At 38.1% G+C, this 72,089-nt stretch overlaps 2 protein-coding genes and 1 long non-coding RNA gene across 3 annotated transcripts in view; all 3 read right to left on the reverse strand.

Moving 5' to 3' along the window:
* Window positions 1-8,012: 8,012 nt before the first annotated feature.
* ADH4 (alcohol dehydrogenase 4 (class II), pi polypeptide) lies at window positions 8,013-29,848 on the reverse strand. The gene is made up of 9 exons (XM_059376347.1): window positions 29,723-29,848; window positions 28,757-28,858; window positions 27,551-27,692; window positions 26,068-26,155; window positions 23,510-23,741; window positions 20,352-20,612; window positions 16,134-16,269; window positions 15,576-15,714; window positions 8,013-13,177 (listed from the first exon to the last, which is right to left on the reverse strand). The coding sequence occupies exons 1-9, from the start codon at window positions 29,738-29,740 to the stop codon at window positions 13,153-13,155; spliced, it is 1,143 nt and encodes a 380-aa protein (XP_059232330.1). The 5' UTR covers window positions 29,741-29,848; the 3' UTR covers window positions 8,013-13,152.
* Window positions 29,849-46,404: 16,556 nt separating this feature from the next.
* Window positions 46,405-50,003, reverse strand: LOC132014064 (uncharacterized). The gene is made up of 3 exons (XR_009403202.1): window positions 49,829-50,003; window positions 48,945-49,109; window positions 46,405-47,539 (listed from the first exon to the last, which is right to left on the reverse strand). It is a non-coding gene; the product is annotated as an uncharacterized LOC132014064 (long non-coding RNA).
* A 15,230-nt stretch (window positions 50,004-65,233) lies between these two features.
* Window positions 65,234-72,089, reverse strand: part of ADH6 (alcohol dehydrogenase 6 (class V)) — a 15,588-nt gene continuing 8,732 nt past the window's right edge. The window contains 4 exon segments of the mRNA XM_059394684.1: window positions 65,234-65,258; window positions 65,896-66,034; window positions 69,771-69,903; window positions 71,115-71,375. Of these exon segments, the coding sequence (XP_059250667.1) occupies window positions 65,234-65,258; window positions 65,896-66,034; window positions 69,771-69,903; window positions 71,115-71,375 (558 nt within the window).

A 72,089-nucleotide genomic window follows, 5' to 3' on the forward strand; every position in this document is an offset into this window, starting at 1 on the left:
GATGACCCATCATTTTTGACTTTATACTAGCAAATAAGTGTACATAATCAAACATTTCAAAAAGTGGAAGTATATGTCATAGAGCTCGCAAGAAAGATAAATACTGAACAAATTGACAGAAGAGTTCACAAAGCCATAACTATCTTCTTCATTTTCAGGGGAACTATTCCCCCCTTTTGCCCCTCTGCCTCCCATTCTAGTTGACATTGCTTGTGTACGTGCTCCATCTGAGAGGCAGAGATAGCCAGTGCTATAGACCCCATGAATCAGAACAGAAAACCGAGTTGAAGGAAGCCTCAGTTGGGTTTACATGAGAGAACCAGAAGTGGCTGGTACTGATTCTGATAAATTGAAGGTTCCAGAGTTACCTAACACATAGACATGTAGCATACAGGGAAGATGGATATTTAGTTTGCAGCTACAGATCTAAATTATGTTGTGCAATTTTTCCTGTTACTTTTCAAGACCAACATATATCATAGAATCAGGAGGTCAGAGAGTTCTCAGGGGGCTCTGTGATCCCACATAAGTAAACTTTCTTTGTATTTTTTTTTAGGTAATAATATATTAGAAGTTATTCTTTATGGTAAATAACCTGAGCTTATCTTTTCTGGACAGGAACTTTGGAGACTCTGGAAAACCTGACAGGCTGGAGAAGTATAAGCTATAATTTCATATTGTCTCAGTTTTGGCTAAGAACTTGAAGGCTGAATATAGGTGACAAAATTAACCCTCACATTCTAAGGCAAGGTACTAACCTACCTTATGTAGGACATACTAAGACACAGGCAATTTCTTCTGCCAGCATTAGCTCATCTCTTGTTTCTGAGCTCTGTAAGGGATGGCAAAGGCTTCCTGAAGAAGGGAAGAGATAATTAGGAGGGAGGATGTCTTTGGAAAGAGTTGTCAGTGTGCTGTATATGCCCTTCCCACCTTCTGGTGACGGTGATGGAAGCACTTCTCATCTGAAGCCAAGAGAAGAAAGCCACTCAAGAAGCTTGAAATATATTCTCTGGAACTTGAATAACTAAAGGTCAGATATCTGAAATAATAATAATAAAAAAAAATGTCAGGCTAGAGGCTGGCTAGAGCAGTCTGGTGGCAGAATGAAGTAGAGGAGAATTTAGTGGAGTCAGACACAGAGGTGTGTTTTCCCATGGACCAAATGTGGAGCCTGCAAATGGATACACTTGTAGATAATCTTAAAAGAAACTTCACCAAAGAAATCCACCTGGAGAGGGTAGGTGACCCTGATGCAAGTCAGGGGCTGAAGGCAAAGTCTTAGTTGGCTGGTTATGTGAAGAATCCAACCTGTAAAGTAATTGTAGGTAGGAGGTCCCTAGTGGGGTAGAGGGTTCTTTGTGAAAACCACAGAAATTCCCCACTCAAGAAGAAATCCAGTATCTCTCGGAAAGGTGCCACACCTAGAAAGTACCAATAACAGATTGCAACAGTAGTTACTGTTACAACAGTAACAACAGTAGTTACTGAATACAGTCTTTTCCTCCAAATTTCCCCTCCCTTGGAATCTGAACAATGGAGGAGTTTGAGCAGTAGCTAGCAAGTGGTGGGAGCGATGGAGCTTGAACAGAAGAACAAAACCCCTTGTTCCTTCGCTACTGCAGATTTCATTTCCTGGGGTAGTTATGGCAGCCAAGCCCGTGGTGGTGGTCCTGTGCCCAGGGATGGTATTGTGGTTCAGTCTGTAGCATCTGGAGCCTGATCAGATCAGTTCTGCATAGGGTTGGACATAAATTTCAAGCTGTATGTCTCTGAAAGTGTTTTCTAGTCCTCTTAATAGTGCTGTGGCTTATCCAATATCTTTTTTTTTTTTTTTTAAGATTTTTATTTATTTGACAGAGAGAGGGAGACAGCAAGAGAGGGAATGGGGGAGTGGGCGAGGGAGAAGCAGGCTTTCTGCTGAGCAGGGAGCCTGATGCAGGGCTTGATTGCAGGACCCTGGGATCATGACCTGAGCCGAAGGCAGATGCTTAATGACTGAGCCACCCAGGCACCCTACTACCCAATATCTTTAAAACAAGTTCCTTATCATTTTAAATTAGCCAGAATTGATTTCTGTGACTTGCAAGGAAATCAGTCAAAAACAGTGCTAGGAATTTTGCAAGAAAACACACCATCAGTGGGTTAATCTGGGATTAATTATCTGACCTGGTTGAGGCTGAAAGCAGTGAAAATTCAGTTGATTCTAAAGGAGTAGAGCGTCTCTAGGTATGCAGGGATGAATGAAACAGTTAATTAAAAAATCAACTCTGATTTTCTGGAATGAAGTGAGTAAGTATTGGAGACAATGCCTTGGGGACTACTCAGTTTTTGCTGTAGAAGAGTATTAAAGTGTGTGAGTCATTCAGAGCTAGAGCTGGTAGATGGTTGCTTCTAAAAGTGCTGGACAGTTTTTAGAATAAGATCCCTTACTTCTTTGGTTAGGTTTATTCCTAGGTATTTTGTAGGTTTTGGTGCAATTGTAAATGGGATCAATTCTTTAATTTCTCTTTCTTCTTTCTCATCATTAGGTATAGAAATGCACCCGATTTCTGTGCATTGATTTTATATCCTGCCACTTTGCTGAATTCCCGAATGAGTTCTAGCAATTTTGGGGTAGTCTTCTGGGTTTTCCGTGTAAAGAATCATGTCATCTGCAAAGAGAGAGAGTTTGACTTCTTCTTTGTCCATTTGAATGTCTTTTGTTTCTATTTGTTGTCTGATTGCTGAAGCTACGACTTCTAGTACTATCATATGGTTTCATTCATATTTGGAATATAAGAAACAGCACAGAGAATCAATCACAGGGGCAGGGAGGGGAAACTGAATGGGAAGAAATCAGAGAGGGAGAAAGACCACGAGAGACTTTTTTTTTTTTTTTTTAAAGATTTTATTTATTTATTTGTAAGAGAGAGAGGAGCGAGAGTGAGCACAAGCAGACAGAGTGACAGGCAGAGGCAGAGGGAGAAGCAGGCTCCCTGCCAAACAAGGAGCCCAATGTGGGACTCGATCCCAGGACGCTGGGATCATGACCTGAGCCGAAGGCAGCTGCTCAACCAACTGAGCCACCCAGGTGTCCCGAGAGACTCTTAACTATAGGAACCAAACTGAAGGTTATTGGATGGGAGGAAGGTGAGGGGATGGGGTAATTGGGTGATGGGCATTAAGGAGGGCGTGTGCTGGGTGTTATATGCAACTGATGAATTACTCAATTCTACCTCTGAAACTAATGATGTATTGTATGTCGGCTAATTGCATTCAAATAAAAAAAAAAACAGAAAAAAGTGCTGGACAGTTAATGAAAGAGAATGGTAAATTCTGGTTGCTCTGTGATGTCAGGGCTCTTGTTTATCTGCTCTGCTCTTCTCTTGTTTTTCCTACCATGATTGTAAGATGGCTGCTACAGTTCCAGCCTCTCATGTCCTTACATGGCAGCATCCAAGGGTAGGAAGGAAAAGATTTTCTTTTTCCCCTTCCTTTTTCTAAAATCAGGGGAGAGGGGCGCCTGGGTGGCTCAGTGGGTTAAGCCTCTGCCTTCGGCTCAGGTCATGATCTCAGGATCCTGGGATCAAGCCCTGCATCAGACTCTCTGCTCAGCAGGGAATCGGCTTCCCCTCTCTCTCTGCCTCTCTGCCTACTTGTGGTCTCTGTCTGTCAAATAAATAAATAAAATCTTTTAATAAAAAATAAAAATAAAAAAATCTGGGGAGAAATCACTCCCGAAAGCCCTCTAACAGACTTTCCCTTGTGTCTTAACAGAATAGAGTCATGTGTCTATCCCACATCAGTCACTAGCAAAGGAGAATGGGATTAGACCATTCATAGTTTAACTCTTGGGGCTGAGGGAAACACATACTTTCCCTGAGTTCATTATTGCCTGTTTCCGGAATGAAATTGGGGTTCTTTTCCTAAGGGAGAAGTGAGGAATGGCTAATGAGCCGGCAACCAATATGGGCAACACCATCTTTGGGCAGCTCTTACCTATTTATAGTGTGACCTAAAATCTGCCAGCTTTGGTGGAACGTAGAGCGAGAGAAGTCCAGCTGGTCTAGACTGCTGGGAGAATAACCTTGATGCTTTCCTTTTATAGACTTAATGTTTTTTTTAGTGTCTGTGTTTTTGTATGGAGCCTATACAAACTCCAGTAGTAGATCTATGGTGGAAAACCTCAAGTTTTAGAGCAAAATCATGCTCTCTTCAGTCCTGCTTACGATTGAAAATGTCTGACTACGACATACTAGGTAATCATGCTTTCTGAATTTCTTACCATGAGCTGGGTATTATTGAATTAACAGAATTATAAGCCTGGACCTGCCCCAGGAGGATAGCATTATCAAGTGGAATTGTGTGTACAGGGCTGAATCCAAGCAGATCCTGAAGGCCCAGTAAATTGCTGAGCAATTGATTCACACTCCTACTGCACTTCTACTTCCATAAGATCAGTTGTAGAGGAGGAAGAGAATTTCAGCTTTGCTTACAGTGCTCTGCACAATATTCTGGCAGTTGGTAGGGGTAGATTTGGAAAATCTTACAGGAATACAGAACTTCAAGAATTACGTATATCTCTTTGTTTTAAAAAATTTTTTTAAAAAAGGATTTTATTTATTTGAGAGAGAGAAAACACAAGAGAGCATGAGCAGAGGGAAGGGCAAAGGGGGATGGAGGGCAGCCACCCCACTGAACAGGGGACCCACGTGAGGGACTCTATCCCAGGACCCTGGGATCATGACCTGAGCCAAAGGCAGATGCTTAACTGACTGAGCCCACAGGTACCCTGTGTATATCTCTTTGAGTCTTCTTTGATAGTAGTGAAATGGCCTGAGGTATGGATCTACATTGATTAATAGGCAGTAATTAGTGATTTGGTCAGATGGTCAGGGACTTTGAAGGAATGAGGTTATAAGATTGGTAATAAGGAAATCTGGAGAAGAGATATGGGATTGGAACTTTTGTACTGAGCACGTATGTGAGAAAATTTATGTTCCATGTGAATCTCACCTAAAGTTCTGGTTTTGAAAGAGATTGTCAGGTGAACTAGGTGAGCCAGCCTGGGGATATTGTTCAGGTCCCCCAAGTGCTTGCTTAGTGGTCTGATACATGTGGTGCCCGTAGTCGTGAGCATGGGCTCAACAGCGTGTTCTGGCTCTGCCAGAACTGCCACTGCTGAGTGTTCAGACTCATAGTGGTGTCTAACAATGCTGGATCCCTGATATGGTACAAAACCCAAGGGGGACTAGGCAGCCATTCTGTGACAGATTGGTTACATTGGATTCCTTCCACTGTGCAGGGGGCAGGCATTTGTTCTCACTGGGATCAACCCTTATTCCAAATCTAGAATTTTCCCCCTATCTATTATTTTTCTATTGTATCATCATTCATGGATTTATTAATATAAATGAAACATAGATTCAGACTCCCAGATTAAAAAAAAGTAAATATAGCAAAGGCATATGCTTTTAGTTACTCCCATCATTTTGGAATAATTAATAATTCCACATTGTGCATGCAGAAGAAAAGGAAAGTGCTAAGGATTCTCTTTTAATTTGGCAGAAAAATTGGAAGACTGCTTAGAAATATAGAGATATTAATTACATTATTATTGCCAGGTTAAAATCTTGACTATAAGATGAGCAGAATTGCAGATTCCTCTGGGAGGTTATTTTTACAGGACAAGGCAACACTTTCTAAAGTCTTTGTAGTCATGAGACATTTTGGTTCAAATAACATTAAATTAACTGAGAATCTATTTCTTTTTAACAAAGAGCAGGAGACATTCTAGTAACAGTTGTGGATAGTCACACATCTCCATATTGTTGAGGACAACCAGTGGATATATTTGGAAACCTTTTAATTGTTTTTTTTTTTTTTTTTTTTTTTTTTTTTTTAGAGAAAATAGAGCTTAAGAAAGTTTTATTTTTAGTATAGTTAACATAGAGGGTTATATTCATTTCAAGTGTACAACATAGTGATTCAGCAACTGCATTTATTACTCATTTCTCATCAAGGTAAGTGTACTCTTAATTCCCTTCACTTATTTCACCATCCCCCTCCCCCCACCAATCTTCCCTCTGGTTGGTTTCCTATCTGTTTGTTCTCTATAGTTAAGAGTTGGTTTTTTGGTTTGTCTCTTTTGGAAACTTTTTTTTTTTTTTTAGATTTTTATTTATTTATTTGACAGAGAGAGAGAGAGAGATCACATGTAGGCAGAGAGTCAGGCAGAGAGAAAAGGGGAAGTGGGCTTCCTCCTGAGCAGAGAGCCCAAGGTAGGGCTCGATCCCAGGACCCTGAGATCAGGACCTGAGCCGAAGGCAGAGGCTTAGCCTACTGAGCCACCCAGGCACCCTTGGAAACCTTTTTACTTTAATACTTTATCAAACCAGGTTTTTAGAAGTAGTTTATGATGTAGAATTTTGTTTTATTTTTTACATAATCTGCAAGAAGGGGAAACTCTTTCTCAAACTCCTTTGATTAATTATAAACATTTTTATTTTTTAGGTCAGGTTCTGAAATTTTATTAGTTACATTGTAAGTAGGCCTACAAAACAAATTTATTGGCAGAAAGGATAAAGAATTTTTTTTTTTTAACATATAATGTATATATTAGCCCCAGGGGTACAGGTCTGTGAATCTCCAGGTTTACACTTCACAGCACTCACCAAAGCACATACCCTCCCCAATGTCCATAACCCAACCACTCTCTCCCTATCTCCCTTCCTCCGGCAACCCTCAGTTTGTTTTATGAGATTAAGAGACTCTTATGGTTTGTCTCCCTCCCGATCCCATCTTGTTTCATTTAAAGAATATTATTTGATAGTAATAAAATAAAGAGAATATAATTTTTCTATATTAATAAATGTCTAATTACTCATAATTTCTTTCTAAAAGGATCTTGAAACTTTGGAGAAGACAAATGGTCTATCTTTGGGTTAAAGTGATAGAATAAGAACATTCTGGTTAGTAGCATTCCAGAGAGGAAATATTGCACCTCAATATTTGTCAGTGATGGAGCTGGCAGACTAAAGAATATATAAACACAGCTTGCATTTGCTGGTCTGTTATTCACACTGCATGTGGAATGTTGACTCTAAGTATACTTGGAGATATTTAATTAGGAATAGAGAGGACATGGTGGTATGGGAGACGGGATTATTCCAGCTGTCTTCAACTACCAGAGGGACTAAACTTTCTACTGCTCCAGAGAGCAGAACTAGGGAGGCAGACCTTAGTTTTAACTATAAGGAAAAAATTGTCCTGGAAGGATGCTTCATCTAGGGCTGACTGACTGCCTGTCAGGCATATTTTAAAATGTGACTTATTTATTTAATGTGGAATTGGGAAATATTGTCTTTCTTGACCCAACTTTTTATTTTGAAAAGTTTTACAATTTCAGAATTTGAAAAACAGGACAATGGATACCTCTATGCTTTTCACCTAGATGTACCAATTAATATTTTTTGGTCACATTTACTTTCTCTCTCTCTCTCTCTCTCTCACACACACACACACACACACACACACTTTTTGATGAGCAATTTGAAAGGAAGTTGCAAATCTCATGAAATTTACCCCTAAATTCTTTAGCAGTTATCTCCTAATAGGGACATTCTCCTACATGTTACCATCCATTCTTAAGATCATGTTCAGCTTGAAGTTTCTGTGACCCTTCAAGATTTTTCCCACTTGCTTATGAGAGTCTTCATAAGCAAGTGAGAAAAATAGTGTCTCTTTTCCCTGTAACACAGGCTTTATTTGATGAGGTTAATAAATTAATAAATACCTCACAGAGCACATTGCTGGAGGGCCTGCTATTGGCAAGGCATTAAAAGAATATGAAAAATGGCCTTACCCTCAAGAATTTATGGTCTAGGGGGTGCCTGGGTGGCTCAGTCAGTTGAGCGTCTGCCTTCAACTCCAGTCATAGTTCCAGAAGCCTGCTTCTCCCTCTCCTCCCCACTTATGTTTTCTCTCTCACTATCTCTGTCTCTCTCTTTCAAATAAATCAATAAATAAAATCTTAAAAAAAAGAATTTATTGTTCAGTCAGAATTCTGGAGAATCATATGGAATAATGCACATGAAAGTACTTTTTAAAATGTTAACTGTGATATAAATGAAACTTGTTATTCTCTCCCTGAATCCTTTTTCTTCAAGAAAATAGAATCTGGTAGATGGGAAAAAGTGTTTTTTTTTTTTTTTAATTTATTTTCGGCATAGCAGTATTCATTATTTTTTCACCACACCCAGTGTTCCATGCAATCCATGCCCTCTATAATACCCACCACCTGGTACCCCAACCTCCCACCCACCCGTCAATTCAAACCCCTCAGATTGTTTTTCAGAGTCCATAGTCTCTCATGGTTCACCTCCCCCTCCAACTTCCCCCAACTCCCTTCTCCTTTCTAACTCCCCATGTCTTCCATGATATTTGTTATACTCCACAAGTAAGTGAAACCATATGATAATTGGCTCTCTCTGCTTGACTTATTTCACTCAGCATAATCTCTTCCAGTCCCGTCCATGTTGCTACAAAAGTTGGGGATTCGTCCTTTCTGATGGAGGTATAATACTCCATAGTGTATATGGACCACATCTTCCTTATCCATTCATCCGTTGAAGGGCATCTTGGTTCTTCCCACAGTTTGGCGACCGTGGCCATTGCTGCTATAAACATTGGGGTGCAGATGGCCCTTCTTTTCACGACATCTGTATCTTTGGGGTAAATACCCAGGAGTGCAATGGCAGGGTCATAGGGAAGTTCTATTTTTAATTTCTTGAGGAATCTCCACACTGTTCTCCAAAGAGGCTGCACCAACTTGCATTCCCACCAACAGTGTAAGAGGGTTCCATTTTCTCCACATACCCTCCAACACATGTTGTTTCCTGTCTTGTTAATTTTGGCCATTCTAACTGGTGTAAGGTGATATCTCAGTGTGGTTTTAATTTGAATCTCCCTGAGGGCTAGTGATGATGAACATTTTTTCATGTATCTGATAGCCATTTGTATGTCTTGATTGGAGAAGTCTCTGTTCACATCTTCTGCCCATTTTTTGATATGCTTGTCTGTTTTGTGTGTGTTGAGTTTGAGGAGTTCATTATAGATCCTGGATATCAACCTTTTGTCTGTACTGTCATTTGCAAATATCTTCTCCCATTCCGTGGGTTGCCTCTTTGTTTTCTTGACTGTTTCCTTTGCTGTGCAGAAGCTTTTGATTTTGATGAGGTCCCAAAAGTTTATTTTCGCTTTTGTTCCTTTGCCTTTGGAGACATATCTTGAAAGAAGTTGCTGTGGCTGATATTGAAGCCCAGATATGGACCCTCAACTCTATGGGCAAATAATCTTCGACAAAGCAGGAAAAAATATACAGTGGAAAAAGGACAGTCTCTTCAATAAATGGTGCTGGGAAAACTGGGCAGTTATATGTAGAAGAATGAAACTCGACCATTTTCTTACACCATACACAAAGATAAACTCAAAATGGATAAAAGACGTCAACGTGAGACAGGAATCCATCAGAATCCTAGAGGAGAACATAGGCAGTAATCTCTTCGGGAAAAAGTGTTTTAATGAACACCAGAGGGTGCTGTAGTAGCATTTAGAAAAACAATTATTGGCTAAGATGTTTGAAGAGACTGGGACTGTATCTTAAAACCGCATTTTTTTTTCCTGTCGGAAGAGTATACCATGATTGTATTGCCTTTTATTTTTTTTTTAAAGATTATCTATTTATTTATTTGACAGATCAGAAGTAGGCAGAGAGGCAGGCAGAGAGAGAGTGGGGGAAGCAAGCTCCCTTCTGAGCAGAGAGCCCAATGTGGGGCTTGATCCCAAGACCCTGGAATCATGACCTGAGCCGAAGGCAGAGGCTTTAACCCACTGAGCCACCCAGGTGCCCCTTGTGATGCCTTTTAAATTCAAGTATTGCTCACCCTGTTAACTGACATTCTTAAAGTTTTGTAATAATTTCAGGCCAAAAAAGCACACACACACAAAAATAGGCTTGAATATCTATGTTAGAGAATCGAAAACTTTAAAATAATTTTCTTTTTCCCTTTGGAGGGATCAAGTCCCATCCAGTTTTGTTTGTAACTTGATACCTTAGAAATACTGTGATTTGTGTGTTGCCCTTAGTATTTTAAAAAGTGACATTTAAAATTGAAGAGAGAATGTGAGAGCCCTTAGGAGAAACGGATAATTGTCAGTAGCTTGCAATTTATTTTTATGTCTTTAAAGTGCAGTTTTTAGGGGTTCAGTTAAGCGTCTTGATTTAGGGGCTCTTGATTTCAGCTCAGGGCATGATCCTAAGGGTCCTGGTATAGAGCCCACATCAGTCTCCCCCCTCAGTGAGGCGTCTGCTTGTCTTCCTCTCCCTCTGCCCCCTTCCTGCCCTCAGTCTCTCTTTGTCTCTGTCTGTCAAACAAATAAATAAGTCTTTTAAAAAAATGAAGTGCAATTTTTAAATGGAACTTTTCTGCACATTGCCAAATGTGTTACTGGTGTGTGATTTTGGTTTCTGGAGTATCATACAGATTTGGCATTCGTTTCTCATTTAAGAAAGAGATATTTGGGGGACTTAGGCATTAGGTCCCCCAATTATATTGTCGATTTCTTATCTACAGGAAACTATATTGTGGAATTATATTGTACTGTAGAATTATATTGTAATTTCATACACTAGGAGTTTCAGCTGGGTGCATGGATGAGAAAAAAGGTCTCTGCTGCCAAAGGAATGAGCAAAGTTCAGCTTTAAACCTCATACACATCACTCTGGGTTTTCACTGATTATGTAAGTAATATTTTAACAGACTAGTGAAGAATAATGAAGTTGTTTTGTTTGTTTTTTTTTTTCCAAGTCACAGAACCAAAATTGGGAAATTAGAAGTTGGATAGAGTCAGGGGCCACTGACTGCAGGAGTGATTGCAGAGATAGAGGGAGAGAAGGGAGAGGGAGAGGAAAACAACGTGGCATAAAAATTCTCATAGTGACCATTCTGAGTTATTAGGATGGGGTTTGTGAACCTCTGTTTAGTAAAAAAAGCAGCATGTAGAAAATGTTTTGGAAAAATATCACTTAGAAGAAATATCATTCTAACATAAACCAGATACTTGTGAGGATAAACTTTGTCAAGCACCATGTGTTTATTGAGTGCGTCTAACAGAGGCACATATTCAAAGACTGTCCTGCCTTGAAGAAGTTTACGAACATGCACTTGAAAGGGCCTGTATTAGGATTTGGATAAAGACATTAAGAACCTAAGGAGGTCAGGGAAGGAAAACATCTCTGTGGCTGCCAAAAGCTTGAAAAGCTGGTAGGCCTCAAGGGAGGCTGGAGAAGGCTTGAGGAGAGGAGGTGAGGGGCTGAGGGGACAGACATACCTGACACAGGGAATAGCCTGGGAAAGGACAGCCAGCCTCCTGTTGGGCACATCCTGCTCCCCAGGATGCCAACAAAGCAAGCATTTACACACAGATGAACTGGCTTCCATTTCTAAGGAAAGAGACTCTGCAGTAAGCAGGAGTACTAGTTTCTGCTTTGAGATATTATCACCCTCCTCTGCCAGAGCTTCTGAGAAGTTTATTTTCCCTCAGAATTCAACATGTAGTAAACATTTAAAAATAAAACTAGTTGGTTTCAGGACTTATTCAAAGCTGATAGCTAGTGTTTGTTACTGTGATCCAAATATCATGATATTATTATCTCTTATCCTTAAACTGTCCATTGTAGCGTCTATGAGGATTGTTTAAAAATACTCATTTTAGGGCACCTGGGTGGCTCACTGGGTTAAAGCCTCTGCCTTTGGCTCAGGTCATGATCCCAGGGTCCTGGGATCAAGCCCCGCATCGGGCTCTCTGCTCAGCAGGGAGCCTGCTTTCTTCTCTCTCTCTCTGCCTGCCTCTCTGCCTACTTAGGATCTCTCTCTGTCAAATAAATAAATAAAATCTTAAAAAAAAATACTCATTTTACTTTTCATATAAATCTTTTTTATTTTTAATTTTTCCCCTCCTTTCCCACTAAAGCCTATATGAATCTTATTGTCTGTTATATCTTGTAACTTTTTACTTACTGTTATATCTTGTAACTTTTTACTTACTGTGTTACTTTATTATAGGTACTTTTCTCTTTGTTACTTTTAATTGGCTGGAAAAATACTTAATGCAAATTACAGATTGTTAAACTCCAAAGTTCTAAACATTATATGTTGTCATGATTATCAAAGGTGAAAGGGGCAATTAATAAAGATAGAAATTGGAGAGTATAGATGTGTTTTTTCTTTTCAAAAATCTTCATTTTTTATACACCTATACTCATTTATATACCTTCTGATATCCCACTACTTGTAATTATAGTTCATAGCAGTAAAGTAGGGCTGAGAGAATAGAAAATACCAGATGTTAAAAAGGAAATTACTTAACAACTTATTAAAGATGAGCTTGCAGTTTATTGAAACCCAGAAATTATGTAATAGCATTTTATATACATGACATATTTTAAGATATATGTATCTTATGTACACATCTATAATAGTAATTTTTTCTAGTAAGAATTATTTTATTATGGAAAATTTTAACATAAACAAAGTAGAGAGAACAGTGTAAGGAAACCCCATATATTTATCACCCATCCTAAAAAATTATAAACATATAGCCAATCTAGCTTTAGTTATCACTCTTCATTCTTCACTCCCACCTCTGCAGAACTAGTTTTATTTATTTATTTTTTAAAGACTTTATTTATTTATTTGACAGAGAGAGACACAGCAAGAGAGGGAGCACAAGTAGCGGGAGAAACAGGCTTCCCGCCAAGCAGGAAACTGAATGTGGGGCTCAGTCCCAGAACCCTGGGATCATGACCTGAGCCGAAGGCAGACTCTTAATGACTGAGCCACCCAGGCGCCCCTGCAGAACTAGTTTTAAACAATTCTCATAATTCTGTTCATAAGCACATCAGTTATCATACTTACTAAATAGGAAATATTAACATGCTTTATGGATACAGATACTATGATGTTTATAACTATTTGATGTTAAATAGTTATATAGCTACAAATAGTTGTTTAGATTCGTGGCAACCTTTGTTTCCTTATTATAGGCTACAAATCAACTGGAGCCATTCAGAATCAGTCAGGTAGATTTCCAGATTGTTCCTGCGCATCTTCAGAAGGTCAGGACTATTCGAATGCTGTGAAAAATAAGACAATTGTTGGCATAATTTTTTATGGTAAATTTAACCAAAACCCACAAATAATTTTTGTATTTTTAAAGAGATTTTATTTATTTGACAGAGATTTAGAGAGAGAGCACAAGCAAGGAGAATGACAGGCAGAGGGAGAGGGAAAAACAGGGAGCCCGATGCAGCCTTGATCCTAGGACCCTGGGATCATGACCTGAGCAGAAGGTAGCTGCCCAACTGACTGAGCCACCCAGGTGCCCCAATTTTTGTATTTTTCTTTCAACATTTGGTTCAGTCTTTCTTTATAGACAATCTATAAAGAAAAGAAATTAATACATTATCCCTAATTTCTTTTATCTTGCCATTCATGGAATTAATAATACTTTGTACATGGTGCTATTAAGCTGGGAAAAGTTGGAGACCCTCACGTGACCCTGGGTGAGGTCTGTGCTGCCCATTGTTGCTACAGAGTAGAACATGCTCTGGTTGTACTGGGGTTTTCATCTTGGAACAGTCACTGCTTGGTGTGCTGGGATGATGCTTTCTGAGAATCTAAATATTCTTACTCCTGGATAATTCCTTCAACAAGAAGCAAAAGAAGGGGATAAAGCCTCAAGGACAGAGACTTCCTTATGTTCCACCTTACTGCTGGAGCTGTCGAATCCCTGGCTTTAGCAGGTTGCCATGCATGATGTTTTCTTCACCCAGAGACTGGAACTACATCTGTCTACCTGTGGAGGGAGAACCCCTGTGTCCTTGTCTCACCATGAGTCAGGATCACTGCACCTTAAAAGACCAGCTGGGTGTTGCATTCCCTCTCCTTGCTTCTGTACCCATATGCTAACTTCTATCCTCTGCCTTCTCCACTGTCACTTTTCTTTCAGTGTGGGCAGTAATGTGGTCTTCCCAGTGAACCAGAGGGGAAGTAGGAGGCCTCATTCAGGTATCTAGCCCTCAGCCTAGCATTCTTCCACCGATTATCAGGCCTGCTTTAAGAGTATGGGAGACTTTCCCAGCTATTAATAAAGTAATTCACCATTTTCCATTTGGCTCCCACTCAGCATTCCTTGTGTGTTATATTCCGTAACATAACTCTAGGGGGAAAAGGGATGGTGGTGGAGGAGATGAGAGTTTTATAGTCTGAGGCCCCAAACTCCACCCTAACTCCCAACATAAGGGCTGTTCCTTATGGGGTTATTGAGAATGTGCGAGATATTGCAGGATTTATACACTAAGTTATCTTATATAGCTTAAACAATGGTTCTTTTTTCTTTATTTTATTGAACTTTTTTAAATAAAGATTTTACTCATTCGAGAGAGAAAGAGCATAGAGGGAGAGTGAGGGGGAAGAGCACATTCCCCGCTGAGCAGGGAACCCAATGTGGGACTTGATCCCAGGACTCTGGGACCATGACCTAAGCCAAAGGCAGGGTCTCAGCTGTCTGAGGCAACCTGGTGCCCCTATTGAGCTTCTATTGGATATGTTGTAGGTAATGTTTGCAAATTAGATAATTCATGTCAGTAGAAATAGTTTCTCAGGTTTCTTTCCCAGGAAAGAAACTGGATCCTCATGTCATGGACCTATTTTCTACTTTTGCAACATTTATTTTCTGCTTCACACTCATGTCATTTAACTTTAGGTTCCCCTGACTCCCATTTTGTGATATCTTCTTTTTTCGTTGCTTTTTTGGTCCTGCATCTCCTCTGTGAAACTGTTCCTGGTGTTTCCCCCTTTGTTTCTAGTTACCAAACTGTGCTTGATCATTTTAACCAAAATTAATCATCCTAAGATCTCCTGCTCCCCAGTTGCTACAAGTCCCCCAGTTGGGACATTTCTATAAATCAGTTCTTAGGGTCTGTGCCAGAGGAGCACAATATAGCTAAAACTGTGGATCAGAATGTATCTTATAGGAGACCAGGGACAAAGCAAGAGGGAGTAGAGTTGGGGCACCCTTTAAGTTTCTTTAAATGAGCCACCCACTGCTCACATGTCCATAGTTTTTACCTGGTTCTGATTATGAAGGGCCTGGAGTGGGCATTTTTTAATTGCAGAACATAATTAGGCGAAACCCAGGGCAATATTGTACCAGAGTAACCTGACCTTATACTGTGAAAACCTTTCTTTCTAGAGAGCAGCCCCAACTGAGTTAATAGTTGTTTGTGAGAAGGAAAATATGTATCAGTTTATATCACCATTCTATGTTGGAATAGTGTATGACAGTGTATATTATGGAAATAGAGTAGGAAGCTTATCTTTTTTCCAGAGGCCACTATTTAATCTTTTAAGCACATCTAGTATGTGTGATGATGTGGAAGATGTCAGAAAAGACAAACTGGTTAGTTCTTAACATAAAATAGTCATTGTAAAGTTTTTTCAAACCACTTATTCCTCTGTTTGTTAATTTACCTTTTGCCTTGGTTCATTAGTTCAAATGCCTCATTGATTTTGTCAAAAGGCAGGGTGTGAGTCACCAATATATCCAGATCAATTTTCTTCTTCTTGTAGTCAGTAACCAGCTTTGGGATAGAATCAATGCTTTTCCAACCTGTAATTTGGCCAAAATGCCAGTTAAAGACATGGTATTTGACAGGAGTTAGTTTAATCAGTTTGTTGAATGAATGAAATTACTAGGTTGCTTCTTTAATTTTCTACACTTGTATTTTTTTTAAAGTTTTTCTTAATAAGAAATGTTAAAATTAGTTCCTATTTCTAGATAAGGAATTTTCTCAGTTTTTCCTCTGTGTTGGTTCACTTTAATGCAAATTGAATTTCAGTCTGCAAATTGTAGTTATCCATATATACAAAATATTTGCTTTCAAATAATTCCTAGAATAACTTTTATGCAGTCTCTAGATTTATTATTAGGCATTCAGTATTTAAACAATTTTCCTTTCCATTCAATAATCTTCATTATAAGAATTTGCGTACCGCTATGGAGAAAATTAAGAGAGGAAAGAAACTGACCACCAAAGCATGTTCCATTTATGGTACGGCCCATTATTAGCTCCACTGGAGATATCATCAGTCCTCTCATTTCAGAGTCTACTCCAATGAAAGTACATGACCCCCAACCTGCTGTTGTACTGTCCAGGGCTGCTCTCTGGAAGTTAAACAAAAAGGATTAGCTGAGTAAGTAGAAAAAAATAGAACACAAACTCTAGAGTAGGTATGTACAATACTTGAGGGAAAATTTATACAACTCTGCATATAAGACAAGATTATTCAAGCTAAGGAGGTTACGGTATTGTTGATTGATACCTGAAGCTGCACTGTTCAGTTTCAGATAGAACATTCATTAAAAATTTGAACTTCATCAAAAAAGATATTAAAAAGAAACAGAGCTTAATAATTTCTTCTATTTAATACCATAGTTGGGCTGAACCTGGACTGTAGATCATTGCATATCAAGAAAAAAACATATGTGAAGTTAAGAAAGAACTCTAGAAGATGTATATTATAAATTCTAATCAAGTTTTCTGCGATCTGCTGTGGGTACGTACTAAAACGTGCAATTTCAGAGACATAAAAACACAATCCTTGCAGTCCTGAGGAGAGGATGAATAAGTATTTACTAGAACCTAGGAAGTGAGGTACACACTGTAAACTTAGTATATCTCAATAGAATAGATTTAAAAAATGCTATTTAAAGCAGAGAGCAAAACAGTTAAACAGAATCTGACATTGGCTGCTGCTCATAAAACATTTCATCTGCTTCCCTACATTTTTTAACTCTCATAGTTAGGTGGAGTTATATCACTAACTCTGGGCCATGGGCTGTGAGCAGAAGTGATGTGTTACCCCATAGACAAAACAGGAAAGCTGGTGTGCGACCTGCCAGCTGTCCATTCTCCTGCTGTAACAACCAAGATGACCTCAGGTTGAGACTGTGAAGGCGAAAATGTGAACTTGATTAAGCCTTCATTGCTGAGTCACTGCAAGGAAGGCAGTGGTCCAGGGGAGTGGCACTGATCTTCCCATGACAGAGAAAACCATATTATGGTAACTTATTGGAAGGTTGGGGTTAATATAAAAATGCCAATGATTGAAAATATAAAGAAATTTAAGAAATATATAAACTTGTTGATGGCCATTCCACAAGAAGCTATATGGTAAATAGATGAACATTTAAATCTTTTGAGACTAATCTTAAAGAGGAAAAGTGTGAACTTTGTTTTATGTCCTTTGCCATACTCCGTGCTCAACTTAATTCTGACTTGTTGGGGCAATTTTTACTTTTACAAAAGTCTCAATAGGAAGTATAGCTTTTTCCATCACCGATCACTGTATAAAAGAAGCAATTAAAAAAAAGATTTTAGGGGCGCCTGGGTGGCTCAGTGGGTTAAGCCGCTGCCTTCAGCTCAGGTCATGATCTCAGGGTCCTGGGATCGAGTCCCGCATCGGGCGCTCTGCTCGGCAGGGAGCCTGCTTCCTTCCCTTCCTCTCTCTCTGCCTGCCTCTCTGCCTACTTGTGATCTCTCGCTGTCAAATAAATATATAAAATCTTTTTTTTTTTAAAGATTTTATTTATTTATTTGAGTGAGAGTGAGAGAGCACAAGTGGGGGAAGTGGCAGAGGAGAGGGAGATGCAGACTCCCCGCTGAGCAGGGAGCCCAATGGGGGCCTTGATGGGGGGCTCAGTCCTAGGAGCCTCGGATCATGACTGGAGCCAAAACAGATGCTTAATTGACTGAGCCACCCAGGTACCCCTAAAAGAAGCAATTTGAAGTACAGTAAATTCTCCCCCATTTCTTTGTCCTGTGTTACTAGCAATGATAGATGCAGTGACCTAGAACTTTTAGAATGTGTTTTGAAATTTTTATTTGAGTAAATGTTTATTGTTTTGAGAATTCATGACATTTCTAAATAGCAGCTCTTCTACATGTGCACTTTTTATATGGCAGAAGTATTTTTCTTTATGCTGTATAGAGAGATCCGTGGAGAGGGGAAAATTCATAGACTTGTTACCTGAACCTAGCTATTTACATTGGCTCCTATTTTCTGTTTTAGTTTTAAAGTGTTTTTCCTGTTTGCCTTTTTTTTTTTTAAAGATTTATCCATGTGAGCGAGAGAGCATGCAGGGGAGAGGGTCAGAGGGAGAGAGAATCCTGAGTGGACTGCTTGCTGAGTACAGAGCTCAATGTGGGCTCAATCTCATGACCTCAAGATCATGACCCAAGCTCAAATGAAGAGTCTGATGCCTAACTAACGAAGCCACTCAGGTGCTCCCCCCGCTTGCCTTTTCTACATTCTGGAGCTTTGCTCAAGTGAGGAATTCATCTCCTTAATGATAACTTAGTTAAAAATGGATATTATATGCAAGTACAAGGTTTTATTTTGAAGCTTCTGATAACTTTTGATGAGAATTACTTTTACTTCTCAAAACTATAACATTGTTAGTTATTGTAACTTTCTGATTGTTCTGTTGGATTCTTTAGCCTGCTTTAGAGAATTAGTATTCGTTGAACTCAAGTTCACACCCATTACTGGAATCTCCTCTCACCTGAGAAATTTAACTATCCTTAGTTATGGCAACTTGATGGATGGGTAGGTAGCTGATCTTTTTGTGATTAAATAAATCCATCTCTTCTTATTTGGATTCTCTGGTATAATTCTGTTCCATAATTTAAATAATAATAGAACCTGCGAAGTTTTAGATCAAGTGGTTCTTGACTTGAGTAACTTGTAAAAAAATATTGGTACCTGGGCCCTAGGCTCATGAGGATATCCTGGGGTATGGTCTATGCATTGGTACTAAAAAATGTACCAAATATAACAACTCCCCCGTCATTTCTAAAGTGTAGCCAGTATTGACAATTTCTGTACTGGAAAAATAAGGTCAATAGGCTGAATTTCAGTGTTTGAAAAAATTTTGAGCTGTGGAAAATGGAGGAGTGGATGTAAAATGTTGTCAGTTGCAGATGCCAAGGATAATTTAAAAAGCAAGGTCTGAAGCATTGAACACAGTACATTAAGGAACCCTTAATGCATGCATTTTCAGTAACAGCTAATATTTATTGAGTGCTTATTACCTGCCAGGTAATAATGTAACTTTAAGCAGTTACATTAAGCAGTGAAACCATCCTGAGAGGAGAGAGGCAGGAAGGGAGCCTGATGCTTCCCGAAGCTCCTCCTCAACTCCATTCTCTTCTGGAGAATGTGTGAGTTGGATAAGAACCGAGGGGAAGAACTGCAGGGAAGCCTGCTACTGGGAGGTTAAAGTACAGAATTCTATTTTCTATAACCTCCCAAGAGGAGGGTTTTGGGAGCCTTCACTGAGTGAAGTCGTAAATAAAATGGTATCATGCCATAGTTAATCACAGAGCTCACTCATGAAATAAGAAGAATTCATGGGCAGATAATTAGTTGATAAACTGGTCATTTCATAAAACAAAGCAAAACCCTACTTAGCGTCTTTGAGCAAATAAATAGGCATCAAGTGAACCTTCATTGGAGAGTGAGGCTGGGCAGTCTGGCAAGCTAACTTTTCCATGTGTTATCTCTGTGGTTGGCTCTTTACCCCACTTTCTAGAGTAGAATAAACAGGGCTGGCTTTGTGGGTCTCCAGCTGTGCAGTCACTTAGGGTCCTATGCCTAGATAGGCCTGCAAATTATGTAGGTTGTCCAGAGAGAAGAAATCTGAATGATACGGAATTGTAGTGTTTAGGAAAAAAAAAATCCACTTTTCAATTTTGCAGTGTGTGTGTATTTAATATATTGAATATACTTGAAAATTTCAGATTTATGATGTGGACCTAATTTTGTAGATTGCTAACCTTTGACCTCTCTGCTTTTAGGTGGGAGTGGAATACCTCCAGCTGTTAGGGGTAATATTGTGTCAGCCTATCTTCTTCCCTTCTCTAAATCTGCCTTTTTTGTTTTTTTCTTTCTCATTTCTCATAGGCACAATTCTCTTAAGATTTTCATTTCTAAATTTTCTCTTTTTACTGAATTTCATGTGGAAGGATATACAGAAATATTAATATCTTACTAAGTAAATATTAATATTTATTAGTTAAATATTAGTAATAATACACACAATCTAATATTATTAATAAATATTGTCTATATAAATATATAATATAACATAAATATAAAATAACCATTCAGTATAAACATATTGCCAATGTTTATTAATGTCAACAAATACAAATTATTATATACTATTATAAAAAATATACATACCATGGTTTCAGGTCCACCTGCACAGTCAAGGGCAAAATCGACACCTCCACCGGTCATTTCAATGATGACCTCCTGGATGGGTTTATCTAGGTTTCTAGGATTGAGGCAGTCAGTGGCTCCAAGGGCTTTGGCCTTCGTAAACTTCTCACTGTTGATGTCAATAGCTATGATTCTGGAAGCTCCTGCTACTTTACAACCCATTATAGCAGAAAGACCAACTCCTCCTAGGCCAAAGACAGCACAAGTAGAACCAGGGGTGACCTGCAGGCAGGAAAATAATAAAATAATTAAAAAAAAAAAAGATTTTACTTACTTGACAGAGAGAGACACAGTGAAAGAGGGAACACAAGCAGGAGGAGTGGGAGAGGGAGAAGCAGGCTTCCCTCGCAGCAGGGAGCCCAATGAGGGCTAAGTTCTTTGAAGGCTTATTATTTTCCACATTGCTATTAAGGGTATTCTGTATGTTGTGTCTTTAATAAATCTCTGTTGCCTTGAATTACATAAAAACAGAATATACAAGATGATAAGGAAAGTTGCTGTGACTGAGATGTGTTATTCTGTAGAATGGTATAACTGTAAAAAAAAATACTACACAGAGATAATATTTTCTAATGATGATGGGAAACTGTTAGAATTAAATCATAAACAAAAGGGAAAGAGGAATCTGCCCACGGGGAATAGTGATACATTCTAAATTGAAAACAAAATTGTTAATGAATGGAGAGAATGAGTATCTCTTACTTTAATTTATGCATGATATTAGGCATGCATACACTGACTTTTACTACTCAGGGTGAAATAAAACATTTTTTTACAAGTACTCAGAATATTTTCTATGTACACAATGTACTATTTAATATTGTGGTATGTGTTCACGATAGTCCTAAATATATTTCTCTAGAGACCTTGTTCAAAAGTTTGCCTCTATCATTGAGAGTAGAAAGGCAATGTTGTACACAGTGGTTGTACACAGCTCACAACCATATAATTAGAATATACTGTATTAATTGTGTTAAACAACTGAATGGCTGTGTGTAAAAGTGCCTTTGATTGCAGTAGGGGAAAGGGTTACATAAAGTATCCCTCTCCCCATTTGAGGATAGGACTATACATAGTGGATGATTATCTATTCGTAGACAACACTGTTACAGGACACTTTCATGCTTCCAAAGATCTCTGTGATATGTGGTTAATTTGGCAGTAAAAGATGTGAGCAAATTAAAAAGAATTAGGAGTCCTGGTCATCCTGGATGCAGGTTATACAATAATTATACAAAGTTGTTTCATGACTTTTTTCCCCGGAAGTATATTAAACTTTATTAAAGCTCTTGCCTTTTGGCTAGAATCAGTGATATTTCTTCTCTTAATTTGTTACTATCAGATTCATTTCTCTTCTATTCCCTAAGCCTCCTATGAAGTGGTTTAAGTGTTCCTCAACAGTGAGAAGAGCAGGACGTGAAATTTACATCAACTTTGATTGGTTTTTAAAGAAAACTGTAGCTGAATCATTAGTGTTAATATCCCTGAAGAAAGACTAGAATAGTAGAAGGTGATAGTCTGCATGGACTCCAGGAAAGGGGGAAGGGTGGCCCAGAGAGCAATAATGCTTCCAGTGCTTTCTAGAGGAGAATATTCCTTGACTGCCATGGTTAACATGTGCTTTTAAGTCCACTCAATTAACGATACCCTTCCTCTAGGAGCCTTCAGATTGTAGTCTGACTTCTCATACAATTTTTAAATTTTTAATACTAATAGCCAAAAGTAGCATTCCTGTCTGCTTGAGTAATTCTCAGTGAGAAGTCTTATCTAGATATTCTGGCTGTTAGATCAGCTTTTTATATTGGTTAGGCTGAGTTTAATTCCTTGACACTTACACAACTCCAGGTAGCCTGATAAAAAGGAATATTTGGATTTTAAAGCTGAGGATCAAGCCTTATCAAGGTGTTTAAAGGGTCGCATAAGAGCCTGGCTTCATTCATTCATTGAAAAATTATCCAGTTCCTACTGTGGGCCAGGGGCGGGGCTAGGCTCTGGAGATATCACAATGAATGAGAGAGTTCTTGCCTTCAAGGACGAAATAGTCTGATAAGAAGTAGAAATAAATTGAAAATTTCTCCAGAGTGTATTAAGAAGGAAGATGGGGATAAACACAGATACTTTGGGGGAACTTGGCAGGGACACTCAATGCATGCCTAAGAGGCTGGAGGGTTTCTGGTAGGAAGTTTAAAAAAAAAAAATGGAATCAACCAGAAGAGGTGGGGGAGCTTTCCATAGAGTGTTGGTGGGAACTAGGTATGGAAATCCCAGGGGCCACAGTGACTGGAGCCCAGAGACTGAGGGTCAGCCTTGGGGAATAGTGAACCTGCGAAGGAAGAATTAGGGAGAATCACTAGCTCGCTGACAGAAAAGTGGAGTAATGAAAGGGGAATGAAATCTTCACATTTGTTGTTTAGAAAGACCACTCTGGTTGCATTTTGCAGTTTGAACTCAAGGGATGAAGGCTGATGTGAAAGAGGCTTCAATAAGGGGGTTGTTTGAGGCATCCAAGTGATACATCTGTCCAGTTCTCATTGAACGGTTTTGTGAAAGCTTCTAGATTCTAACATGGGCTTCCAGGGATGCATCTTGCCACCCTCAGGGCTGCCTCCTGAGAAACTCCGTTGGAGCCATAAAGGGACAGGATGAGAAGCAGAGATGAACTACAAATTGGAGGGAGAGAAATCTGCAAGATCAGGGGGAAAGCAGGGGTGACTGTATGGGTGGGGTTTCTGTAGTTTCTCTTGCTTCTTGACTGGGTCTGCTGTCCCAAGATGAGCATTTATATTCAGGGGACATATTTAAGCATGCAGTGTTTAAGGTAGGGATGGTCTGTAATCTAACGTATCAGTATAGGAAAAGAGATTAACATGAACCAGGTGCCAACTCTATGCCTGCTGCTGGGCCAGATGTCTTATATATGTAATATGATTTAATTATCTCCAAAACCATTTGTAGTAGATGTTATTGCAGAGAGTAGGAGTAGAGAAGTTAAATAACTTGCCTAACACCACAGAGGTGATAAATGACAGAGCTAGGGCTTGAAGAATAATTAGCTGCTTTATCACCCTGTCTCCTGGTAAAATCCTGTTTCATGCAACCTGGTGATGAAACACTTTTACCTTGGCTGTGTTGATTGCAGCTCCATAGCCAGTTGAAAACCCACATCCAAACAGACAAACTCTCTCTAAATTTGCATCATCATCGATTTTGGCAAGATTTATATCTGATACTACAGTGTACTGAGCGAAGGTACTGGTCCCCATGAAATGGTAAATCGGTTTTCCTTTGCAGGTGAACCTGCTGGTTTTGTCTTGCATTAGTTCTTGATCAATAAGGGGGTTTTTGTCAAGACTAGAAAATTAAAAAAAAAAAAAGATATAAAAAGAGAAAGTAAATGGACCATTGATTACACTCCTGAAAAAAATGTTAGGTGTCATATTTTTGTTTCGACAATTTTATGAGATAGAAAAATTGAGAAAATGACTTGAGACTTTTCCTGTAAATATATAGTCAGAAGCAGTCCAAAGACAATAATGATAATAAACTTTTTACTGAATACTTTTTATGTGCCAGAAACTCTCTTAGGGATTTGTATGCATTAATTCTTAAACAAATTTTGTTATGGAAAACTCAACTATATATAAAAGTAGAAAGACTGGTGTGTTGAATGTCTGTGCAACCGTATCCCAGTTTCAGAATTTACCATCTCAGGGCTGATGGTCTGGTGTCTATTTACCATGCCCCGCCACCGGCTCCAGCACTGACCCTTCCCCAGCACCTACCCTCCCCCATGGGATGTTTTGTTTTTTTTTGTTTGGTTTTTTAAAGATTTTATTTATTTTATTTGACAGACAGAGATTACAAGTAGGCAGAGAGGCAGGCAGAGAGAGAGGAGGAAGCAGGTTCCCTGCTGAGCAGAAAGCCCAATATGGGCTCCATTCCAGGACCCTGGGATCATGACCTGAGCCTAAGGCAGAGGCTTTAAGCCACTGAGCCACCCAGGCGCCCCCATGGGATGGTTTTGAAGTAAACCTCACACATTAACAACTTCATTTGTAAACATTTTAGTATGTATCTCAAAAGGATTCTTTTAGGTTGACATATTGCATTTCTTTGATATGATTAAATCTCTTTTAATCGATAGGTTCTCACCTCCCTCCTTTTTCTTCTTTTTTTCCTTTGCAATTTGTTTACTGAAGAAATAGTCATTTGACCTGTACAGTTTTCCTCATTCTGAAGTGTTCTGATTACATTCCTATTAATTCCTCTTAATTACATTCCTATTAATTAAAACCTGAATTAATTAAATTATTAAGTAAGTGAATTTATTAATTAAATAAAATAAATAAAATTAAATAAAAAATTAACTAAAACCCAATTGGGTTTTATACATTTTCCATCCCTGTATTTCCTCTAAACTAGTATTTTCAGTCTAATTGGCTGATTTAATTAAGGTTTTATATTTTGTAGGACTATTTCAGAGGTGGTGTTGTGTATCTTCATCTGGAGACAAATATTACCTTGTAGGTAATTCTAGGAAAAATTGATGGTCATTGCCAAAATCTGTTATTTCTTTAAATTTTGCAAAAGGGTATATTAATTCTTTAAATATCTAAACAACCCTGCAAAGTAAACATTATTATTATTCCCATTTTATAGATGAGGAAATTGAGGCACGGTATTAGATGTAAGAGTAGTACAGTTTAGCTTCTGAAATAACTAGCTTTATTTGGCATTAAGGACAAATAGAGTTTTCTGCATGTAGTCTCATTAAAGAATAAGGTGATGAAGGTTTTGAACTCTGGAGTCAGACCATGTTCGAAATCTAGCTCAGAACTTATATCTGTAGGCCTTGGAATAAATTATTTTAGTGCACCTCATTTTATTATTTTCTCATTTCCTATAGAAGTAGCTACTATTTTGAGTTTATTTATTTATTTGAGAGAGAGAGAACAGTGCGAATGGGGAGAGGGAGAAGGAGAGAAGCAGGTAGAGTCTGATGTGGGGCTTGATCTCACCACCCTGAGATCTAGAGCTGAGCTGAAATCAGGAGTCAGAGGCTTAAGGGACTGAGCCCCTGTGTATTGTACTGTTTTGTATATAATATCTTACTAAATATATTTGTCAGCAACTTGCTTTGTTCCGTTAACATTATGTATGTGAAATTATTCTATGTTGTTGTATGTGGCTCAAGTTTAACCCTTTCCATTGTTGTATAGTTTTCCATTGTGTTACTACAGAGCAATTTGTTAATCCATTCTCCTATTGGTGGACATTGGGCTATTTTTTTTTTTTTAAGATTTTATTTATTTGACAGAGAGAGAGAAATCACAAGTAGGCAGAGAGGCAGGCAGAGAGAGAGAGAGGGGAGCCCCATGGAGCAGAGAGCCCGATGTGGGGCTCGATTCCAGGACCCTGGGATCATGACCCGAGCCAAAGGCAGAGGCTTTAACCCACTGAGCCACCCAGGCACCTGGACATTGGGCTATTTTTAAGTGCTGTTATAAACAGTGTTGCAGCGAACATTTTAGCATATGTTTCTTTGGGTAATTTTGCAACAATTTCTTATATACACCCAGGCCTAGAATTGGTGGGTAGAAACTTCAGGTATTGCCAATATACTTCCCCATATATTTATATCAATTTATAGTTTTACTAACCAGAGTATAGAGCTTACCTGAGTTTTGTACAGAAATTTGTGAGTGGACTCAGACAGAACTTGCATTTTCTACATTGAGGCATGTAGAGTGGAATTACTTTGTCACCTGGAAAGAAAGACCATATGCTGGATGTTGCCTAAGATACAGCTTCTAAAAAGTTTCTACCAGAAGAGTTAGTAGAAAACACCATTCTTTATGATACACATTTTATGTTCAGCAGGAAGTGTAAATGGGGATGGTGTTTTGTTGCTTTATAAGATTGCTGATTCTTCCAAGCATTGTAACTGTCTTTTTAACTTTTTTTTTTTCCTTTTTTTTTTTTTTTTTTTGGTTACTGGGCATGTAAGCAAGAAATCTGCATTGATACCACTAGCTACGGTGTCCTGTCTGAGACTCTGCTGTCATTGCAACTCTCTGCATCATGACTCTTACTATTATTTTTATTTTTTACATTTCTGAGCATCCAGTAGGGAACAGAGTATCCTCATATAATAGGAGAGGTTGACAACAACATGCTGGATATGGAGATTAAACTTGATGTCATTGCCGTGTGTCACCGTTTAGTTCACTCTCACATTCTGTATCTTTCTGCCTTTTACTCTATTTCAATTTGATAATGGCTTCTATCCCCTGATGACCATTTAGTATGGACTAGGCACCTTCTAACTGCTTCGCATACTATCTCATTTAATTCTCAGACAATATTTGAGATGGGTACCTTTTCTCTCCACTTCACAAAACAGAAATCTGCTGTGTCATAGAAAAGTGACTTCACTGGTGGAGGTCACACATCCACTAAATGGCTCAGTAAACGGCAGAGCTGGAACTACATTCGCCAGACTAATTGACAGATACAAAACTTACAGGAGCGGTTTATTTCTCTGATCTTATTTGGCATGGAATCTAAAACACTTCTAGGTTTGGAGCATTCTCATTAAAGGAGGAAAGAATGATATGGGTCCTCCTACATGACAAGTGAGTACTATATAGCCCATATTCCAGTATTTTGTGAATATGTTATAAAATGTGAAGTAAATGATTTCAGCCATTGCCATACTTCATTTACATACTATTTTTATGTTACAAAGTTTCAAAAAGACACATAAGCTGACATGGGCATATATAATATTTCTCACTTAAGCTAACTGTAAATACTCATTCTTTAAATTCTTTATGATATTAAACTATTTTTGTTTTATTTAGAAGAGGCTGTCATGAATTTTCATTTGTGCCCCACTTTGTGGCTTTGCTTCATAGCACAGTTTCTTGATGCTATATGTAAATAAAGTGACCATATTTTCCAGACTTTATTAGTTCTGATATCACATATTCTGTCTCCTTGTTAGACTGTGGTAGATTGCATGTCTTACTTAGTTTGTTTTTGGAAGATATGGTTCCCCTATAAAAATAGAGATCAATTATAACATGCAAAACCAGGACTCTTTCAGTTCTCAAGCTATCTGGACATTTCCATTGAATCGGAGACAGGAAAGAACATACCTGGTTTGAAGTTGGTCACTCCTGGCCCCACACTTTCCACAATTCCGGCACCCTCATGGCCAAGGATCACTGGAAGAAGGCCATCTTTAAATTTAGGATTGATAGGATGGGCATCAGTATGGCACAGGGCAGTGGCGATTATCTACAAGGCAACCATAGACTTGAGTCCTGTTTCTGTCATATCACTGGAGTTGTTAGGAGGGTAGTTTTAGGTCCAATGTCACCCTGAAACTTTACAACATTCCTGGAGCTCAGTAAAAGAATTACATTTTGGAAAAAAAAAAAAAAAGAACAATTAAAAATATCAGCATATAGTCTTTTCTTCTAAATCTTTGTTTTCTAACTTTCCTGGCCCCTGGAAAATTAGGCGAAGAGATGGAATTGGCAGTTAGTGTCTCCAGGAGAGGAGAAATCAAAGGTAAAAGAGAAAAGCTGAACAGAATCTTTTAGAAGAGGGAGTGTAGGGAACACAGGTTCCTAGGGCTTGTGCAAATTTTGTTGAAATTTTATGAAGTGAAATAGAAATAATACAATTTTTATAATTCAAAGTTATAGCAGATAAAGGATTGTCTCAGTCACCAACATACCCCTTACTCTTCAAGATTCTCTTGGTGAGGCTATCCTATTCATTCTCATGTATAAACCTGTCTTGTAGTGGTCCGGAGGTAAAAATGGAAGCCAGGCCAGCTGTGGCGAAAATGGAGAAGTTCTGCCACCTTTTGATCTGTGATCTCTGCCTCCTTGGGATGGTCTCTTTTCCCTGCTTACCCATACTTCCCCCTTTGCGCCCCCAGGACTCTTACTGCCCTGGGCAGCACTTCAGGTCTTTCCTCTATTTTGTTTTGGAGCCAGTCCCCCCCCCCCCCCATTTTTCTTTTAATAACACTTTCCAATACCTGGCAACTGGAAACCAAAAGAAAATCTACCTGATTCTCATTTGAAGTGAATTCCTTGGTCTAATTCTTAGGGCTAATGATTAATATAAAGATAGTTCAAATAAATGTTAAACCTGTTATCAGTAACAACTGGTAATTAGTAATTTGCACCTCCTGAGATAATGTGTATTTTTATCTGGACCTAAAGACTGTAGTTCTGCTGAAGGTGAAACTCCAGGTACTCTCAGTCATGCCACGCAGGCTTGACCTGAAGAAGGCAAGTCTGCACTTAGTGCCTCGTCTGTACGGGCTATGAAAAATCCCCACTTACTTGCACACGAACTTCATGAGCCTTGGGGGGAGCTACCTCAACCTCTTCTATGCAAAGAGGCTTGCCTGTTTCCCAGGCAACGGCTGCTTTGCATTTAATAACCTGAGAAAGAGGGAGGAAGGGGAAATTAATCACATAAATAACAGATAAGCCTTAAACTAGCATTAATCAAGATTGTATTTAAAAATTTAAGTATGACATTGAAGGAAAGTGGAAAGAAACAAACCTATAATCCTCTATTGTAATGCTACTATTTTTGATTTTGGTATGCTTTTCCCAGTCTTTGACACATGAATCCATAATTTTTGGTAGTTATGCAATTTTAGAATTATATTTTTAAATATCATTAGTCTTATTGCAGATGCAATATATATTAATTATGGGAAGTTTCAAAATACAAATAAAAATAAAAGAAACAAAATCCATCTGGGATTTTATGACTTATTTTATGATTTTGATGTAAATTTTTTCAATATCCCTATATGGGATCTTTTGTAATACTTTTGTATTATAAAATACTTTTGTAATACTTTTATATTAATATAAAATATGAGAAACTAATACAAAATACTTTCCTAATACTTTTGTAATAATATGAAAACGTAATACTTTATAATCTACATTTTCTACTTATTAATACACTATTTTCCATATTCTTTCATTTCTAACAGATGCAAATTCTATTGTGTTATTGTAGCATAGGTACTCAAATTCCTCTTTTTTTGACCTTTATAAGTAATATTTAATTGAACACTCTTGTATTAAGAATTTTGGCAAATCCACAGTAATTTCCTTAAATTCCTAGCACGAGTTCACTCATATCCTTTTGATCAGCTTTAAATAGCTGCTTTCTGAGAGTAATCCTAAAGGAAATTTGTTTTAGTAAACTTATAAAGAGACAACAATAACAAAAAAACCCAACCACACAAACCAAGAATCAAATAAAGAAACAGTATATTTGCTTACTTTGCCCTTGGTGCCCATTTTCCTTTGGCAAACTAGGCTTGGAAGTTTCTTTCTGATTTAAGAAGCTCTTCCACGTCTGTTCAGTGTGTTCTGTGTCCTGTAATGACCTGTCTTTGAATAAATACCATTACTGCCTTTTATTATCCAATCACTTTCTCCTTTATGGCTTTGACACATAGCTCTGCCCATTTCTCATGTGATTTGTGCTATCATATTTCAGCTGCCAATTGCCACTGATCCCAGCCCTTATTTGAAGAGTTTCTGTTTCCCTCCCTCCCCGTCTTTCTTTCTTTCTCTTTCTTCCTTTCTCTCTCTTTTCTTTTTCTTTTCTTTTCTTTCCTTTCCTTTTCCTCCCTCCCTCCGTCCCCCCCTCTCTTTCTTTCTTTCCTTCTTTCTTTCTCTTTCTCTCTTTCTTTCAAGATTTTATTTATTTATTTGACAGAGAAGGACGGTGAGAGAGGGAACACAAGCAGGGGAAATGGCAGAGGGAGAAGCAGACTTTCTGCTGAGCAAGGAGCCCTATACTCTCTTGGAATCATGACCTGAGCTGAAGGTAGATGCTTAACAGCTGAGGCACCCAGGAGGCCCAGATGTTTATTTTTTTTTTCCCTTTAATTGAAAAATAAAAGATAATAGAGAAAAGATTTTCAACCTTTCACAGATGAGCTAACATATAAAGTAAAGGATGTTTCTACTGCCCTAGACCTTCTCCTTCACAAGCCTAATCATTTCCTTATAGTTTATGGTTCTCTACGTGGTAAGTTTTACCCATTAAAACCTTAATATGAAGGAATCATAGTGTATGTGTTCTTTTGTCTTTTTTTTTTCTCTCTCAACTCCAATTTGTGAGATACATCCACATTAATCTGTTTTATCACCTATTTTCCTTTTTGCTTTTTTTTTTCCTTATGATTAATCAGTGGTTACATAAAAATCCTTTTAAAAAATTACTTATTTATTTATTTACATAAAAATCCTTTTAAAGTATTCTGTTGTACATGTGCATAAGTTTCCTTGGGGGAAAATATATGATTAATGTGCAACCAGTACACAATATTATGGGATTATTAAGGCGATGCCAACTGTTAAAACATTGAAATTTTTGTTCATTTGCTAAAAAAAACCACTACCCCAAATTCTCAGATTTCCTTTTAACTCTGTGGTGGCCCTGGGAGCCCTGTTCAGTCACTGCTAAGGAGCTACTCTCTTGCTCCTCCAGATGTGTGAGCTCATCATGCAGCCCCCAGAGGTTCTGCGTCTCTGATGGTAGGTAGCAGGGTAGTCTCTGGACCCCGGTAGGGAAATCCCTAGTGCCCTTCAGACATCCTGGGGCTATGACCTATGGTGCTGTGGGCCATAGATCCCTTGAATCATACTTCGGAAACTGAACATTGGTTGTTAAGTACTTTGACTAGGAGTGGAATTGCTGAGTCTTCAACTTTGATAGATAAGATCAAAGAGTTTTACAAAGTGGCTGCACTTATCAGCGTTGTTGCTGATAAGAGTTTCCATTGCTCCATATCCTTGCCTATGCTTGGAATGGTGGACTTTAAAACTTTTGATAATCTGTGGTTGTGAATGGTATATGTGTTTGAAATTTGTTTTTAAATTTGTATTTCTCATTCATTTTTCTTTTTTTTAATTCAAGATTTTATTTAAATTCAAGTTAGTTCACATATAGTGTATTATTATTTTCAAGGGTAGAATTTACTGATTCACCAGTTGCCTAGAACACCCAGTGCTCATTACATCAAGTGCCCTCCTTAATACCCATTACCCAGTTACTCCCCCACCTCCCCTCCAGCAACCCAGTTTTTTCCCTATATTTAAGAGTCTCTTATGGTTGGCCTCCTCTCTGTCTTTATCTTACTTTATTTTTCCTTCTGTTCCCCATGTTCATCTTTTTTGTTTCTTAAATTCCATATATGAGGGAAATCATATGGTATTTGTCTTTCTGACTTATTTTGCTTAGCATAATACACTGTGTACTTCCATTCACATCATTGCAAATAGCAATTTCATTCTTTTTGATGGCTGAGTAATATTCCATTGTGTGTGTGTGTAGATGCACATTGTATGTATATGTGTGTGTGTATACATATACACATATAATGTGTACACACACACGCATATGCACACATATATCACATCTTTATCCATTCATCGGTTGGTGGACATCTGGGCTCTTTCCATATTTTGGCTACTATTGATAATGCTGCTATAAACGTTGGGCTGCATGTGCCCCTTCAAATCACTATTTTTGTGTTCTTTGGATAAATACCTACTAGTGCAATTGTTGGGTCATGGGGTAGTTCTATTTTTACCTTTTTGAGGAGCCTCCATACTGTTTCCAGAGTGGCTGCACCAGCTTGCATTTCCACCAAAAGTGTAAGAGGGACCCCCTTTCTCTGCTTCCTCACCAGCATTTGTTGTTTCTGTAAGTTGTTAATTTAAGCCATTCTGGCTGGTGTGAGGTGGTATCTCATTGTAGTTTTGATTTGTATTTCCTTGATGCTGAGTGACATTGAGCATTTTGTTCATGTGTCTGTTGGCCATTTGTATGTCTTCTTTGGAGAACTGTCTGTTCCAGCCCATTTCTTGACTGGATTATTTGGTTTTTGGGTGTTGAGTTTGGTAAGTTCTCTATAGATTTTGGATATTAGTCCTTTATCTGGTACATCATTTGCAAATATCTTCCCCCATTCCATAGATTGCCTTTTAGTTGTGTTGATTGTTTCCTTTGCTGTTCAGAAGTTTTGTCTTGATGATGTCTCAGTAGTTTGTTTTTGCTTTCATTTCTTTTGCCTCTGGAGACATGTTTAGTAAGAAGTTGCTGTGGCCAAGGTCAGAGTGGTTGCTGCCTGTGTTTTCCTGTAGGATTTTGATGGGTTCCTACCTCACATTTAGGTCTTTCATCAATTTTGAATTGATGGGTCTGATTTGTGACCCAGTATGTTGCTCTAATCTGGAGAATGTTCCAAGTACACTCAAGAAGAATGTGAATTCTGCTGCTTTGGATGAAATGCTCTGAATATGTCTGTTATGTCCATCTGGTCAAGTGAGTCATTTAAAGCCCTTGTTTTGGGGGTACCTAGGTGGCTCAGTTGGTTAAGCGTATGTCTTCAGCACAGATCATGATCCTAGGTTCCTGGGACGGAGCCCCCACGTTGAGCTCCTTGCTCAGCAGAGAGCCTGCTTCTCCCTCTCCCTCTTGCTAGTGCTTTCTTTCTCTCTCTCGATCTCTCTCTCTCTAACATAAATAAATAAAATATTAAAAATAATAAAGCCCCTGTTTCCTTGTTGATCCCCTTAGATGATTTGTCCATTTCTGTAAGTGGGATGTTAATTTCCCTACTATCATGCATTATTATCAGTGAGTTTCTTTGATTTTATTGTTGAGTGGTTTATAGATTTGACTGTGCCCAAGTTAAGGATATATATATATATATATATATATATATAATTATTAGGTCTTCTAGTTGTATAGATGCCTTCATTATGATATAGTGTGCTTCTTTATCTCTGTTACAGTCTTTGGCTTAAAATCTAGTTTGTCTGATAGAAGTATGGTTACTCTAGCTTTCTTAGTTTTTTTTTTTTTTTTAACATTTTATTTATTTGAGAGAGAGAGAGAGAGTGAGAGCTTGAGCAGGGGGAGGGGCAGAGGGAGAAGCAGACTCCCTGCTAAGCAGGGAGCCCAGTGTGGGGCTTGATCCCAGGACATCGAGATCATGTCCTGAGCCAATCGCAGATGCTTAACTGACTGAGCCTCCCAGGCCCCCTTCCTCCAACTTTCTTTTGATGTCCATTAGCATGATAAATGGTTCCCTACCCCCTCACTTTCAATCTGGAGGTGTCTTTGGGTCTAAAATGAGTCTCTTGTAAGCAGCATGTCAGTGGGTCTTGTTTTTTTTTTTTTTTTTAATCCAACCTGATACCATGTGTCTTTTGGTTGGGGTATTTATCCATTTACATTCAGAATAATTATTAAAAGATATGAATTTGGTGCTACTGTATTGCCTATAAAGTCACTGTTCTTATAGATTGCCTCTTGTCCTTTCCAGTTTTTGTTACCTTTAGTGTCTCTTTCGTGCTCAAAGATTCCCCTTTAGTATTTCTGGAAGAGCTGATTTAGTGTTCATGAATTCCTTTAGCTTTTGTTTGTCTTGGGAACTGTCTCTCCTTTTATTCTCAATAACAGCCTTGTTGGATAAAGTATTCTTGGCTGCACATTTTTCCCATTTAATACCTTGAATATATCATACCAGACCTTTCTGGCCTGCCAGCTCCCTGTGGACAGCTCTGTTGCTAACCTTATGGGTCTGCCCTTGTAGTTTAAGGATCTTTTGTCTATAGCTGCTTTCATCTGCTTTCAGAATTCTCTCTTTATCTTTGTATTTTGGAAGTTTCACTATGACATGTTGTGTGTTGACCTGGATTTTGTTGATTTTGTGGGAGTTCTCTGTGCCTCTTGGACTTAAATGACTATTTCCTTCCCTAGATTAGGGAAATTCTCAGCTATAATTTGTTCAAATAAACCTTCTGACCCTTTATCCAACTCTTTTCTGGGACTTCTATGATATGGATATTATTTCTCTTTATGGAATCACTAGTTCCCTATGTCTACCTTTGTGATCTAATAGTTTCCTTTCCCTCTTCAACTTCATTATTTTCCATAATATTTTAAATATTTTATTTATTTGACACCCACACACACACACACAGAGAGAGAGAGAGAACACAAGCAGGGTGAGTGGGATAGGGAGAAGCAGGCTTCCCACTGAGCAGGGAGCCCGATGCAGGACTTGATTCCAGGACCCTGGGATATGACCTGGGCCAAAGGCAGATGCTTGATGACTGAGCCACCCAGGTGCCCTTCCATAATTTTATCTTTAATATCACCTCTTCTGTCCTCTGCTTCTTCAGTCCTTGTGCTTATATCCATTTGGTTTTATGTCTTAGTTATAGAATTTTTTTAAATTTCAGCCTGACTAGTTTTTAGGTCTTTTATTTTTGCAGCCAGAGTTTCTCTGGTGTCTTCTACACTTTTTTCAAGTCCATTTAGTAGTCTTAAGACTGTTGAACATGGAGTCTACTTGGGACTCTCCCTTTACTCCTCCCCTCTCCCCCTTCTCAAATAAATAAATAAATCTTAAAAAACAAAAAAAAAATAAACCCTACTGCTGCATCTCTGCCTACTAAATTCTAATTTATTCTTTTTTTTAAGGAATTAAAGAAAATTTTTAAGCTTTACATCCAATGCAGGTCTCAAACTTGTAACTCTGAGATAAAGAGTTTCATGTTTTACCAACTGAACCAGCCAGCTGCCCTTAAACTCTAATATATTAAGTCCATCTTCATGTACATATCTATCTTACCTTTTCCAGTTCTCCTTTTTGGGTGCAATCTTTTCCCTCTTTGAAGCTTCACAGCACTCATGTTTACATAGGTTGTACTGTTCACACATAGATAGCTATATGAAGCAAAAGTTATTCTGTCTTGTGTTCTGTTATTTTTATCCTTTCTGACACCTCATTTCCACCTCTAGCTTCCTTAATTGTAAAAATTTTATTTTACTTGCATTTCAAATCCTTCAGGGTATAGTTCAGAGACTGAAAAGTTCTCCATGCTTAATGAATGCTGATCAAATTTAATATTTACCTCAGTTGCACAGTAGCCATTAATGGACTTATTAGCCTTCTTTCTGCTTTTGTTTATTTGTTGCACTTTGATGAGTTTCTTTGAAGATAGAGATTTTATTTTTTATAAATATCAAAAGAACCTGCTAAAAAGTGTTTTGAGAGGAAGCTGGAAAACAGATTTCAGAATGGTAAATCCCTGGGCTTTTGGATGTGAGGGCTGCTTCTAATTAAAAAAAAAAAAAAAAGAAGGTCATGAACTTTTCTTGAGAGACTGGATTTACCTTTCTTGATCATTGATTTTTAGGGTTGTAGTTTTCAAGATTCTCCGTGTTGTATACATCTAAAAGTGTAATATCCCTCCTATTACATTTCTATATATAAATAATTTTAAGATGATAATTCATTAATACCAACATGAATATCCAAATAGCTTATTTGGGACCTGTGATGGTCCAAACTGAATTCACTGTGTTTCTGCATAAAATAGATTTTTCTCTATTTCTAAACTACATATTTTCTTTATTTCCTGCATCTAATTCTACATTTCCTTCATTCTAAAGCACTTTTTTATAAGATAAAATTTCTTTTTCTTTTTTTTTTTTTTTTTTTTTACAGATTTTATTTATTTATTTGACAGAGAGAGATCACAAGTAGGCAGAAAGGCATGCAGAGGGGAAGGGGGATGCAGGTCCCCCACTGAGCAGAGAGCCGGATGTGGGGCATAATCCCAGGACCCTGGGATCATGACCTGAGCTGAAGGCAGAGGTTCAACCCACTGAGCCACCCAGGTGCCCCCTAAGGTAAAATTTGTTGTACCAGTTGCTTCTTACCATCAATGGCATATCATTGTTTAATTGGTAGTATTTTTCTTTCCTTCTGGTATATAAAATTATGATGCATCTTAACATTGATTGCACTTTAGCTCTCATGAAATATAATAGTTGCAAAAACATGTGGATTATAACTCCTTAACTTTTCACCCATTTTGTTTCTACTCACATGACCTTTACTGTAATTCATTCTTCAGTTTCTTTTTCTTATCGAGTTAAAATTCATTTAACATAAGATTCACCATTTTAACTTCGTAGGTGTACAATTTAATCACTGAATATATTCACAATATTATGGAACCGTCACTAATACTAATTCCAGAATATTTCTGCCACCCCCAAAAGAAACCCCATTCTTTCTAATCCCCCCCTCTGCCTATTTTCTGCAACCACTAATCTACCTTCTGTCTGTATGGATTTGCCTATCTGAGACATTTCATTTAAATGAAATCATACATATATACAAATATGCATACATATACAACCTCATGTGCTTGGCTTCTTTGATTTTCTGTAACACTTCCAAGGTTCTCCTGTGCTGTAGCATGTATCAGTGCTTCATTCCTTTTTATTGCCAAACAATATTCTTTTGTATGGGTATACCACAGTTTGTTTACCATATTTCAAGTGATGGATATTTAGGTTGTTTCCACTTTTTGGCATTATGAATAATGCTACTATAAGTATTCCCATATAGGCTTTTGTGCAGAACATACATTTTTAACTCTTATGTATATACCTAGAGGTGGAATTGCTAAGTTATGGTAACTCTGTGTTTAATTTTTGAGGAACTGCAAAACTATTTGACACAGTGGCTGCACCATTTTACATTTTACATGCAGTATATAAGGCCTCAAACTTCTTCACTTTTCATCAACACTTGCTATTTGCTATTTTTCTTTTTTTCCTTTCACTATAGCCCTTCTAGATAGTGTGAAATAGTGTTCCTTACTGTTTCTTAAATGGTGTAGCCCTCATAACTTCTTCATTGACCTTCTGGTTTCTTCTCATTTTAGTTCATCCAAACCCCACTGGCCTAGTAGGTTTCCAAAGGGAAGTTATATAATTTCCTTTAAAACTATTTTTCAATGGTTCCACAACAAATCTGTCAAATTAGGTAGGACTTTGTTATTCCGGATGCAAAGACTTTAAATATATCTCTCTATAAATTTTGCTGCTCTTATTTCACTCCTTCACTGGTAATACTTTGTTTCAACAAATCTGGAAGATTCACTGTCACATGAACATCTCCTATACTGTCTTTTGTTAATTTTGTTTCCTGTACCTTCACTTCTATAGGTGGAATTTCTACTTTTCATTAAAGGTTCATCTCAGAAATCCTCTTCCAAGTGAAACCTCTCATCCATACATGATTTTCCCTCTTCGGAGCATCCAGAGAAATTGGTATATTTCATATATTATCCCTCTCGCTCTACCTTTTAATATGAAAGATCATGTTCTTTTCTTGACCTTCCTCATTAGGTACAAAGACTTACTCATCTTGTGTCTGTAGTTTTTTATAAATGTAAAATATTGATGAGTGCTGTGAAGTGTGTAAACCTGGTGATTCACAGACCTGTACCCCTGGGGATAAAAATATATGTTTATAAAAGATAAAAAATTAAAAAAATATATTTAATAATTAACTAATTTCACTACGAAATGCTTCAGTGGTTTCACAGAATTAGGTGAATCTTTTTGAAGTATACTGTGCTGTGTGTTAGGGAGGTTATGTGTTAGGGAAAAGAGAAAAAACTTACTTTTAGTCTGTTGGAGAAACAGGAATGAAAATATGAAATCTACAGAAATATGAATCTGTGAATCTAATAACTTTAAACTTGCCTTGAAGGCAAAGAATCATGCTGGTGGATTGGTAATGTGGTGGACAGAATAAGAGCAGATTCCTGGGAATTGAGCTGGAACTTTAATTTAAAGGACAGTATTATTTGGGAAAGCTGGAGCACAATATAGGAAAGGCTGTTTCTTCAGTAAATCTAGTAACTGAAATTAAGTTACATGTTTGGTAAACTGTCTTATTGATTGGTTTAATTATTTTCAGCTGTGTGTTTTCAACATCTTTGAAGTGGCCTCGATATTCAATGACCCATGTTGTTAAATGACCTTTGTTTTCCTGAGGACTTTACAGAGCAAACAGGTCTGAGTGATGATTTAAAAAGATACTTCAGTTTATGCCAGTGAGGAGTTACGAAATTCAGGTACTTAAATAGTAATAAGTAGGCCAGGGAGCATTTGATGGTGGTGAAAGCAGTTTTGTCATGAATAGGCTGCCTTGTCTAAGGGCTGTGAATATGGCTGAGATGTGCCTGTTTGACTGGAATTTCCCTTTAATTATCTTCCCAGGAGGAGATTGGAGGAATGTGCAGGTGCTGTCCCAGCCCCAGACCACAGTTGCTCTGTACTTTTGCAGTTATTCTTATACTGCTACAGTATTAAGGTTATTAATGAAAGGAAAGATACTTCTAGCCCCAGATAGTTTGGGTTAAGACTTTTGAAGAGTCACCCTCTGAGGGCAATGTGTTTTTTAAAAGTATAGTATAGTAACTACTGCATTTTGTTTCTTGATTTGTGGGGGGAGGGGAGGCAGTAGAGTGGAATAATTAGGTGTTAGGATCTATTACTGCAAATATTGGCTCAATTTTGTGTATTATGTATTTGTGTATGGCTGGAGATGATTACTCTTACACTTAAAATAAGTTCATATAATTTACCTCTTTATGATTCATCTTTTTAAAGCATATCTCAGAATACAGACTAATATATTCATTAGCATATCATAAAAATGTGGCCCATTATTTTATTGCTAATTTTAGAGTTCCAGAAAACAGGAACTTTTAAAAATTACAAGATAAGGTAGTACTGAGAAAGGAAGCACAATAAATTAAACTCCTAGGTGTCTGCACACTGTAATGCCAATTTGTTAATTTATAATGGGAAATATATAGGGCCTGTCAGATTTCTGTGACTGATTGCTGCAAAGGCCACATCTTTACTGACTCATGGGTCCATTTTGAAACTTAAATTAGAGTTCAAAGTTCAGACAATTCACTTGCTATTGGGAAACCAAAAGAAAGTTGGGAATAATTTATTTAGACTACAGGGGAGGGAACTAAATTATTCAAGACATTTTTAGCGGGAAATGATAGGAATATCTGACCCCGAATTAGCTTAAATAAGATCATTATGGCTTTAATTAGATTTCTAGATTTCCAGGGTTGATTTTCCAGGTTGACTTTTGAGGTGGCTGATTTACTGGGTCAACGATGTCAGTAAGAACTTAGATTGTATCTTTTTCTCTGCTCTGCTGTCCCTGTTGAATTCATTGGGGGCCGTTTTTTCTTGTGATTAGAATCTCTAATTGGTACTACATGCTTCCTCATTCATTTGAAATTGGGAGAGAAGAGGAGAGGGGTATTTTGAATTTGATTACTAGCTTTGAAATTCCAGAAAAAGAAGTGCCATCCCACTGAATTCCAGAAAATAGGAATGTCATCTCACTCGGTGACGTAGTCGTGATAAAGCGACAAAACAGCCAACCCAGATAGAACTCAGTTAAATTCATGGGAGATTATAAGCTGATTGGGCCAACTCAAGTCACGTGCCCATACACCAAGAACAGTTGTGGGGAGAATGTTAAAAGCTACTGTTAGATTTAGTTTAATCATCCGTGGGGAAGAATAATATTGGGGAATCAACCAATATTACAATAAACCTTAATGAATGCTCCTTTTTCTTTACTCTGGAGCTATATTTGCTTAAAGAAACAAAATTAATGACTTAAAGTCAAAACAACCTCTTCCACACATAGACATGGATGAATAAATATTGGCACCTTCTGCTTTTGTTCGTGTTCTATGTGTGTTCCTTGGGATTTCAAATTCTGGGACTGGAACTACAAAGATTTTTACTTTGTGATCTTTTCTTTTTTTCCATCATTGGAAACTGGAAAGAACATTTGCATATTTATGTTAACTTATCCAGCTTTTTTTTTTTTTTTCATTTTAATTTTTCTACTCTTGGAGTATTTTTAAATATTAGGCATTCATTTCATTCCTTTTATTATTTCATTTCAAAATCCTGAAATGTATACCACTAGTATCTCTAAGTAGAAATCTTTTTAGTCTCCTTGTTTTTTTCTATTATGGACTTAGTTTCATTTTTTTTGCCTTAGGTGTAGCTTATAAATTGATTTTTTAGGGTTCCTGAGTCCTATGCAAAGCTTGGGGTTCAGAAGATATTCCTAAGAAATCCCAATAGGGGAATGGCACCCAATGGATACAAGGTCTAGATTAATTAGTAAGGCCTGTTATAAAACAGAAATTTGATACCTTTGAAATCACCTAATCTACTTTTCATAGATTATTACAGAGTTCTCAGTGGTTCTATAAAACACTGTGATTACATGTAATAACTACTTTAGCTCTACTCTCTCAGTCTTTTTTTTTTTTTTTTAAAGATTTTATTTATTTATTTGACAGAGAGAAATCACAAGTAGACAGAGAGGCAGGCAGAGAGAGAGGAAGGGAAGCAGGCTCCCTGCTGAGCGGAGAGCCCGATGTGGGACTCAATCCCAGGACCCTGAGATCATGGCCTGAGCCGAAGGCAGCGGCTTAACCCACTGAGCCATCCAGGCGCCCCGTCTACTCTCTCAGTCTTGAGGATGGAGTTCTTTCTGAGATTTTGCTTGAGATAGCAATTGCATTGACTCCTTTTTAAAATTTTTTTTTTTTTATTTTGAAAAACATTTTTAAGTTATAGAGAAATTGCCAAAGTATTAAGGCCGTGAAAGTCAAGGGAAGTATGGGGAGCTATTCCAGTTCTGGAAAGGTTAAAAAGATATGTTAACTAAATGCAACTTGTGATACTTAATTGGATCCTTAGGTTTTAAGGACATTATTAGGATAATTAATGAAACTCGGGTGAGGAATAGATGGTAGTAAAGTATTAATATGAATGTCCTGATTTTGATGTTTGTACTGTTAGAATATCTTTGCACAAAATATAGATTAAAGAGGTCGGGGATAACAGGACATTACATTGTCAACTTATTCTCAAATAGTTCAGGTGGATAAAGTCTTTGTTCTGTACATGCTACTTTTCTATAAATTTGGGTTGTTTCAAAATATGTATTTTTTAAGCATGAAGAAAAAACCCCTATATCCATATTCTAGTTTTGATCATTTTCCAATAAGTTACTTTTTTTTTTTTTTAAGATTTTATTTATTTTAGAGAGAGCAAGATTGCAGGGGGTAGGGTGGAGGAGCAAAGGGAGAGGGACTAGCAGACACTGAGCTGAGTGGAGTCTGATGTGGGGCTTGAGCCCATGATCCTGAGATCTTGACATAGGCTGAAATCAAGTGCTGGATGCTCAACCAACTGAGCCACCCAGGCGCCCCTCCAATAATTTACATTATAGCATGTTTCCCCCTATGAGTTCCAGATCCAGTCCAGGATCATGGATTACATTTAGTTGTCATATCTCATTTGTCTCCTTCAATTGCGAATGGTTTCTTAGGTTTTATCTTTCATGATATTGAAATTTTTGAAGAACTATATGCCACCATTTCTTGTCTAAATTCTCTTTAAATTTTGAATATAAGTCCAGCGGACTTATGATCTTTCATGTTTTTTAACAAATAAGAATATTTTGATGATCTGGTGAATGCACACAGGTCATTTTCCTGGGATGCCTTCACTTTCCTTTGTTGCAGTTGGCTCTTGTTAAAGAGAAAAAATCATTCATGACAATTGTTAGAGACATAAAGAAGACTTTATTCAAGAAAGAGAGACTTGGGCAGAGCAGGTTTTGCAATAGGGGAGAGAGATTGGGCTCAACTCCAAATATGACAAAGACAAGTGGAGATTTATGGCCAAGGAGCAGGGTTCAGTGGCAGTTAGTGGAAGGAAAATTACTAAGAGCAAAGGTCAAGACTAGGAAGGTTCTTGCTAGCTTGGCTCTACGGGATCCTTGCTGAAGACAAGCAAGGGTGATAAGATACCAAGGGTGGAAGAAGAGAAATTAGACCAGATATTGAACGTAATTTTTGTTTTTGTTTGTTTGTTTTGTTTTGCTAAAATAATTCAGTATTCTTTCTAAAACTGGACTAAGCAGGCCAAGGACAGTGCCTAAGGCCAGGACCTAGTTGGGAAGAGGGCTCAGAGGAACCTGAATCAGATTTGGTGAAGGAGAGCGTCTTTATCACTCCTTGGTAGGGAATGAAAACCTTTTGTTTCAGATGGAGTTTCCTTAGATGCATTGATAGGTAAGTGGGTAAGTTAGGTATATCCAGTTAGGTATATATTATATATATCCAGTTAGGTAAGTTAGGTAAGTTACATCAGTATTGATGTAATAGGAAGAAGCAGTATTATTTTAGAATCTGCCTATATGGTTTGTGATAATTGGCCAGGGAAAAGTGAAAAATTCAATCTGGTATAGGAAAAATGCCTTTGTGGTCATGGGTGGTTATGTCGGGCAAGGCGTCTGGCCAGGGATTAGATGGAAGAGGTATAGACGAATAATTATGTTAGTGTAAGTAAATTATAGCTGGATTTTTAAAATCTTTTTTGTGTGGGTGCAACAGAATAACGTTGTTGTCTGTTCATGTTTCACTGCATTATCATCTATCTTTCCTAAGCCCTCAGCAAAGTCAACTGTCCACCAGGGCCTTGTGTTAGTGGTGCCTTGGAAAATACAGAAAGAGGGAAAGTACAGCATATGGTGAGGTGACACAGATGACAGTAGCTTTAGGAGGACAGCTGACCCATGGGATGCTTCAAAAAAAAAAAAATTCAGTAGGACTAGGAATTCAGACCACATGAATGTAAGCCCAGAAATTCTCAGAAAACATGGAAGGGAGTCTATACGCCAGCCATTTTTTTGGGAGGGGGAATAGTGAATGCAAGAGGGGATGCACATGCGTGACAAGTATCTGGATTACACTGTGAAAAATCAAAGTCTTTTTTCCTACCAGGGAAGTAATTTGTTTTTATTTTTAATTAAATATTGTCATGACTTTAAACAATCTATGTATCTATATCTAAGTTGAAATAGTTGTCTCATTGTAGGGGGTGCTCCTGCAGGTGAGCCATCAGAGTTAGGCCTGTGTTATGCAAATTGTTAGGTAATTCACAAGAGGTGTTTCTATGGAAACAAAAGAAAAACACAGATTAATGTTTGGAGCAAAGTGCAAATATAGTGTTTGAATCCAGTGAGATGATTTCTGGATATCAGACGAAAAGCATCCTCAGATGGAGTAGGGGCAGGCAGTGGCAACCTGGTGGATTTTGGGGGCTTGTAGTTCACAGGTCATTGGTTGATCCTTCTGAGTGACCACAGAGCATTAGGCAGGAATATTGTGTAAACATGGACCATTGTGGCAGTTTCTCTGCCCGTGAACATAAGTCTAGCTAGCTTCAGTTTTCAGGGCTTTGGGGAAAAGGGCAGTTCTATTTCTCAGTGATTTCAAGTCAAAAGAATCAGAGAATATTAGAAACTTTACTTTGAAGTCATAGCCAGATATTTAAGGAAATCAGAAGAATTCAGGATCTGGCCTAGGTTTATAGGCAAATAGGAAACACTCAAAGACACTTTATCAGAATTAGAATTTAACATCCATAATGTGTGTTATTGAAATCTTTTTCTCCAAAATCACCCTCGTTTCCACAGAAGGATAGCCAAATTAAGACTAATTTATTGTTTGTAAAAACAAATCCAGTTTTTTAAAAAAAAAGATTTTATTTATTTATTTATTTTAGAAGGAGGGGGAGAGTAAGAGTGCACAAGCAGAGGGAGGGAGAAGGAGGGGTCAGAATCTTAAGCAGACTCTGTACTGAGTGTGGAACCTGATGTGGGGCTTGGTCTTACAGCCCACCCTGAGCTGAAACCAAGAGTGAGCTGCTTAACTGGCTCAACCACCCGGGAGCAACCAAGCAAATCCAGTTTTAATGAACTTGACCTAATTGTTTACATAAGTATTGCAAGAATAGTGATTGACCACATGGGTTTTTGAAATCTGTTTTGCTGGACAAAAAATTGGCTTTGATGGAACTTTTTATAAGGAATTTCAGATTGAATATTTAATAGCCTCTCAGGGCCAGAAGCCAAGTCAAATAGTTACCAAACTCACTTGCAGTATGTGTAGATTTGAGTGAATTCCTCTCTTCCTGATATTTCCTTCCCAAATATCCTGAGGTTCCTATACTGTCAGGAAGTTACATTTTTTTATTCACCTGGTAAGGCTGCTGGAAACTTTGTAAGCAAGATATCAGGTCCAAATTTCCAAGGGGCTCCATTGGCTCCATAAAGCTAACCTTAGTTCCTTGAAACTGTCTGGTTAAATATGTGTCTATGCATCTCTTTCAAATATAACATCCCACTCAAAGTCGTAGTAAAATAACCAATGTTAAAAGGAGAACAAATTCTTTTTCTTTTTTTAAGTTTTTATGTAAGTAATCTCTACACCCAAATTGAGGCTTGAACTCATGACCTCGAGATCAAGAGTTGTATGCTATTCTGACTAGGTACCCCAGGAGAACAGATTCTTATTGAACTTACACAAATAATGATAATTGCCATGAAAGAAAGAATACTCACTCAGAGTTTTTTGAATTCTAGAGGTTTCAGGTAAGGGAAAAAGATAAATGTCTTAATTTGTTTATAAAGCATTTTTAAATCAAATTTTTATAAGTTGTAGATACCATAAGAGAAAAAAATTTACTTATATCTTGAAGAGCAAAAATTAGAAAACCAGCAGTGTTTCAAATAAGAGTCATAAAAACTATAACCATCCTTCTCAGTTCATTTAGTCCAGTGTTATACTTGTTTTGTTTGAATGCAGTTTTCCTATTCTAGAAAGTTTTAGTTTAGTTTTGTGATATTAAAAATATCAAAAGCCTGTATTTGTCAAAAGTCCTTATTTATTTATTTATTTTTAATTAATTTAAAAAATTTTTAATAAACATATAATGTATTTTTAGCCCCAGGGGTACAGGTCTGTGAATCCCCAGGTTTACACATTTCACAGCACTCAACATAGCACATACCATCCCCAATGTCTCTAACCCCACCACCCTCTCCTGACCCCCCCTCCCCCAGCAGCCCTCAGCCTGTTTTGTGAGATTGAGTCTTTTATGGTTTGTCTCCCTCCTGATCCCATCTTCTTTCATTTTTTCTTTTCCTACCCCAAAAACCTTCACGTTGCATCTCCACTTCCTCATATCAGGGAGATCATATGATAGTTGTCTTTCTCCAATTGACTTATTTTGCTAAGCATAATACCCTCTAGCTCCATCCATGTTGGCACAAATGACAAGATTTCATTTCTTTTGATGGCTGCATAGTATTCCATTGTGTATATATACCACATCTTCTTTATCCATTCATCTGTTGATGGACATCTAGGTTCTTTCCACAGTTTGGCTATTGTGGACATTGCTGCTATAAACATTCGGGTGCACATGCCCCTTTGGAGCACCACGTTTGTATCTTTACGGTAAATACCTAGTAATGCAATTGCTGGGTCATCGGGTAGTTCTATTTTCAACTTTTTGAGAGACCTCCATGCTGTTTTCCAGAGTCGTTGCACCAGCTTGCATTCCCACCAACAGTGTAGGAGGGTTCCCCTTTCTCTGCCTCCTTGCCAGCATCTGTCATTTCCTGATAAGTCCTTATTTTTTTAGGGATTTTTATTTATTTATTTGTAGAGAGAGAGAGAGAGAGAGAGAGCAAGCAGGAGGAGTGGCTAGCAGAGGGAAAAGCAGGCTCTGCTCTGAGCAAGGAGCTCAATGTGGGACTCTATCCCAGAACCCTGGGATCTTGGCCTGAGCTAAAGGCCGATGCTTCACCAACTGAGCCACCCAAGTGTCCCTCAAAAGTTCTTTTAATGAACCTCCTTGAAACTGAAATGCATCTTTGAGAGCATCAGGGTCTAACAATAATCATAAATGGCAAAAGACTCAAAATGGCCATGGTTAAAAATCTAATGAGAGTTCATTTTAATGCAGTCCACAAAAAAATTTGGTTATTTTTGGACACATAACATTTTTTTCTTTTTTTTTTTAATTTTTTATTTTTTATAAACATATATTTTTATCCCCAGGGGTACAGGTCTGTGAATCACCAGGTTTACACACTTCACAGCACTCACCAAAGCACATACCCTCCCCAATGTCCATAATCCCACCCCCTTCTCCCAAACCCCCTCCCCGCAGCAACCCTCAGTTTGTTTTGTGAGATTAAGAGTCACTTATGGTTTGTCTCCCTCCCAATCCCATCTTGTTTCATTGATTCTTCTCCTACCCACTTAAGCCCCCATGTTGCATCACCACTTCCTCATATCAGGGAGATCATATGATAGTTGTCTTTCTCTGCTTATTTCGCTAAGCATGATACACTCTAGTTCCATCCATGTTGTTGCAAATGGCAAGATTTCATTTCTTTTGATGGCTGCATAGTATTCCATTGTGTATATATACCACATCTTCTTTATCCATTCATCTGTTGATGGACATCTAGGTTCTTTCCACAGTTTGGCTATTGTGGACATTGCTGCTATAAACATTCGGGTGCATGTGCCCCTTTGGATCACTACATTTGTATCTTTAGGGTAAATACCCAATAGTGCAATTGCTGGGTCATAGGGCAGTTCTATTTTCAACATTTTGAGGAACCTCCATGCTGGTGGCATCACAATTCCGGACTTCAAGCTCTATTACAAAGCTGTCATCATCAAGACAGCATGGTACTGGCACAAAAACAGACACATAGATCAATGGAACAGAATAGAGAGCCCAGAAATAGACCCTCAACTCTACAGTCAACGAATCTTCGACAAAGTAGGAAAGAATGTCCAATGGAAAAAAGACAGCCTCTTCAATAAATGGTGCTGGGAAAATTGGACAGCCACATGCAGAAAAATGAAATTGGACCATTTCCTTACACCACACACAAAAATAGACTCCAAATGGATGAAGGACCTCAATGTGAGAAAGGAATCCATCAAAATCCTTGAGGAGAACACAGGCAGCAACCTCTTCGACCTCAGCCGCAGCAACATCTTCCCAGGAACAACGCCAAAGGCAAGGGAAGCAAGGGCAAAAATGAACTATTGGGATTTCATCAAGATCAAAAGCTTTTGCACAGCAAAGGAGTGCTCCATATCACTCGGCATCAGGGAAATACAAATCAAAACCACAATGAGATATCACCTCACACCAGTTAGAATGGCTAAAATAAACAAGTCAGGAAATGACAGATGCTGGCGAGGATGCGGAGAAAGGGGAACCCTCCTACACTGTTGGTGGGAATGCAAGCTGGTGCAGCCACTCTGTAAAACATAACATTTTAATAATTAGAATTTTAAGTGATAGCATTGCACCAGAACATATTAGAACTTTAAGAATTTTAAATGCTTTCTATTATAGTTATAGAATTCACTCGTACAATATAACCTGAGAAGATTTATCATCCCTTAACTGACAATGCTTTCCATGTAGTTTTAACATAGCAAGTAGACAAGCTAATTAGTCAAAAAGACTTCATTTTATGATTTGAATATTTGAGAAGTTATAACAATCAAAAGATTGTTTTTTAAAGATTTTATTTATTTATTTGACAGAGAGAGAGCGAGAGATCATAAGTAGGCAGAGAGGCAGACAGAGAGAGGGGAAATCAGGCTTTCTGCTGAGCAGAGAGCCCGATGCAGGGCTACATCCCAGGACCCTGACATCATGCCCTGAGCTGAAGGCAGAGGCTTTAACCCACTGAGCCACCCAGGTGCCCAACAATCAAAAGATTTTAAAGCATATGCCTAAATAGGATCACAGATCATTTCAAAACTTAGAATTTAATTATATGTTTAACCAAGGTAGCCATAAGACATTCTGGACAAATACAGAAGGTTACACAATTGTTAGAAAAACTTAGCTCCTTTAACATTGAGAAGATTTAAACTTCTTAAGCAATTGAAGACCCGATAAAGACGAAATATAGAAACTTTCTTTGGGCAGATAAAGAAACACCTTTGTTCATGATTTTTTATCAAGAGCAGACCAACAATCCAAGAAAACTTTGTCTTTCTAACAGAGAGAAAAACTGAATTCTAATCTTATACTAGTATACTTTTAAAACTTATTCATTTCTCTAAGTCTTGGCCACACTTAAAATTCTTTTCTTAATATTCCCCTTTACAACTTTCTTTTTTCATTTAGATTTTGTCCTAAAAATTTCCTCTCTAAATAACCTGTCTCATTTCATGACAAAATTACTTGTCATTTCTTATACCATTTCTTTTTACATTTCTCTTACTTTCCTATGTATAAAGTTGCTATCTTTATCATTTCTAGCAGTCTCAATTACATTTATCAGAAATTTAACTTTTAGAAACTTCAGCTTCCAGTGAAAACTAAGTAGTAACACATTGTGAACTGTTACATTAGAAATCTTTAGATGACAAATTTATGAATATTTTTCATAACTTCTAGAAACATGTGTTTTTTCATAGTGTAACTATCAATAAAGCATAAAACATATTTACTCATAGACCCAAGTATCTACAATTTCTCTGCAATAGGACAAAAGCTGTCAAACCTGTGTTTTGTAATTGTTTTAGTATTTTATCTTACTTGGAAAAGACTTACATATTCAATGAATTTAACCCAATGTATCATTTAACCTAGCAAAACTTCAAAGTTCTAGGTTAACAAAGATTTTGAAAGCTATTAAAAGTTTACCTAGAGGGGCGCCTGGGTGGCTCAGTGGGTTAAGCCGCTGCCTTCGGCTCAGGTCATGATCTCGGGGTCCTGGGATCGAGTCCCGCATCGGGCTCTCTGCTCAGCAGGGAGCCTGCTTCCTTCTCTCTCTCTCTGCCTGCCTCTCAGTGTACTTGTAATTTCTCTCTGTCAAATAAATAAATAAAATCTTTAAAAAAAAAAAAAAAGTTTACCTAGAAATCTTTTTATTTATTTAGCCTGTTTGCTCTTAAACAATTACCCATGAAAACTTTGAGACAGGAAAAAAGTAATCATTTTAAGTAATTTTTGCCGACAGATTGCAACAGAGATAACATGAACTTATTTGACCTATAGGAAATCTGGTAGAATAAACATTTTATATTTAATGATGATAACTCTAAGTACATCTATTTTAATTAAACCAGCAATCAAATTTTAATTTACCAAAGATTATCCCGGATCACAGGAACTTGAAAAACTTTTGGGTTAGTTCTTATCTTTTTGAGTTTCAGAGTGCCCAATTTTTACAAACACTAGCTTTTAAACCAATTAAATAAAGCTCCTTTACAAATTAATTTCAGCAAAACCGTCTAGGGGTAGAGAAAATATCTCATACTTATAACATATGTGGACACATACACACAAGACACAAACAAAATCTAGCCTTTATTTCACTAATGTTTGTGGAGAGGACATTAATGGCCCAAATTCTAAATATCTCTCTTTTACAGAACAAATCTAATTGCAAGATAGCATTATAATGGATAATCCATTAATTAGTCATTTTCCCACTTTCCAATTAGTAGCAATTAGAACACAGCTGGTTTTGTCCAAAGATGCCAAAAGCTGTAGCAGCAAGCAAAACACATGAAGCCCCAGAGTACCTCTGTGAGCCTTGGTTCCTCCCAAATCGTTCAGAGCTTCATCGATGGATTCAAATAGCTTCCTAGTTTCTAGTTACTTAATCTTATAGCCAGCTCTGTCTGATTGTGGGGAAGAAAACTAAAACAGATGTGTCAGAAAAAGTCACAGGGGTTTGTTCCTGTTAAAATTCTTGTTTAGTATATAAATTATTAACTAAATTAAAACTGTGGTTGGTTTTATTTAGTTGGAAGAAAGGAACACTTATTGACTGCCTGGTGATTATTAGGCACTTAGTTACTAGTTTCATCCTCTCTTGCAGTCCTGGGAAGTAGATAGTATGTTTCCTATTAGCTTCTAAACACTTGTTAGTTAAGAAAGTGAGGATTTGATTTGAAGTCTGTTTGAATCCAAAGTTCATGTTTGTTTTTTTTTCTAGTTAAGCTGTGGAAAGTTTTACCTTACTCAGCACAATTTGGGCTCTGTGGTTTCCCTTCTCTTGCCATGACTTCTAAATACAATTGTGACTTCTAGGATGGTGTTCATTTTACTTTCATTGTTGTTAAATTAGTAAACATGTATAGCACTAATAGGTCCTAGTTAGAAAAAAAGAATTATTTTTCCATCTTTAGATGAGTGTCTGTAAGATAATTCATAATAACATATAATATATTTAGCATTGGGAGATCAGGAAAATAACTCTTGTTTTTCAGATTTTAGCACAAGCGTCCCTTGTTCTAGTTAGTCCTCCCCAAATCCCTCAGATTGGGTCAGGGCCCCTTGTGCTTTACTCTCACAACACCCTTTCCTTTTCCGTCATGGCACTTTTAACTTACACTTTTAAATTTGGTACTGTTGAGTAGTGTCTCTTTTTCACCTAGTGATTAGGATGAATATATAGCGTGCAGGATTTAAATGGACTTACAGTAATTCTTCACCATCAACTTACCACACAAGCTCTAGGCGATCATATGTTATGTCAGGAGAATATTTGCAGAATAAACTGAACTGCTCTGAAACAGAATCAGCATGATGTATTTTTCCTCCAGGGAAAACAAAGGTCAGAAGAAGCCTGAAGGGATCACGGAAGGAGATACTGAGTTGTTAAATCTTACAAATGTTTTATTGAATATTAATGAAATAAAAAGTGAGAATGGTATCTCAAGCACTTTCATGTCCTGCTAATGTTAGAAGCAAAGTGTGGCTGCCAAACCAAATAATAAAAACCTAAAAATCAGAGAACATACCAAAAAAGACAATAAATGCTGTATTTTCTAGAAGGCTCAGGATAAACACAAACCTATTATGTACACACATTGCTGTGTTAGTATTCACAGCTCACCTTAGATTCCAATTTCAAAATAGATTCATCCTATTATTTTCATTCTGGTTCACAGCAGCCAGTTATCCTCAAAATATTTATCACAGTTTGTAATTATGTATTTATTTGTGTGTTTACACATTTAGTGTCTAAGACTATAAGCTCTATAAAGGTAAAGGCCCATGTCTGATTTGTTCAGATCACGCACATGGCCTGCCAACATGCCTAACAGACAGTTCATATACAGACAGTTTTTTTCTAGAATGTTCAATGGCTGCGTTTAGTGCTGTCTGTACTCTGAGCCATCTTTAAATAGGGAAGGGTCAATTTGGCATTAGTACCATGAGTGTTAATATCATTAAAAAACATTTCTTATTAAAAATTCTTTCCTGTTAAAAATTCCTTTTTTTTTTTTTTAAAGATTTTATTTATTTATTTGAGAGAGAGAGGGAGAAAGCAAGCATGAGCTGGGGTGGGGGAGGGCAGAGAGAGAGGGAGAGGGGGGATGCCCCACTGAGCAGGGAGCCTGTTGCAAGACTTGATCCCAGAACCCCAGAATCATGACCTGAGACGAAGGCTTAACCACCTGAGCCACCCAGGCTACCCTCCTGTTAAAATCTTTTAACCTTAGATCTTTATATAGTCACTGTGTATTTTGTAGATCCATGGCCAATTATGGGGTAAAATATAATTTGTCAGACTGCCAGAAACTCCCAGAGGTCGTTCTGTGCATTAAGACAGGTAGCTGGAAAGAATGTCTGTTGGATTGATGAAGATAATTGCTACTGAAAATATTATATTCAAGGAGGGATGCCGTGGTCCAGAGGATTTGAACCTCATCTGGAAAACACTTATGAGATACCTTAAGACTTGTAGATATTAGGCAAGAGCATGTTGTTGTTGAGTCTTAAAGGCTTACATTTTTAATTATTTTGTTCTTAAAAATTACATAAATAATACATGTTTGTTGTAAAAGGCAAAAGATTTGTAAGATATGAAGAGAAACCAGAGTATTTACATATTTGTTGTAAATATGAGATGGGGTTGTTTCAATCCCTTGTTTACCAGGTGAGTCACTATATATAGTTTACCTTTTGATTATGGCCTTTATAGCCTTCAGGTCTTTTCTTCCTGATATGTGGGTTATCTCTGTTTGTATCTGGCACTGTAGCATCAGAACATCATGAGAAAAACCTGGGGTGCTGGAAAGGACACGTTTATGGAGTTGGGGGAAATTGGAAGGGGAGGTGAACCATGAGAGACTATGGACTCTGAAAAACAATCTGAGGGTTTTGAAGGGGCCGGGGGTGGGAGGTTGGGGTACCAGGTGGTGGGTATTATAGAGGGCATGGATTGTATGGTGTTGTGTTGAAATACTGTTATGCTGAAAATAAATAAAAAATAAATTTAATTTATTCTTCTTCTACCCCTGGGGATAAAAATATATGTTTATCAAAAATAAAAAATTAAAAAAAAATAAATTTAAAAATAAGTAAATAAATAAATAAATGTCCCTAGTTTTTGAGGTCTTCAGGGTGTTCATGGCAAACAATGGCTGAACACTTGAAAATGTAAGAGTAGCTGCTTGGAAGATTTCCTGGTGAAGGTTCTGCCAGTAGACTTTCCCTGCTCAGTTTCAGCATCTTCTCCTTTTGGTAGACTGCCTGGACAGAGGTGCCACTGCTTCCTGGCACTAGAGCCCGTCCTCTGGCCTCAACTTGTCTAGTTACTGTCTCTCCCAGGATGTCCCCTGGGCCATGATGCACATGGAGCACTAGCTGATGATACCTGGCGGCCAAGCTGTGCCAGTTACTGTGTCTTGCATTCAATTTGCAGCAAGTCTCTGGTTTAGGATAGTGTCTTTCAAGTTACCGGTAGTGAAGGATGACTTCTGTTTATATTCTCTGTTCATTGTGGGCTGGTGCTTTTTTGGTAGAAAATATAAAAATCAATTGCTAGAAAAATGAGATTAGAAATATAAACCCCAAGACAAAAATAAGACTTGATTTTCATTATTATATTGAAAAGACATAAAAGTACTCTGCTAATGTGCTATGGAGGTTTCTAAATGTTTACTCTCAACTTTGGTATTTACTTTGTTATGGGCTGACAGCAAACAGTTCCTTGACCTGTACTGGTCCATTGTCCATGCTTTGAGTGGCTGGTTAAGGCTTTTGCTCTGAGACCGTTGCCACATATTTTTGGAATGTGTTTGTATTTGGAGACATTACGTGTCTTCCTACTTTATGTATTTCTGTGCGTGTGTGCATGTGTGTGTGTGTGTGTGTGCGCGCACGCATATGTGGGGTGGTGGTGACAGTTGTTTTCTTTCCCCACTATCTTCTCTTTGATCTGACCACTTCAGTTTCAGTGGAACCTCCAAGAGTGTTTTCCAACAGCATGGCTCTACTCCTGCACATTCTTTGGGAGTGCCAGGGGCTTATCACATGCTGCACCTCTAGTTGCTCATGCCTGGACATAGCCTTTTCTTTTCCTTTAAAATTTTATTAAGTTTTTAATTTTAATTCTAGTATTATCATACAGTGTTATATTAATTTCAGACGTATAATATAGTGATTCAGCAATTCTGTACATTATCAGTGCTCATGATGGTAAGTGTACTTTTAAATTTTCTTCATCTATTTCACTCACCCCTCCCCCCCAAACCATCAGTTTGTTCTCTATAGTTAAGAGTCTGTTTCTTGGTTTGCCTCTCTCTCTTTTTTCCATATATGAATGAGATCATATGGTATTTGTCCTTCTGTGATTTATTTTACTTAGTATTATACTGTGTAGTTCCATCCATGTTGTTACAAATAGCAAGATTCATTTTTTTTAAATGGCTGTGTAGGATTTCATTGTGTGTATATATATATATATATATATATATATATATATATATATATAAAATACAGACACACACACCACATATTCTTTATCCATTCATCTATCAATGGGGACTTGGGCTATTTCCATAATTCAGCTATTATAAATAATGCTGCAATAAACATAGGGGTGTGTATGTCCTTTTGAATTGGTGTTTTTTTACGGTTCCTAGAGGGGTGGGGGTTGTGGGCCTGGGGTAACTGGGTGATGACCATTAAGGAGGGCATGTGATATAATGAGCACTGGGTGTTATATACAACTAATGAATCACTGAACTCTATATCTGAAACCGATAATACACCAAATGTTTGGTTAATTGAATTTAAATAGAAAATAATTAAAAAAAAAAGAATTAGTGTTTTTTGTATTCTTTGGGTAAATACCCAATAATGTGATTACTGGTAGTTCTATTTTTAACTTTTTGAAGAACCTCCATACTGTTTCCCAGAGTGGCCGCTCTAGTTTGCTTTCTCACCCTCAGTGCATGAAAGGGTTCCTTTTTCTCCACATCCTCACCAATACCTGTTGTTTCTTGCATTTTGATTTTAGCCATTCTGACAGGTATGAGGTGATATCTCACTGTAGTTTTTGATTTGTTTTTCTCTGATGACAATGATGTTGGGTACTTTTTCATGTGTCTGTTGGTCATCTGAATGTCTTTTTTGGAGAAAGTCTGTTCATGTCCTATGCCACTTTTATTTGGATTATTTGTTTTTTGGCTATTGATTTGTATAAGTTCTTTATATATTTTGGCTACTTGGACATAACCTTGTCTGATAGAACATAGCCTCCTACTTATAAACCCAAAGGGATATGACAAGAGTATCTCTGGATACACACAAAAATGCAAAGATTACAAGAGCATAACACATGGTGGACAGCACTGTTGGTGTCTGTCTTGTTTGCTGTTTGTTCGCCCAGTGTACAGCTGTTAAACTATTTTCTCTCAACTCCAAATACCCTTGTACACTTGGTTCCATGATGCTGGCACTCCTGTAAACCACTGTTCTGCTTTGCTGGCTGAATCCATTTTATTCTCTGCCAACAGGGAGCACTGGGGTTATGGAGGAGGGGGACCAGGAGGGTGGAGAAGGAAGAAGGACTTGCTCTTTCTTGTTTATGCACAGAGAGCTTCCCGTTTTATTCTTTGATGCTTACATTTCCTGTGAATATCACCCCAACATCATTTCTTCACCCCAGTAGCAGCGAGGCCCTCTTATAGCAGCAGCTTATTCCAGTTAGAAGTTTCCCAGCCCTTGCAAAAGTCTCTCATGATGCATCCGCAGAGACCCCCGCTAGCCAGAGCCCCCTCCTCAGAGGTCTGAGTCTCAGGTTGGCTGGGCCCCTCTCTTAACCTTCTGTTTTGATAATTCCAACATTGTCCTTTTATTCTCTCAACCCTAAAGATTGTAGCAGTTTATTGGAATTGCTACCTTTATTACATGGTAGTCTTCTCTTCTTGGCTTTTTAATCACCTAGTAAACCAACTCTCTTGCCACCTAACAATTTCTTAACTGGTATGGTTTCTGTCTCTTGGCTGAATCCTGACTGAAGCATAGCAAAATTCAATGGCAAGGACCTTTGACTGTTTAAATTTGTATGCTTTGAGTATGCTCAATAATGCTTATTTGAACTTGAGGTTGAGCTAAGTTTTGTATCCTAGAAGGCAATAAAATAGAGTAAAACTGGTTTGGCAGTCCTGAACCTGGGAAAGTCAGTACATTTGTTGTTGATGGCTATTTTCATAGATTGTACTCTTTCCCTGATTCCTACCCCACTTTAACCTTCTCACTTATTTTTGCCATTTTGCATAATCTATCTCAGTTAAACTCAACAGTCCTTATTGTATCCAACTAGGACACTTTTTACAGATACTAAAGTAAATCCAAGGCCACCCTTAAATGCACTAGTAGGGGGGTAGGACCGTGTTATAAACCAGGCTTCAGATCGCCCATAGTGCTCCTTGCCACCCAGTATTCATGCAGTCAACTCCCACTCTGAGTAGGGCCAACCTGTGTTATTGATGGAATATTGTAGAGATGATGGGATGTGACTTCTAAGTCTAGGTCATAAAAGACACTGTGACATCTTTCTCACTCTTTCTGGATCACCGGCTCTGGGAGAAGTCAGCTTCCATACCGCGAGGACGCCCACACAGCCATATGGATAGATCCGGGTGGTAGAAAGAGAGAGTAGCCAGTGCTCATTTGCCAACCATATGAATGAGGCCCTGGAAAGCAGTTTATCCAGCCCTAAGCAAGCTTCAGATGGCAGTAGTCCCAGTTCCCATCTTCACTGCAACCCTAGGATAGACTGTGAGGTGACTCCATCTAGCTCAGCTTTCCTCAAAAAGCTCACCCCCAGAAATGGTGAGATAATAAATGTGGTTGTTTGGGACATAAGTTTTGAAGTAATTTGTTATGGACCAAATAGATGCCAAATCAGAGCATTACATTAGTTGGTATATAACTTTGGTCTTGGTGACGAGTGTTATGATTGAGGTAGAATACAAGTTGTGGTAAAGACACCGATGAAATAATAGCTCTGCTGAAGACAGCCTGCTACAGTTTTCATGTATTCTGTAAGCATGCTATAAATGAGGACTTATTAATTGCAAAATAATCAGAGAAAGGGAAGTATTTATTTCTTTGACATGGAAACAACCAAGCACATTTTCTGTATGAAGTTCTATAGATTAAGGGCACTTTAGTTTCTGTAGCTGATACTACAACTTTAACCAAGGGGCTAGATTCCGGAATTCATGTTTTTGTTCTTCAAGTTTGGAAAAGCAACCAACAATAAGTAGGGTCAGATAAAAGGCTTCCAAACAAGATGTTTTGAAGAACTTCAAATTACTGATTCCCTTCTTCCCCCAGTAAGTTCTTCCATAAACTGGAATGCCTCATCTTCCACAAAACTTTAATAGGGGAACACGCTAGCATTTTGGTTATCCCAGTATTAGTGTCAGCTCAGACTCTTTATCTGACAGTTCTTGAAAGATCTGGGTATTCCCTCTCTCCCTGTGTCTAATTATTTTAGTTTGTCTGCATGGGAGAGGATTAGGGGAATTGGCAGTGTATATATTTACTGTGTGGTGGATTCTTTCTGAACCACTGGGTGCATTTCTTTCTGCTATAGTGAAAGGGGTGCTCCCTCTGGATTCTACTGAGGACCATGGTCATCTGGTAGATTTTCAGATTTTTATGCCAGACCTACTGTAACATGCCAACCTCTCTGAGTGTCTTGACTTCTGGTACATTGCCAAAGTACTTCTGGCATTTCCACTTTGCTTGTTGTAGGCCATAATTCTCCCTGACCTCCCCCCCCCCCACCCCCGCCTCCCTGCCCCAAGCTTCAAGGAACTGTTCCAGCAGCACAGAACTGATTCTAGGTGTCCTCCTCAGTAGTTCAGTCCTGAGTTATAGATTGTATCCATATCAATAACCTCTCCCTTATATAGGCTCTTCCCTTGGTCCAGTCTGCTTATAATTGATTTTCAACATGTTTTTCCAGTTCTTTCTGGTACATGTGAGCCACAGCTTGTGGTTATTTTGGTCAACTATTTTCCTAGTCAGGCTGAGACTTGAACTTATTTATTGGTGGAGAAGTCATGAGGGAAGGAAGGTAGGTATCATCTTATGAGGCATTTGCCTTAGTAAAGCTCCTGTGGTGTCCAGGCAGGGAGAACCTGGTCTCACGTGGCAGTGGGCAGTGGGCCACTTCTTTAGGCCTTTAGGGTTATCAGAATCTGTGGCTCAAGTTTCTGAAGATATTCCCCAAAGAGTTTTAAGACCTTAATCCTTCCCTATCAGGGCCCTGATTTTAATGTTGGAGATTAAAGGAAGAACTTTAGATGAAAACTTCTCTGCAATTTGACTGATAATCAAATCCTAGGCCTGATTTTTTAGCCGAATCCGTCCTCTGGTTATAGCCAGCAGTTACAACTAGAGTAATCAGAGGAGATAAAGGGACAGTTTAAGTGCTGTTAGAGAAGTTTTGTGGTTTTCAGTTGGGCTTTTAGTTGGTGGTTGGTTGACTCAACTTGTCATTTTGTTTTTCCTTCAGCATATTGATAGCACTTAACAAAAACCAACTAAACCATTTTCTCTCTCAGGTGCCAATGATGTTGCACAAGCCGTGCATATCCTGCAATCAGTATCTCCTCCCAATTAACCACAGAAGATTCTTAGTAATTGTATTACAAGAGCATGCGAAGGGGGATTATTACCCACTTAACACCAGTGTTATGTAATGATTCCACTCGTATAAGTGGAATCATTCATTTAGTGTACTTTTATGACTGGCTTATTTCACTCGGTGTATTTGTCTTCAGGGCTCAACCATGTTGTAACATGTCAGGATTTCCTTCCTTTTAAAGGCTGAATAATATTCCCCCACATATATATACAATATTTTGTGTATTCATTCATCTGTCAATGGACACTTGAGTGGCTTCTTTCATTTGCCTGTTGCCAATAATGCCACCATTAACATGGGTGTAAGAGTGCATGTTTAAAGCCAATTACCAGAATGGGCATCGGGAGTTTAATCCCCTAGGGGTACTCTGTGGATTGTATATTTTATAGCAACTTCTGTCAGTCATTAGTTAAGGGCTGCTTGGGGGAGGTATAAATTCTCTGGGATTTCTGGTTTACCTAACCTGAAAGTGGGCAGAGAAACCTTCTGCTATTTTGGCAAAAGCCCTCAGGCATGGGAATCCTGATTCTGGCAGCTGGAAGCCAACAGGGCAAAGGAAAGTGGTAAGGGCCCAAGGATCTGGAGGAAGCCCTGAAGGCAGCAGCCCCCGGAGCCGTCCATGTCAATCGTAACTACATCTGTTGGTTTTAGTTCCAAAGTTTTTCTCTAGTCCGTTTTAATCCACAATTTTTCTAATTGTTCTTCCTACTTCCGGTCTCTCTCCTATCCACAGGATCCTCCACAGTGCTGCCAAAGTAATGCTTTTCTGAAACACGGGTTTTAAACATGCTAGTTGTTGGGACGCTGGGTGGTTCCGTCAGTTAAGCACTTCCCTGCCTTTGGCTCTGGTCATGATGCTGAGGTTCTGGGATTAAGCCCTGCGTCGCACTCCCTGTTCAGCGGGATGGCACTTCTCCCTCTGCATTTGCCCCTGCTCGGGCTCTCTTGCTTGCTCACTATTAAATAAATAAATAAAATCTTAAAAAACCAAAAACACAACATGCCATTTGTTTCCTTGGACTCCTTTTGTGTCAATGCTTGCTTTCTGGGATGAAATTCTTCCTTCTTATCACTGCCTGTCCAGTCACACCTCTCTCCCACCGTCTCGTATATACCATCTCTCAAAGGAGGGAATCTCAAGCCTCCTCCCATGATAGACCGTACTCTTTCACCACCTTCAACTTTTGTTCGTGCTTTTATCTAGGCTCTCAGTACTTGTTTTCTACTTGGAAAAATCAAGTATGCCTGTCAAGGTTCAGCTCAAAGGTGATGTGCTCTGTGGCATTTTCTCCAGTATCTCCCAGGCGAGACTGATTTTTTCCCTCCTATTTCTTGATTGCATATTCCTCTGCCATAATGGTTATTAAATTGTATGTTTTTTAAAAGATTTTTTTATCTTTAATATCATTTTATTGCATTGACCAAGTTATTTTCTATAAAACGTTCTTACCAAAAGATTAGTTAGCAACAACAGCAGCAACAACAGATGTAGAAAAGAAGCATGGTATATATACATATATATATATGTATGTGTATATATATATATAATGCACCAATGTGTATATATATGTGTGTGTGTGTGTGTATGTGTATACACATATACAAAATCTATAAAGAACTTATATATATATATATATATATATTCTGCCCATTTCTTGATATATACACATATATATGTGTGTGTGTATGTATATATATATATACACACATTGGTGCATTATATATATATACACATACATATATGTATATATACCATGCTTCATATATATATATAATGCACCAAAACCTGTAATCTTTCTTCTTTCCCTTCTTACTTAACCTTCTTATCTCTTTTTCTAAGGACTGATAGGAAGAGGAAGTAAAAAAGTGTGTGTGTGTATATATATGTGTGTGTATATATATATATATATATATATATATATATACATATATAATTAACATATAATGTATTATTTGTTTCAGGGGTAGGTCTGTGATTCATCAGTCTTACACAATTCACAACACTCAACATAGCACATACCCTCCCCAATGTCCATAATCCAGCCAACCCATCCCTCCCAAACCCCTCCACTCCAGCAACTTTCAGTTGGTTTCCTGAGATTAAGAGTGTCTTATGGTTTGTCTCCCTCTCTGGTTTTGACTTATTTTATTTCCCCCTCCCTGTGATCCTCTGCCTTGTTTCTCAAATTCCTCGTATCAGTAAGATCATATGATAATTGTCTTTCTCTGATTAACTTATTTTGTTTAGCATAATACCCTCTAGTTCTATCCATGTAATTGCAAATGGCAAGCTTTCTTTTTTTTGATGGTTTCATAATATTCCATTGTATATATATACCACATCTTCTTTTTTTTTTTTTTCCAAAGATTTTATTTATTTATCAGAGAGAGAGAAAGAGAGCACAGGCAGACAGAATGGCAGGCAGAGGCAGAGGGAGAAGCAGGCTCCCTGCCGAGCAAGGAGCCCGATGTGGGACTCGATCCCAGGACGCTGGAATCATGACCTGAGCTGAAGGCAGCCGCTTAACCAACTGAGCCACCCAGGTGTCCCTATACCACATCTTCTTTATCCATTCACCTGTTGATGGACATCTAGGTTCTTTCCATAGTTTGGCTATTGTGGACATTGCTACTATAAACATTGGGGTGCATGTGCCCCTTCAGATGACTGCGTTTGTATCTTTAGGGTAAATACCCAGTAGTGCGATTGCTGGGTCATAAGGTAGCTCTATTTTCAAGTTTTTGAGGAACCTCCATACTGCTTTCCAGAGTGGCTATAACAGCTTGCATTCCCACCAACAGTATGGGAGGATTTCCCCTTTTCCACATCCTTGCCAACATTTGATGTTTCCTGACTTGCTAATTTTAGCCATTCTGACTGGTTTGAGGTGTATTGTATGTATTTCCTTGATGCTGAGTGATGTGGAACACTTTTTCATGTGTCTGTTGGCCATTCATATGTCTTCTTTGGAGAAATGTCTGTTCATGTCTTCTTCCCATTTCTTGATTGGATTATTTGTTCTTTGTGTGTTGAGTTTGATAAGTTCTTTATAGATTTTGGACACTAGCCCTTTATCTGATATGTCATTTGCAAATATCTTCTTCCATTCTGTTGGTTGTCTTTCAGTTTTGTCAACTATTTCCTTTGCTGTGCAAAAGCTTTTTATCTTGATAAAGTCCCAATAGTTCATTTTTGCCCTTGCTTCCTTTGCCTTTAGTGATGTTTCTAGGAAGAAGTTGCTGTGTTGAGGTCGAAGAGGTTGCTGCCTGGGTTCTCCTCAAGGATTTTGATGGATTCCTACCTCACATTTGGGTTTTTCATCCATTTTGAGTCTATTTTTGTGTGTGGTGTAAGAAAATGGTCCAGTTTCATTTTGCATGTGGTTGTCCAATTTTTCAGCACCACTTGTTGAAGAGACCATCTCTTTTTTATTCGACATTCTTTCCTGCTTTGTTGAAGATGAGTTGACCATAAAGTTGAGGGTCTATTTCTGGGGTCTCTGTTCTGTTCCATTGATCTATGTGTCTGTTTTTGTGCCAGTACCATACTGTCTCAATGATGACAGCTTTGTAATAGAGCCTGAAGTCTGAAATTGTGATGCCACCAGCTTTGGTTTTCTTTTTCAACATTCTTCTGTTGATTCGGGGTCTTTTCTGGTTCCATATAAATTTAAGGATTATTTGTTCTATTTCTTTGAAAAAAGTTGATAGTATTTTAATAGGGACTGCATTAAATGTGTAGATTGGTCTAGGTAGTATAGACATTCTCACAATATTTGTTCTTCTAATTTATGAGCATGGAATGTTTTTCCATTATAAAAATATTTTAGTTATTTATTTGGGAGAGAGAGAAAGCATGAGCAGTGGGAGGAGCAGAGGGAGAGGGATAAGCAGACTCCGTATTGAGTGTGGAGCTCAACATGGGGCTCTGTCCCACGACCCCGAGATCATGACCCAGCCAAAATCAAGAGTTGGAGTCTTAACCAACTGAGCCACCCAAGTGCCTCTAAATTGTGTTTTAATTGTTAGCATATCTCTCTTATAGACATCAAGCTGTACCAGGCATTTTTATGTCTCCAACACCAAGTACATTTACTGAAGAAATGTTTGTTGTATGAATAAATGATTAGTTAAGTGACTATCAGTGTGCCTCAAAAAGGCAAAGAAAAGCTAGTGAATTTCTTCAGTATCTTGTTAGTTGTGGTTGGTTATCTAGTGTAAGAATGTCAGAAATAAGGGGGAGTGATATAATTCTTCTAAAATTATAATATATGTTAGTATCAAATACTCTGCTGGAGAGAATTCTAGTGTTACCTTACAACATTTATTAAGAAATTGAAGTTCATGTATAGGATATGAAAACATTTCAGCAGTTTGTGCCAACACCAGTATAAAGCCTTCCTTGTGACTATGCAGGAGCATATGGTTATCACTTGCAACTTGTCATGGAACATTAATTATCAGTAGTGTTGTTGTAATTGGGCATCTGGATGCATATCATGTGTTAATAGAAGGCTTCGGTTGTATGGACACACATTGTTTGAGTGATAGCTTAGAATGTGATTATTTTTGTTTTGAGGTCAAAGTCTAAAAATTCTTCTTCTTTTTAAAAAAATATTTATTTATTTATTTATTTGAAAGAGGAGGTGAGGAGCAGAGGGAGAGGGAAAGAATCTTAAGAAGACTCCCCACTGAGCATGGAGCCTGACGCAGGGTTTGATCCCATGGCCCTGAAACCATGACCTGAGCTGAAATCAAGAGCTGGATGACCAACCAACTGTGCCATCCAGGCACCTCAAAGCTCTGAAAATTCTCAAGGTTTCTCATTATACAGGCAAGAGGTGTGGACTGTAGTTCTCCCTGAAGGCTAGAATCCCACTGTAGGTCTGGGACTAGAAATCCATAAACTGCCCTAAGAGAGTGACTGTCCAGGGAAGTGCTGCACCCAAGAATGGAAAGAAGTATTTTGCTTTGTGATTGGAACAGGACATTTAAATGTGGCCAACGTGGTAGGGTTTAGACCCGAAACCCAGAACTTAGAGTCCATTCACAGAAAGTTTATGGCGCCAATGTTAGGAGTCTGGTGTAGCCTCCAAGTGAGCAACGGCAGTGAAGGAGTAGGTAGTGATGTGGATAGTCACCAGTACTTGTGTAATACTTTTAGACATGCATCAACAGAAAGAAAAAAAATCTGCATTTTTGCAGATTAGAGAGGATTTCACAATAAGGTATATTATAGAGAGACATTTAAAGTAGCTTCAAGAATTGGGCTTTATTAGAGCAAGGAATATGGACTCTGTTTACAGCCAAACATTTTGGACAGACTCAGACTTTGCATGAACTGAAGATTCCTCCAACATCTCACTGTTAGTAAGGTTAATTTGGGAGGCAGAGCAGGAGGACACCATAGCTGCCCTCTGGGAAGAGGAGAGCACAGCAGTGTGTTGGACATGGAAATTCCAGTTCAGACTTGGGAAGATGGTGAAGAGTCATCCCAAGGCCGAGTGAATAGGTTTGTTAGCACCTATCCCCTCCATCTGCAGGGAGCAGGCACCCTGAAGGGAAGGCAGGATGTCCACCTCATGATGCTTACTGTTTGGAAAGCAGGGTCTCACAAGAGTCCCTTGACATCATGTGATAACCATGATATCCTATCAGAGATAGTATCAGATTATCAGAGATACTAAGTATCAGAGTATCAGAGATACTTAGTATCAGAGTATCAGAGGTACTTAGTATCAGAGATACTAAGGATGTAGCCCACCTTCCTGACCAATCTTAGATCATGAAGCTAGTGGGTTTAGGATTTTTAAAAATGGTATTTTATTTCCTGGTCTCTCAAGGTCTCCTGATGTGTTGGCTCCTGTCTAATTCAGTGGTTCCAGATCTAGGGAAGCCCAGGCTGGGGCAGAAGAGACTTGAACTAGGAAGGGAGCTCCTGTTGTATGTATGGTGGGGAGAGAGTTGAGAAGGAGACTCTGTATCTAGGAGATAGGAAAGGAAGTCCTGTCCCAAGAGGACTGATAATCCTGGTTCTAGGAGAATTAAGAATGGGTTTAGGCAGGGTGTCAGGGAGCCAGGTTAGAGGGATTGGATGACACCAACCATTACTGGATCTTGTCTTCCCCTCCTCCACTTCCTGGGGGAAAGAATCTGTGAGACACATTAGGAAGGCACTACACAATTATCCCCTTTCTGTGGAGAGTGGAATAAAAACTAGTTTTGTTGTTTAATACCACAACTGTCTCCCAGGAAGTGTGGATCCTGATAAATAACAAGATTCTCCCCAGCCCACTCCTCCCTCCACCCCCTTTTTTTCCCTGTGGAATCCCTAGATGACTTAGTTATAAGGTCAGGTAATCTGTACCGCTGAGGGCTAAACTCTCCTGGCCAATTGAAGAAGAATTTAAGATTGCTTTGACTGGAGAGAAGAGGGACGTGCCAAAGATGTAAGTGATGGCTTAAGGCTAGGTTACATAAGATGAAATACCACTAGAAGTTTCTCTGAGGGGAGTTGTATTAAGAATGAAATACTTAATGTTCAATGGGGATTTATTTAAGTTGATGTAATGAAGACTGCCACCGCCTTCCATCAGCTTGCTTTAGCCTGAATGTTTTATAAACTCATGAATGGTGAGTTTTGTTTCTTTGGTGTGAAATGAACAGAGCTTACCGGAGTGGGAAAGAAAAAATATTCAAGGAAACATGGGCCGTGAGGTAGAGATGAAAGTGGGAGTATCTTGGGGTGACTTGTTTAAAGGGTCTGGAATTGGGTGATTCAGATCGAACTTAATTTAGCTCTAAAGGGGAGGATGTTACTGGGGGACATTGGGTCACCTAAGAACAATGTTGATGGGGGTAGTGAGGGTAGGTAGAAGCCAGCTATGAGCCTACTGCTGAATGTATCAGGGGCAAGAAATTAGAAACAGTGTTGTGTGGATAATTCTTCTAGACCACGAAAATGATGCAGAGCACAATCTAGTTGGTGAAAGAAACTGCAGATCTTAGTTATATGGCATTGTCCTTAAAGTAGCAGGATACAGCGGATACTGGGAAAAAAAAAGTTGAAATGTTTCTAAAACATCTCTTTTGGATTTCAGTTTTTTAACTTTGTAGACAAGTAAGTTAGATTCTCTTAGGTGAGCCTAAAATGGGCAGATTAAATCAGTTGTGAGATCTTTCAAAATGGCATGAACTCCAAGGGTAAAAGAACAGGGATGCAGGCTTAGTCTCTTGTGGGGAATACCAGTGCCCCAATTTATAACTGTTGTCTGGTTTGTGGGCCAAAGACAGACATCAGAATTTAGAATTCTGAAGATAATTTCCCCTTTAATATACACAAAAACAATAGTGGCCTCTTTATAAACTATGAACTTGAACTTGGGCTAGAATTTTGTGAGCTAACTTCACTAGGTAATCTGTCATGTAAAAAAAAAAAAAAAAGAAACCCACTAGATTGTAAATTAAATGTTATTGGTAAGGGCAGTTGAACACTTAAGTATTTTCAGGATTACATATTTTATAAACTGGGAATAAAATAAAATATAAAGCAGAAGGAAATGTTTTACAAATTCCTGAAACCTTAAATTGCAGCCCTTAACTTCCTGTTTACTGCCTCCCCCAGTCCCCACACTTCTATTTCTTGGTCCCAAACACTCAGACATAAAAACTATGTGAGCAACTTGCCATTTTCCAGTTCTCATTAATTCAACTGCTTCATTGATTTTATCCAGATTCAGAGTGTGAGTAATTAGTGGATCTAGATTAAATTTCTTTGCCATGTAATCAGAAACCAGTTTAGGGATGCTCTCTCTGCTTTTCCAGCCTGGAAATACACAGATAAACCATAAATTTTATGTATGAGACTCATCATACAGGAAAGGCAATATAAGGTAACTGCTGGAGGTCCTGGCTTTGAGGGGATCTAAGGATTTCCCATTGATTATCTCAGTCATCCTGGGAATGACTGTCCCAACCATACACCTATGGAGAAGGCTTTTCTTTTGAAGAAGACCTCTGATATTAAGAGGAGGATTTACTCAAAGCAGATAGAACATGGGTCTCATCTTAGATGTTTTTGGTGTCAGGTTGTACTATTTGGGGAGCTGTAAATCCATATCTAATGTGTAACAAAGACCAAAGTCTTGGGAACTGTGAAAGGAAGTAGTGCAAAGGTTGTGCGTGTTTGTGTTTTGATCTGCAGCTTCCTGAAAAAGCCAAATATCTTAAGAACTTTCATCATGGCAGTGATTTCAGTCAAGCTTTGAGGAAAGAATGAGATGTGCTTTACGGAACTGAGTTGCACAGGAAAAGAGGGGGTCAGTTAAGGCAATGTAAGCTTGCTGTTCTCTTTTCTTTCTCATGATTTTCAAGTATCATGAGATTCAAGAATCATGATTTTCATGAGACTCAAAAATCATGGTTTTCAAGAAAATACTACCTTTATATTTAGCATTTATACATCCTTATATTTAGTATATTTAGTATACATCCTTATATTTAGTATTGTGCTAAGTAACATGCCTGCTGGGGCACAACCCAGAATTTGGTGGCCTGCTCATTCCTGGAAAGGGTGAGTGTTGTGTAATGGTGCAGGGAAGTAGCAGTGTCAGAACAAGCTTATACTGTGACAGGATCTTGGCAGTTACTTACTTTTCTTGCACTACTTCCTTTCACAGTTCCCATATTCTATATTCTGCATGTAATGCATTATATCACCAGGACTTACTCATTTTTTAACTGGAAAGTTGTACTTCATAACCCCCTTTACCCATTTTGCACACAATCTTCATCCCCTCCGATAACCACAAATCTGTCTTCCGTATCTATGAGTCTGGGTTTTGCTTTGTTTCATTTGTCATGTGGTATTTGTTTCTTTTCTCTCTGATTTACTTCACTTAGCAAAATAGCCGCAAGGTTCATACTTGATATTGCAAATGTCAAGATTTCATTCTTTTTTTTTGGCTGAACAGCATTCTATTATACACACACACACACACACACACACACACACACACACATCTTTATGCATCCATTCACAGACAGGCACTTAGGTATTTCCATATCTCAGCTATTGTAAATAATGCTGCAATGAATATAAGTGTGTCTGTATCTTTTTTGTTAGTGTTTTCATTGCTGGAATTGCTGTATCATATGGTAGTTCTATTTTAATTTTTTGAGGACCCTCCCTACTGTTTTCCACAGTGGCTGCACTAATTTACATTCTCACCAGCAGTGCCACGAGGGTTCCCTTTCTTCCCCATCCTTGTGAATACTTGTTATTTTTGTCTTTTGACACTAGCCATTCTGACTCATGTGAGCTGGTATCTCATTGTGGTTTTGATTTTCATTTCTCTGATGATGAGTGATATTGAGCATCTTTTCATGTTCCTGTTGGCCAGCTGTTTGTCTCCAGTGGAAAAAATGTGTATTTAGTTCCTCTCCCATTTTTTTTTTTTAATGGGATTGCTTGATTTTTTGTTACTGAGTTGTATAAGTTCTTTATATATTTTGGATATTATTATCAGGCATATGATTTGCAAATATTTCCTCCTATTCAGTATGTGTGTATGCAGCCTTTAGGCTGAAAGCAGGAAAATGCTGGACTGCTTGTGCTTGCCAGTTTTAGTCAGGGGCAAGGGAGCACTGCAACCGCCCAAGCTCACAGACTTTAACTAGGTACCAGGAGAACTCCATTCATGATTTCCTTGCCCCAGAGAGAGAACAGGGGAGCACTACAACCACTTGTGCCCTCTGGCCTCATTGAGTGCCATGGGAGTATGCTGTATCCAAGCTTGCTTACCTATGCTAGCAGTTTTGTGGAGAGTACAACAATGGCATTGGCTAGTACCTCCATCACTGAGGAGCTTCTCATCTGGCCCCTGTCCTTCCAGCTGATGACCCCAGATTAGCAAATGTATCTCCCTCACATATAGTTTAGACAGTTTTCAAACTGCTGATTTTTCACTGGGTCTTGGGGTGAGCAAGACCATACATGAGCCTTCTAAGAGAGGAATCTCAGTTTCCTATAGCACTTGGGACCCCCACCTAATGTCAGCCCTGGTGGGTTTTCCAAGCCAGACATTCTGGGGTCTCATCTCATCCTTGTGCAAATCTCAGGGGCCAGGGTGCCTGTTGTAGGGAACCAATCTTTTGCTCTTCTGGAACAAGCGCCTATCTGCTGAGGTTCATCCTTACTGTATATCACTGAAGCAGGGGTGGGGTTTTTGTAAGACCATGTCTCTGCATCTTCTCCCCATGGCAATAGGATCCTTTTATCCTTTGTTGTGTAGAGCATTTCATCTAGTTTTCAGTTTTTAGATCTTTTCCAGAGGGAAGTGATCCGTGTGGGGCTGTAGGCTTGATGTGTCTGTGGGAGGGGATGAGTTTAGGATCTCCCTATACTGCCCTCTTGTATCCTCCCTTTCTTAAATATTGTCATTATTTGAAAACTATTGACCCAGAGGATTATACTGTCTATGGAAGGTATGATTCATTTAATAATAACTATATGAATGCCTAAGTGGCCAGTGATATAGTTTATGGGAATTATTTAAAATACTGGTGATCTTATTTTATAAGAGTTAGCTGAGTATGTGTATTTGGAATCAATAGTTTTCATCTATAAAAGGGGGACAATGCAGTGGTTGTATCCAATTATTACAAATGGAAGAACTGAAATTTTTAATTTAAACTGGATTATTTATGTATTTGTTTGTTTGCTTTTGCTAGCCCTGCCATTTATCTACTCTTCATAAATGAATTGGGTAAGACTCTTAGTGTCTATAACAATACATTGCCATAGCTAATTTGGAGACCACAAATAGCTCACTGGTCCAAATAATTCAGATAGCTCCTAATCCTTATCTCTTCTGCTCCCAAATTCAGATTGTCCCAAATTTCTGGATAAAACATTTCTTCTTAAATAATAGATTACTTGCTTATGAGTCCAGAATCCTAAGCAGATTTATTTAGTTTTCTACTTTCTTAATTTTCTCAATAAACTACTCTTTTAAAGTATATTAGAATGCAGGTTCTAGGACAGGCTTAAAAAATGGAAAATCAAAGGATTCTATGAAAAAATTTTTTTTTCTGGGAATAATTCTCATTTGCTTTATATTGGTAGTATTTCTTTTTAGTCACTAATCCATTATGTTTAATATCTTTGAGTTGATATAAGGCTTACATTAGTCGAACAGTAGTAGTTCAGTATATTCTTCAAAGAATCTCACTTGGCAGATATATAATTCAATTGAAGTATAGTTTTTGATCACAATATTGCCTTTTCTTTTCAACTTATAATTTGTAATAAACTTTGGACACCAGTTTCTTTATTAATCAACAAAAAGCTTACCAAGAAGTAACTGTAAGTTTCAATAAAATTAAAAAAGTAACTGTATACATCAAATATCCATCTCCCTATCTTGGATATTTATGTGTTGAAACAAAAACTGTAATCTAAAGTTCTTGTTTTATTTCCTTCTTAAGCATTTATGACACATTTCTCTACTTATCATCTCTAAAACCTCATGCATTTTCCCTCTCCCCTGTTTCATCCATACCTCCAAAAATGGTTCCCTTCAAAGAACGTCCTGAAAGAAACAATAAGCCACTGATGTTGAGACGGACGCCTGCCAAGAACCCAACAATCACACAGACCCCATGGCTCTCGTGGCACAAGGCCAGGGCAGCTTCCTGTTGTGAAGCAATGCAAGACAATGCAAGAGTTAAAAGATGTACTTGAGAGTTGGACCTAATTTCAGATAAACTGCTAAATGGTCTGTGATCTTTTCTGATGCTCCATGACCTCATTTGAAATAACATTTATCTCACAGGGATTTACTGAAATGACATTGCATGATGCCTAGTGTAATACCTGGCACTTTAAGACTCAGTAAATGGAAATTAAAAAATGAAAATACTAAACACACCCGTGGTGGTAACAACAACAGCAACGATAGTAATAATTTTTATGAGAACCATTACTAATATGGGTGATTTGTTAGAATTGACTTTTTCTTTTAGACATTGACGAGTACAGCTGGAGAGTTGTATAACATCTTGTATTAACCAAGTGATAAACAGACATGTTCCCGTTAGTTATTTTCAAAAGCTGTTTCTCATAGCAAGACTATCTGTGGGAAAGACTGTGAGAAAGATTTGGTTATACATTTTTACACACGAGGGAGTTCATGTGTAGTGAGGAATGAAAACATTTTGTAAGCTGAGGAAAGCACTGAGATTGAAAGAGACGGTGATTGGGTTTTCATACAGCTAACTAGAACACAGAGTCATGCAATTCAATAGTATGTTATTTCTACAAATCCTCAAGGAAAGCATCAGATTGTGAAATAACTCCCTCTACATTTATATTCTTATATAAACCATGTTCAGCTGGAAAAACAACTACTGCTTGCTTCACTTTTGAAATGAATCCATCTAATCAAATTGGCTAATATTTTCTTTGGAAGCTTACTCAGATCTACCGTGAAAGACTGCTCAAAGTGCAAAGCTCATTCCTTTATACGGTGGTTAATCCAGTACTACCCTTCTTTCTTAACTCTCCTGGCTTGGAATCTGTAGTTACCAGGTTGTTGTTCATGAAATAATTCAGTGAGAATTCTTTACAAAGCTTTTCTGTACTGCCTGTTGGAGGTTGTCTTCTTATTTGAAGGAATGGTATGATGGAAGAGAGGGAGAAATCTCAGTATGGGAGTTCAGTGTTGGAGTAGTGAATAGATTTGTAGGAGTGGACAGAGGATACCAGCTGGGATGTCATGGGGGCACAAGGAAAATTAAATAATTTAGAGGAAATTAAATTAAAATCTAAATTAAAATTCAATTAAAATCTAGACTTACGACGGGCAGAAATATTGGTTATTTTCCCTCGGGAAAAAATCACATACCACAGTTTCTGGATTTCCGATGACCTCAAAGCAAAATTCCACACCAGCACCTGTCATATCAAATAAAACTTCTTGGATGGGCTTCTTGAAGTCCTGTGGGTTGATGCACTTAGTGGCACCCACTTCCTTCACCTTCTCAAATTTATCTTTGTTGATGTCCACCCCAATGATCCTGGCTGCTCCTGCTGCTTTACAGCCTATGATCACAGACAGGCTGACTCCTCCAAGGCCAAACACCGCACATGTGGAACCTGGGGTCACCTAAGCACACGAAGGCAGAAAACAAAAGCAAAGGGGACATGTGTCTTGACTCAGTTGGAAAGAGCCAAGTCTGTATATACTTTTTATGAGATATAAGCAAAGGACATTTTCAGATAAAACTCATTGTAACTGAGAGTTTTAGTTTCTGAGGGTATTTCTAGATGTGGAATACTGTTTGCTAGAGGAGCAAAAAACTGCCTGTAAATACAATTTTAAGTTCTGGGAGTTAACATGAGTAGAAGCAGTTTAATGAAATTTCATTGGATCTTAAGACTTACTTAACAGAATATTTGATTCCAGTTATTTTTGAGTTTTTAAAAACCATCCTCATCTATCTCCATGCAACTCTTCATTTCTCTTTTCCTTTGGAAAACTTTGCATCCCTTTAAATGTCAATGCAAATAATAAGCAAAGGCTTATTTTGGGGGGGGGGGTCCAAAATGAGACTATTTCAAATAGAACCCCTTCTGTCCTATTTCTCTAGGATGGGGACTAACAGACTTTAGAGTAAAACAAAGTAATGAAGTTCAACAGCTATTTACAAAAGGTAGCTGGGAAGGTTTGGGGGATGTCTCAGAAACAGTAGTTCCCACTACTGAGTAGTTCCCATTCAGAGTGGGATTACCTGACCAATTTGTCTTATATAGCAGTATCTCCTCTGCCACCTGGTCTTTTTGCTATCCTTTTATTTTTATGAGCACTTGACTTTCCCCT

The sequence above is a fragment of the Mustela nigripes genome, chromosome 1 (genome assembly GCF_022355385.1).
Source record: "Mustela nigripes isolate SB6536 chromosome 1, MUSNIG.SB6536, whole genome shotgun sequence".
Lineage (NCBI taxonomy): Eukaryota > Metazoa > Chordata > Mammalia > Carnivora > Mustelidae > Mustela > Mustela nigripes.

Excerpts from the sequence above, each read along its gene's own strand:
- ADH4 (XM_059376347.1), bottom strand. Across the intron at positions 26,156-27,550 it reads AGTGACCAACTTCAAACCAG|GTGACAAAGTAATTCCACTC; the intron begins GTATGTTCTTTC and ends CTTTCTTTCCAG. Across the intron at positions 15,715-16,133 it reads AAATGGAACATGCTTTGGTG|GTTGGAAAAGCATTGATTCT; the intron begins GTCAGTTTCTTT and ends GCCAAATTACAG.